General features: G+C 40.7%; 3 protein-coding genes across 4 annotated transcripts; 1 reads left to right on the forward strand and 2 right to left on the reverse strand.

The window, feature by feature from the left end:
* Positions 1-602: 602 nt before the first annotated feature.
* On the reverse strand, positions 603-16,380 carry ttll4 (tubulin tyrosine ligase-like family, member 4). 2 transcript variants are annotated; one of them, XM_029459019.1, is made up of 21 exons: positions 16,217-16,380; positions 13,831-15,177; positions 13,064-13,538; positions 12,168-12,321; positions 11,994-12,070; positions 11,188-11,251; positions 9,237-9,355; positions 8,205-8,315; positions 7,296-7,372; positions 6,899-7,093; positions 6,495-6,577; positions 6,247-6,375; positions 6,038-6,160; positions 5,840-5,938; positions 5,073-5,207; positions 4,851-4,988; positions 4,596-4,692; positions 4,263-4,473; positions 4,053-4,120; positions 3,873-3,940; positions 603-3,492 (listed from the first exon to the last, which is right to left on the reverse strand). In XM_029459019.1, exons 2-21 carry the CDS (start codon positions 14,467-14,469, stop codon positions 3,306-3,308), a joined length of 3,249 nt encoding a protein of 1,082 aa, XP_029314879.1. In that variant the 5' UTR covers positions 14,470-15,177; positions 16,217-16,380; the 3' UTR covers positions 603-3,305. The 2 variants fall into 2 exon arrangements, with proteins under 2 accessions (XP_029314879.1, XP_029314880.1); XM_029459020.1 differs by lacking the exons at positions 11,188-11,251; positions 11,994-12,070; positions 12,168-12,321; ... (1 more) ...; positions 13,831-15,177; positions 16,217-16,380 and adding an exon at positions 10,214-11,138.
* A 1,585-nt stretch (positions 16,381-17,965) lies between these two features.
* On the forward strand, positions 17,966-31,494 carry LOC115026863 (uncharacterized). The gene is made up of 8 exons (XM_029459879.1): positions 17,966-19,430; positions 21,644-21,910; positions 24,701-24,955; positions 26,054-26,224; positions 27,037-27,168; positions 27,647-27,813; positions 28,995-29,261; positions 29,347-31,494. Exons 1-8 carry the CDS (start codon positions 19,178-19,180, stop codon positions 29,521-29,523), a joined length of 1,689 nt encoding a protein of 562 aa, XP_029315739.1. The 5' UTR covers positions 17,966-19,177; the 3' UTR covers positions 29,524-31,494.
* Positions 31,495-33,723: 2,229 nt separating this feature from the next.
* abcb6b (ATP binding cassette subfamily B member 6 (LAN blood group) b) lies at positions 33,724-60,285 on the reverse strand. Its single transcript, XM_029459410.1, has 19 exons — positions 60,229-60,285; positions 59,317-59,506; positions 56,929-57,021; positions 56,733-56,809; positions 55,282-55,397; positions 55,042-55,163; positions 54,624-54,733; positions 54,310-54,375; positions 54,021-54,146; positions 52,930-53,006; positions 52,597-52,660; positions 51,108-51,193; positions 50,456-50,513; positions 49,546-49,650; positions 42,824-42,998; positions 42,552-42,664; positions 42,048-42,142; positions 36,202-36,270; positions 33,724-34,149 (listed from the first exon to the last, which is right to left on the reverse strand). Exons 1-19 carry the CDS (start codon positions 60,283-60,285, stop codon positions 34,035-34,037), a joined length of 1,914 nt encoding a protein of 637 aa, XP_029315270.1. The 3' UTR covers positions 33,724-34,034.
* Positions 60,286-61,131: the final 846 nt, after the last annotated feature.

The following is a 61,131-nucleotide window of genomic DNA, read 5'->3' on the forward strand; positions in this document are numbered from 1 at the left end:
ATTAATAGTTTACAACTGCTTAAAGAGTCCTGACACACATTCAGAATACCACAGCCGGGTTGCTGTGTCTTAACCCTCACAGCGCTTCTAGCTATTCATGTATGCATGTTTGGAAGAATGGGGTTTATGTGTATGTGTGTATGTGTGTGTGTGTGTGTGTGTGTTCGCACACACATTTCAACCAGGCTGTTACAGTTGTAAGCAGGGTCATCGATGGCCACCTGCTTTATAAGGTCAGATATTTTTACTGACATATCACTATATAGCATTATGTAAATAGCTTTGAATGAAACAACACAAATCACCTTAATAAAAAAATAACATTAGTCTCTGATTGTTATGGGCCTTACATGTCTGTATAACAGACAAAGTAGTCTTCAAAGATTTTAATTATATAACAATTACAACATTTTAATTCAATCTAAATTCAAAGCAGAGCAAATGGTATCCTGGCAAAACACCAACAACTTCTGACATGCTGTCAAAGACAAACATAAATATAATAGCTAACAGCTCATAGATAATAAAAAAGCAAGTTTGTCCGGTCTTGTGACAAGAAAATCGTTTATAAAAACTTAAAATATACAGTTCCAAACATAAGATTTGTACCACAAATAACTTTTATTTTGAAATTGTCATCCTGAGCAATTCATACAGCCCTTTAATGTGAGACTTCTACAAATGTCAAGTAAAAAACATGATAATCTCCACTTATGTTATGTTCAACCTCAAATGCAGGGTTATTTGTTGGCAGCCTGGCAGTAGTGTCATGTAATGTTAAGTGGAATCTGGTTGACGTGTGGGAGCAGGTCGTCACTTCTGTCATATGAAAACATTAAAACTCCGGTATGAAACATTTGACTCTTTATAAACTCGAGGGCCCGCAGCAACTTAACACACGAAGGTGTTGAATGAATACACTGGTGGGTTTTGTATGTTTTAACTTATTTAGCCAACATTTTAGATAAATTCAGTCCTGCTTCAAAAACAGGGAATTTTAAAGCATTTCTCCTCCGTGAGGCTTTTCTGTACGTAGGTCCATGAAGAGCATTTAGTAACTGAGCAGACGACGCTCTGTACATTAGGGAAAGTAGAGTCCACTTTGTTCTTCCACTTCACATCCTATTCCCTTTCAGAATTTGCCTTGCAAGTGTTGATAAAAAATTGCATTGAGATACAAATGCTGCTACATATTGACACTGCACAGCAGTTTGGCATCGGTTAGTACATTGCATAATAAAACTCGTCTGTAAACAAGTTGTCTTCTGCACGTTTCATAGTAACGTCAGACAGAATGACTGAATGTTTTCATGTGACAGCTGCACCTACTCATAACAACCACCACTCTGCCGTCAGTTTGTTACAGTAGACGTTGGCTTTAAAGAGAAACTTTACCCAAACATTTGCAACTTCAACTAGTTGTTTTTTTTCTGAAAGTGTCCTCACATTAGAGGTTTACATTTTTTAAATTGAGATACTCATTTTTTTCCTGAGGATGCAATAAGAGCTCTAACCCTAACCCCAACAGCAAACACTCAAACCTAAATCCACTCGTTTAGAAGCGTTTAACTCGTGTTAATGAGTTCAGTTTGTGTAAACTGTCAGATTCTGGCACTTCAGTTGGCACCTTTCAAGAAATATTCTATATAATTCTATATACTATACTTTGTGTACGCGTAATGGTCAAAGCAAATCAAAGCCCTTTTTAAAAGTAATATGAGTAGTTATGAGATGACTTCAATATGACAGTTCCATTCTCAATGGTAATAACTTCCTTTGGTCTACTAACATGCACGTCACCAAGTAATGAAAGTATCATCTTCAAGTCTCTCCGTTAGTAAACACCAGAGATTAAAATGAGGTTTTATAAAAACACACCAGTGAAAATAAAATCAAGTACTGACGAGATGAAATATGCTGCAGAGATCTCAGCACACCAAGCAAGTCTTGTTCTGCAGCGCTCCTCTTCATCTCCCCGTCATCCGTCTACTGAGAGCCCCTTGTCTTCACCTTTCCACACAAACAAGAGTCCATAAGGAATGTGATACGTGTGCGATCAGTTGCTCAACAGTCCCCTCAATACCAACAAGTCTTTAAGACATTAGAGAGATCACAGTATTGTCTCATTGTTACTGTATTCTGTAAGGTAGAGTTGGCTTTGAAGTTGTATTCTTCCTAATGTAAGTGCAAACACACAAACCGGCAGCCGAAGCAAACGTTGCTTTGTGGTGGAGGTTGTGAGGAAGCCCAGCGCGTCTTATTCACAGTTTAAGTTGAGGCCAGTGAGCACAGACGAGTGTCGGCAGAGGGGATCCGAGGGTCTTCTTCTGAGCAGGTATTCATCGCACAGTGGAGCAAGGTTCTGGTGCCGGTGAGAAGACCAAGTACCATCCAGTTTTAGTAATATATCCATGAGTTTTAATACCTATCCAAAGCCAAACACTGCACAGTGGATTATAATCCTTTGAAAGTGATCACATCCAGTCATTTCATGAGTTCAGGACAGCCGCAGGGTAAACAGCAACGTGAAGTCTGTACCAGGCATGTAGATAGCTATGCCTCCATTACCAAAGCATAGCGTTTCCAGGTCAAACCTTTTTGCTGGACAAATGTTTTTTCGCTTCAGTGTAGTGTTCTTGCAGTACTAATATCGGTCGGTACACGGCCTTAATGAGCATGTTCACATGTTAATAATGTTCAAGGTAGATGAGGTAACACTGTCTGATGCCCACTTCTATTGTGGTTAAGCCATGTAACAATGTCAATTTGACAAACTAAGCAGACATGAAGCTCACTGTGAAGGATTATGAATCTCCAGCATGTTTCTGCTGGAAGATTTTCATACAGCAAAGAAATCAACGGCTGCTAATAAGCTCATAATACATCTGAACTAAAGTTGGCATATTACTGATTTGTAGTAAATGGACTAAAACACAACACTGCGATGGTCTTTCAGGTGTTTTATCATTTCTCTGGTGATGGAGGTTTACCTCAAGACTACAAAGGATAAGCCAGTTTCAATTTTAGCACTGAAATAGCAAACACTCAGAAAACTCCATTAGTATACACGTAGCACTCAGTTATACTTCCTTTTGAAGGCAAACTATTCTGTAACAAACTAAATCCACTCACTTCCACAGTGTTAGTTAAGACTGGGCTTCAAGCTTTTAGATCTAAGTAAACATTTTCATCCAGAGGTTCAGAGCTAATAGAGATGACAGATCAATAGAAGGGTGTTTGGGGAGAGCTACGTTAGAGCTGTGTGTCTGTCCTGGGAACAGAACCTCGTGTTAGCAAACCGAGTCTCAGAGTGAAGCGAACTGTTGGGGCAGCAGACTGTGGGCCAGGCTGGGCTGAGGGCTTGCACAGGCACTGCTGGTGACACTGGAGCCAGGACTTTGCGAAACAGGCAGGCTGGAGACGGAAGACGTCTCCCCGTCTGAACAGTCATCGTCGTCGTCATGGGAGCGGTGCTGATGGGTGACCACCACCCTGGAGAACAGGACAGGAGCGGAGCAGGGAGATAATCTAGTTAATGTACGGTGTATGAAATCTAAATAACTGACATATAAGCAGGTATTTCTATCATAAACATTATGAGGAATAATTATATATGCAGGATTCTTTTACTGAAAAACAAAAGTAATTTCTTTATTCATGTTCTTGCTTACTTATTTAAGTAAAACACAGCATTTTTACCTAATTCAGCACATACAAGGATGATCCCAAGAAGAATCCAGATACATAAAGGACCTCCATTATGCATGTAACTAAATATTACATAATAATATAATATTATTTAGTACTAATCAATATTTTTGTTCTCTGCATTTGTTAGAGATACAAGAAAGCAGTGACATCTGTTTTATCACCTCGATCTGGAGATGACGAGGTCTTGTCTGTGGGGTTCAAACCTCGAGATGTAGCTGCACTTGGACCACTAGGAGAGAAGACGCAGAGAGAAACTGAAGAGTTCAATATTTCAAATCACTGATTATAAAAACCTTCATCTTTTATTCAGACAAATGACTTTAATATTTCCAGTTCCTCACCATGTGGGCAGGGTCAGTGGTTCCCAGATGAACTCGTTTCTCACAGAGAGTCGTCAGCAGACTGATACCTGCAGGTAGACAGAGACACACACACACAGTTATTAAAATGACAGATATCTCTCGGTTTGAAAATTGTTGGAAGAAATTTGAGGATAATGTAAGAACACAACTTGTAATGTAAGAAAACATATTAAATAAATCATAATTTACCCTTTGTCCTGTTGTTCCAGTACTTCTGCTCCCACTGGTCCAGCAGGATGTTCAGGTATCTCGAACACTCGAAGAAGCGCAGGTAGCGGGATGACGACGGCGATGGGAAAATCCGCTCAAACTGTCCAAGACGAGTCAGCTCGTCTTCACTTTCTGCTAGCACACAAACGTCTTCTGGAGTCAAGGCACTCAACACTGTAGAGAGGAAGTCCTGACAGAACACAGAAGGAAAGAGACAACGTTGAAATCACTACTAACCTTTTCTTAACTAGAATGAATGCACTAATGTAATTCACTTTCCTTCAAATCTTTAGTGCCTCTGTATTCATTTACCTGGTTGGCGTAGCGCTGGGTGAGGTAAAAGGCCCGTTTGACCCTCTCATCAGCAGACAGATCTGGCTTGGTCCTCTCCCTGTTCCCTCCACATAGACTACACACACACACACATGATTCATGTCTAAGGTCTGTTCTTAGGCTGGAGTTTAAATTGGATTGAAAGTTGTTCCTAAAGTGTGACCAGAATGAACCAGCATCATCTCATCGCAGGACCCCTTGTGTGGCCTGTAAGGTGTAACACCTCCTTCCTACCTGGTGGTGGAGCTGGAGGAGCTACTGCTGGGGGTGACCACATCATCTTTTCGGGGAATACGAAAGCCAGCCAAGTTCAGGAGGTCTCTGATCATCTGACCTTTAACTGAAACATCCAGCGCTGTGTTGGAATGGAGGCTGCAGCAGAAACAAAACAGTTACAAGATATGTGTGTGTGTGTGTGTGTGTGTGTGTGTGTGTCTGTCTGTGTGTGTGTGTTACCTTGGTGATATGTTGACCTCCAGGATCCAGGGTTTGAGCTTCTCGTCCAGCATGATGTCGAAGCCGAACAGCTCGTGGCAGCTGTAAGGTGTCCGAACGTGCATCTTCAGCAGACTGTTAACGTACGGTTCGGACCTGATGACCAACACGCGGGAGATTATTTCATTATTTCCAAATACCTTTCTAATAGAGTGTCCAGTTATTTCACAGACTCTTTACCTCTAGCTTCTCCTCGACACCCAGGATAAAACAAAGATGTGTGAGAGATTTGTTAATGAGGGTAAAAACACAGACTCTGTACGAACGTCTGTGTGCGTGTCACACACACACACACACACACACACAAACTTAACTGAACTTACTTAATTTAAATACTGTACATCTACTATCAAAACAGTGCTTTCATAAATCCAACAAGTTTCTGTGCGTCTGATTTGATTTTCGTCATCGTGTGTTGCTGAGGACCAGAGGAAGTGCATGTCGATGGCGAGCTCTTTAGATCGAGGGGACACATTTCTCTAGTAGTGCGTTATGTCCACACTGTGAGTAATGAGAGGACCTTTATTAACCGATACGCCGGCTAACAGCACGCTGGGGGCAGCTCGCTAAAGAAGCGCAGCATCAAGAGTGAAGTTGTTTGGAACCTGCAAGCAGCACGATTTGAACAGGCACTGCACTCATAATAGCAAATAATTAAATACAGAAAAATATATATTGTGAATAACAACAAATGTCCAGCAATTAAAATATTGAACGGACAAACTTACGCAATGATGGTTTTGATCACGATGTCTTTAATCTTCTCCCAGATCAGAGTGGTGTTGACTCCCTTAGAGCCCAGATACTGCCACAAGGCCTTCAAAGCCCTGAACACACAAGCACGTGATGTTAAAACAAACAAAAAGATCCATCCATCTGTAGTAAATAAAAGATGGGTGACATATTTGAGTTTCCCTTTTACAAACCATTTGTGTCCCTGACAGGCCTTGTCGTCGCTGTTACTCTGGTATTCAGAGTTTTTCTTGTTGACGCTGTAGTTGGTGAGATGCATGAACTTGTTACCCAGAGTCTTCATGGAAGACGAATACCTGAAGAAAAACAAAATGTGGAATCACACATGACCTCTATTATCAGCTGTTCGCAAGCCTCTGGCACCAATGTGAGGAACACTAACTTGCAGCTGGCGAATCGAACCAGTCCATCAGAGAAAATGTAAATTCTGAGCGGGTCGTATGTTGACACATAGACGTAGATCCGCAGGTCAAACTTGTTACCACTGATGAGGTAGGGCTTGTGGAGGTACCTGTGAAACACAACCAGGATACAAATGTTTTAATGCATAATGTAAACGTCAAGTTTTGGAAAATGGTCTCTTGTGCGACCAAGTTTCAAACCATTAGCCGTCTATTCTGAGCTACTTACTTCTGGACCAGTAGTGGTCTCTTGCGGGGCATCTGGCTCCATCTGTGGATGACCTGGATACCGATTCCTCTGGCTGAAGCAGGCTATCAAAGATGAGAGGAGAAAGATAGAATGTCATAAACACGTAACAAAAACAAAAACACACATTATTTCAACTTAAACATATTTCTTCCTGAGCATCATGATCCGGATGCTTCTTTCAGAATCATCATTGGACAGAACTTGAAAGTATCCAGCAACTAAAACCCAAAGAGACTACATTCAATATTAATTAATAAATCTTACTGATGTTTGCTTGCCACAAAATACAAAACAAGGTTCATATTTAGGTTCTATTGCCAGTGTTCGAGACTCATTTGCCTTCACAGCTTTGGTACCGTTACAAGTAAACTAACAGAACTTACAGGTTTGATGATCCATTTCTGCTTGGAGCCACCGTCCTCCCAGGCCTTGCGTAGCATCTTGATGTCCTGGGGAAGGACGAAGGTGCGGGGGAAAAAGCTGAACTCTTGTTTGCCAAAGCGGACCTGCATCTTGGACAGGTTCCTCCACAGCCGGTCCTTTCTGCCAATCTGAAATGTTCCCGGGAAGTGGTTCAACTAGGACAAACAAAAAAACACAAGTACAGCCAAGTTAAGTGTAATTCTGGAAAGAAGAATTTCATCATTTCCCTTTTGTTAAAAGATAAATAACACGATAAGTTAGAGGAAACGTATGTATTTTTGATTTGGGGGTGAACTGTCCCTTTAAGGCTTCCTGGGAGCACAATCTGAAAAGAGCGGTGCATCTACAGTTTCTCACCTTCTGGTGCTCTCCGAGGGCCTTGAAGCCCGGAGACTTCATGTGGTGTCCCCAGCAGCCCAGCCAGTCATAGCTTTCTACATGAACAACAAAGCGACACAGACTTTAATCATCCAGTACAAATGTTACACATGTTTAGGGGCAGTGAACTACTAAACAGTACCTGGACATTTTGCCAAGAAATATGCAAGCATTTCCGTTTTAAAGTGATACCATGCATGACATCCTTCAATATGCGAGACACTGAGTTGTATAGTTGATTAAACATGGATCACAACAACATTTTAAATACACATGGGATGCGTTCGCTCATCCAATGGGAAGCTCTACACTAAAATGAGAACGCTGTTGTTCAAACAAACAGAGCATTCTCTTTCTATATGAATTAACTGTGCTTAGAATGGATGAAAGGAAAACTCCATCAGGTATGTATTGCATAATACAAAATGTAGCACCTCTTGTGCAAGAGCTTGTTGACAGTGAGGAGGACAATGTATGAGATGATTATCATGACACGTGATACGACTGTGACAATACACAGCTTACGTTGGGAGTTAGTGAAAATATAACCTAGTTTGTGGGGCAAGTAAGCGTACGCTCTGCCGCTCTGAGAGTGTGGTGCTCTGAATAACACAACGGTACGTTCCAACAGTGCTCCAGATTTAAGGAAAGGTCCGGTTTGAGCCAGAGGAGCTCCGGCACTCTGACAATTCAGCCGAGGTCAAAGGGGACAGTCTTGAAAACAGTTCAGAATCCGGAATGTTCCAAGATTGACAGCTCCGAACACTGAGCATCGTGTATCTGATGAGCCTTGACGGTTTAATCCACAAAGACCAAGACGTTTAGCAGATATCCTTATTAGATCATGGTGACCAGGAAGTACTCACCCACGCACACGTGATGACTTACTTTTGGTGGCTTTGAAGTGTGACCTGCCGATGGTGTGTTTGACAATATTTGGAGTGACGGTGCTTATCTTCCATTTTAACAGTCGTCTCTGTTCTGCTGGCAGCAGTTCCACTGTAAACAACACAACACAACATTTGTTTGTGTTTTACAACCAGATTTCTCTCCAAGTAATACACATGATGTTCACAGGAGCAAAACAATGTGCTGCTGTGGACAGGGGCAGTCTGTGAAAGCGTACACTACATTTGTCTATGATATTTTCACCACTTTATCTTTCTAACTGAAGTCTCTAAATCTCTCTCAGCTCTGTTCAAAGCCACCAGACTCCTTTGTCAAAAACGGCAATTTAACCGAGAAGAACAGGGAAGTTTCTGATCTACTGCCGCCTCGATCAGTTATCGAATGACAAAACACCAAAGTTACACAACAACACAAATCGAGGAAGCGGTCGACCAGCAACTTCCGTGTTCTGCGAGTCAAAATGACGATTTATGCCAAAAAAGGAGTCCGGTGGCTTTGAAGAGAGCAGAGATAACGGCTTCAGTTCTGTCGGAAAGGGCTGACTGACAGCAAGGTAAAGTGGTGAAAATATTCTTAATATAGCGTACACTGTCCCCCGTCCACAGCAGTACATTGCTTAGCTTCTGTGCCCTAACTCCTGTCTTTCCTCTACAGTAGGTCATACACTCACTGTGGATAAGTACCTCAGACGACCCCACTTCAAACTAACCCTTTAGAAAAAATGTGAAAACTTCCGGTTTTGCCTACAATCTTCTAACAAGCAAGTTAATCACAAATCACTGAAACATCTTTACATTATATTACAACAGGCAAAGATAGCTGTGAGGAGATTTATTTGTGTTAAATATTATCTTTGGTATCAGTCCCATATTCACTCTCTCACGTTACATTAACGTGCCGTTTATGTATTGTTAAACTATTTTATCTCTTGATCAGCTGATATAGGTAAGGTAAAAACTCTCCTGCTGCTAAAGCTACTGTCCGTTTCACACAAAAGACGTGTGTCCTGACCTTTCTCATTGGCGGTGCTGAAGTAGAGTGTTGGGGGGATGTGGGGGAACAAACTGGGAACCAACGCTGGTCTCTCCTCTCGATTGTCTTCCGCCCCCAATGACATTGGCTCCTCAACACTGAGAGACAAAGAGAGGGAGAGAAGTGAATAGTTAATCCAGATATACCGACATCAAAACACAAGTGTTCATAGCAAAAAAGTGAGAACGTTGCATTTAATGGTCGTTTCGAGAAAAGATTATAATATTAATGACAATTTATCACCAAAACACGTGCTTGTGTTCTCACAAGCTCAAAGAGGATCATCCGTTCCAATAAACACATCAACTGAACATTTTAGTTAATGAAGCTCAATAAAAGTCACAAGAACACATTTACTTTCTATATGTTGCCTGTAAACTCCATCTGCAATGATTGTTTCTGTTTCCTGCTGAGGTCTGTCTGGTCTCTGCCCTTTCAGCCCGACAGCTCTGCTTACCTTGTCGCTATTAAAACGAGCAAATTGCTCACAACACAATTAAAAAGTAATGCAGCTCGAGTTACGTTCACTGACAAGACGTTGGCATCCCGTCGCGACTCAAGTCGTGCGTGGACTGGATAAATGGCCGTGTGCACTCTGTGCCGGTAACTTGATGCTCGTGTGAATTTGGGGCTGGAGAAGCCACACGGAGAGTACAAGTTCCTTTTGACACTGGGAGTCGAGAAAGAGACTTTCTGATCCATCTAATATTATTACCATTACTAAACACAGACTAAGACATTTAGCTGCTGGGGAGCCAATGAAGACATAATTAACCTCAACAAAATAACACTGTAGCAAAATGACAGCCAGTTGTATCAGTGACAAGTAACAAAAGGCAGTTGCAAGTCAAACATTAACAGATTCCTGAGCTCTTTTTTTCAACATAACATTGTTCACATCGGATGAACACAAAATAAGGAGAACTTACACATGAAATTATAAAAAACACACTCACATGACAGTCATATAGGAAGGAAGAAAGATGGATAATCAGATGGATGAAGGAACAGGGGATGATGTTATCCTCTTGCAGAGCTCTCCTCTCAGATAAAGTCCTTCCACCACCAATAGGTATACATTGACATTACATCTAGGCTAACTTAACACTATACTAGCCATACAGTAGCTATAGCTTTCAGGAAAGGGTGGGGAGGTGACGGGGTGTATGTAAATGAACACATAAACAAATCAGCTGGTTGGGGGGAAAAGAGGGTGACAATAGCGGTCCCTACCCAGGCTGTTTTAACAGAGAATCAGCTCAGAGTCTTTGGTAGGGAGTTCTATTGTTGAGGCCATCATAGTGGAGAACAATATGACGCACAATGCAACAGAGCTTTCCACCACGCTCTGCTGCTTTCAGCCTCTTTTAACAATTGCAGTGAGAGAGAATGACAGAGAGAGACAGAGTGCACAGGATCTGATGGATATGTGTTTTACTCCATGTTAGGAGACCAATTAGAAACCGGGCTTGGACGTTGGGCAGTCCAAGGAAACGACTTGGACATTTCTGAAGTAGTATACGGAAGGAAAATAAACAATGTTTTTTTTTTTTTGTAATTTATTTATTTTATTTTATCTGCCCACCAGTTATTTATACAAACATAGTGAAACTGCAGGGGGCTTGAGAAACCCTTGTAGATATATAGATTATGCTTCACTTAAGCATATAAGAGAAACAAAAGGGGACTAAGCATATAACAAAAGAGTATGATGGAAGAATTCTCTCAGAGTGAGTGTGGATTTAAAGGAATAGAAGGATATCTGCTCCATGAGAAAGAAAAACTGTCCAAAACCACATCGTCACTGTGAGAGAGAACAGTCCTCTACAGAGGTAGCGTCAGTAAGGGTGTATGTTCTTGTGCTCACCTTAAATGTCAACCTAAATAAAGAATTAAATGTGTGCGTCTGGGGTTATAGAGTGCGTCTTACCCAGAAAGAAGAGCGATCGATGCTGTGGATGAGGTGCCAGTGATGGACGAACAGTCGGAATCATCTGAAGACAACAGAAAACTAAAATCAGCGGTTTACAACATATATAGAGCAAACTGCCCGCTGACTAAAGGCAGCTTAAAAGGTTCAATGTGTAAGATATGCCAGAATTTGAACTTAAAACAAATCAGCAGAACAGAATGTGAAGAGGTAACAGTGTTAAGAGTTTACATTATATCAAAGACATCTATTTATTATATTGCATTGATGTCTACAGAAATTAGCAGTCTGACAGTTCCGGCCGGTAACGTCTAGGATGGACAGTGAGACACTATAGCGCCCTCAGTACAGAGGGAGAAGTACAGCTTCCTGACTGGCAGACTCGGGGCTCGTCAACATTACATCCATGATCCCTGCATGTTTTGATAGTTTGTTTTGAGACAGAAATGTCTGTCAGCATCGCCTCTTCCCCACCGCTGCCAGGAGGCTGCTCTGCCGGGAGTAGAGTGTGCGAGCCAGACGGGAGATGGATGGATCCTCTGTCAGCTGTCAGCAGATAGCAGTCATTAAACTTTCTGTTGCTGCCGTTACACAGGCTAGACCCGGCACTCCATCAGCCGGCTGTTACTCCCGGTGCTGGGATATACGGCGGCCGTATCCAAGCCGGATTTTTTTAGCTTGTCTCTGCTGCCAAGCTAACATACCATAATATCAAAAAGTAACGTTACACGGACCATACAGCCCCCAGTGCCGCAGTAAACACACAGATAAGTCTGTGTGTGTGTGTGCGTATTTGAATATCTTACCGTCATCACTACAGGCATTTTCCAGCTCATCAGGCAGCTCCTCCTCAGCTCCATCCAGCTGCATAACACAATCCTGGCTGGAAACAATTAATACAAGGTGAAACATTCAGAGTGAAAGGAAGAAAAAGAAAAAATACAGTATCTATTGTTGAGAAGCAATCAGCTGATGCTCACCCAGTCTCTCCGACCAGACACTCCTCTGTCGGCGAGGGTGAGGAAGGCGATGGAGATGACAGAGAGACAGGCGGTCCCTGCCTAGTTAGGTGGATGGCAGAGATCTGAGAGGTCACAGAGCCCATCAAGGCTCCTGCAGGACTGGAGGCCACAGCTTAGAGGAAAACAAGTCATACATCCAGAGTTAGTAATGGTCAATTCATGGTTTCATGCTAGCTGCTTAGGAACTGAATATTAAAACTTTCATGTGTATGGTGACTGTGTCCATCCTGTGTCTTTCTGTCTAATTTACTTCATGACTTGTTATGGTATTTCTCGGGAAACCAAATCAACCGCAAACTCCTCCTTGAACTTGTTTTCTTATTTAATTACTTTAAAGCCTTTGAGCTTAATTTTGTTTCTGTCGAGTTAGAATGAAGGGTGTTCTACGATGCTCTTGACATTCTTGAATCTGCAGATTAGGGCTGCAACTGCAGATTATTTTCATCATCGATTATTCGATACTTGTTTAGTCTATGAAACGTCAAAACAATTCTCGAAAAATGGCCATCACAACTTCACAGAGCTGAACGTGACATCTTTAAATGTCTTGTTTTGTTCAACCAAAAGGTCCAAACACCCAAAAGCATTTTAGTTTACAATGATATACGACAAAGAAAAGCAGGAAATCTTCTCATGAGACTGAAATCAGAAAATATTGGTTTCACTATTTCTGCTTGAAAAATTACTGAAACTATTAATACATTATCAAAATAGTTGACAATTATTTTGTCGATTGACTACTTGAATACATTGACAAATCCTTTCAGTTCTACTGCAGATTCAATAACCAGACAGTGTACCATTCTCTTGTCTTGTTACTACAGAACCTTTCACAGTAAAGTAGTTCTGATTACCTGTGATGGCATCCAGCGGTGTGGGCTGCTTCTCCTGAGTGGCACTGACATTGGCACTGAGCACAGTTGGCATGGGGCCGTTTGGAAAAGGACTGGCTGCCGCAGGACTGATTCTTCTGCATGTGGACAAGGTTCTTCCCAGTAGACATTTACTTTCTGGGGGCTGCATGTTTAGGTCTACTGATGCTATCGTTAGGGGCTTGACGTTTGTAGTTGTTGCCACCAACGCTGGAGGACCACCTGTTACTAGCAACTGATTGTTTAAAGCAGTTATTGTGCAATAGTTTTTTGTCTGACTGCATTCTGTCGTTTTAGCTGAATGGCTCCTCCTCGTCGTTGTTGTTTCTCTTGTTGTGCTTCTTATTTCTACTTTTGTGCCGTCAGTGCTGGAGGTATCCTTTCCCAATGCTGCCCCCTGATGTTCACAGAGAGTAAGGCATAGAGGAGGCACTGATGGCAAGTCTGCAGCTTTAGGCTAAGAAGACAAAACGAATGGTCAGACGTGGAGGAGGAGGCAGTAAGTGGACTAATATAGATCTTACCAAATGTAAATCATTCTCAAAGTTCTATATGTATTTGACTTAAAAAAGCCAACATCTCTTATTTCTGGGAAAATGTTCCACTTAAACTTTGCCAATGTCTCCTGAAACATCAATAGCGATGACACTGATAAAAACGCCACAAGCCGAAGCGCTTGGTCTGACAATAAGGTTGTACTTATACTACAGCTGTTGTAGGGTTTTACTTCTCGAGGCATCAATACTCACCATCAACTCGTTAGTTTGCTGCACAGTGGGCTGTCCTTTGATGAACAGGTCTTGATGACAAACTGACAAAAGAGGCTCCAATCCCAAAAGCACATCACTTGTGGCAGCCGGACGTCTGCCCGTTGCTAAACCGTTTCCAGGTTGGGAGGTTTGGAGCGGCATACATTTCTGCATGGTGCCCGTTGGATGTACATTAAACCCAATCTTCTTGGGGACGGAGGAAGGTGCACTGGTTTCTGTGTGGCTACTACCAGCCTGCGTCAGTCCTGTTGCAAGTACCTGGTTTGGGTTTAGAATCCCATTAAATTGTTGTGGTAGGATTAAAGACACATCTGGCACAGCGGTGAATTGGCTCTGGGTGTTGGTTTTATTTGTTTCCCCATTTTCCCCGACAGACACCACAGATGGGGCCACTGTTGTCCGCCTCAAGGGGGAAGCAGGTGAGGCAACATTAGAAGAGAGAGGTTTGGCTTGATTCTTTCTCCTGGATAGCTCTAAGGAAGTCTGACTAAAAGGCACTTTAGTGGCCACACCTGTCTTGGCATGTGTACTGGCAGAGGTTGCAGTGGTGGGACTATCTGCATTGGAACAAGCGCGATGCTTCGCCCTGCCCCAGGGGGAGGACTGGTTTGTGGGCATGGCACTGTTAAATGAAGATGTGGTTATTTCTGAAGTGCTAAATTAATAGGCAAGATAGGATAGGAATAGGAACAGTTGTGACAATACCAAGGCCTAAAGTGGAGGAAGGTTCTCTTCCCTGTTCCTCTTGGTTCGCTTCCCTCAACGAGTGGTTCTTCTGTAGGAATGACTTTTGAGATGTCAGCTCCAGTGGAATGAGTTGTAAATGTCTTGTTGGTCACTGTAGATTGACTACAAGTTCTTGCTAAATTCTGACTAACAGTAAACATAACTGCCGTCACAAATGCAGTGACAGCAGTACAATACTTGGGCCTGGCACCTGTGCTTGAGGTCAGCAGAACACTGTTAGCTCTTGATAGCGATGCAGGGTTATAAGCCTTCACTCGAGGCTCAGACAGGCACGGAAGGTTTTTCTCCTGAAGCAAAGTAGTCCACACACTTATTAAACAGTCACACTCAGAGTTTGATATAAGACTGAGGACATGTCAATGAGTCTTGAGGACATTGCCGATGCAGGCTGAGCCAGAAGCAGTTTCCCCTCCTTCTTCGCAACAACTCTGGGGATGAAACGTGAGCTTTAGGCTGCCTAAGACTGCATACTTGGCTCACACCAAGGTGTCAGGTCTTAGAGGAGACAGTGGTGTTCTTGGAGTTCTCATATATTCCTCTGTTGACTCACAGAAGGCAATAACGCAACACCTTTAACCACTGAAAGTAAACAAGGAGAGAAGCAATGTCAGTCAGAGAATCCATTTGTCTTATAATAACAAATCAGTCTCCATAAAGTAATCTCTTTTGTTTGGAAAGAAAGTCAAAACCTTTTTAGTGCAGAAACCAATGCCAGATCGGCTATGCCTTCAAAAAACTATTTTGTCAAGATGTTATTGTTAGAGAGGTAGAAAGTGGATGGTGATGTATTTAAACAAAGATGAATTCAACCACCACTACTGTATCCAGTAGAGACATTAGCATAAAGAAGAAAGCACAAAACAAATAGATTAAAGATTTCAACAATAGCTACAAAGTTAAACTACACTGAAAAGGTTGGTGTTGTGATGCTTACGTTTAGGACCTTGGCTGCTGCCAATTGTATATTTATTTGTGATACAAACTCATCCTTTGCTGGCACAGCATGTGAGCACAGTGGGCAATATTAAGCAGATTCACTACCATTGAAATCACAGCCATGTCAGCTAGCTAAGTGAGTGAGGTGAAATAGCTAGCATGTATCGCCAAAGCAAGAATTCCTATGTACATTATATCGACATATGCTGCCAGTAGTAGTTTAATTACGTCTTTTGAAGCCTTTACTCGGCAGGCACCGTACTGTGTGCTGAAACCTGCCAACACTGCTGTCATGTCCTGGACAGGAGAGTAGTTTCACGTGTGTGTGGATCCAGGACACGCCGCTTCATGCTTAGCTTAACGTTAGCTAACTCACTAACCAACTAACTAACAAGTCTGCTGTGATTATATTACAATAACAAAGTTAGCTCAGGCCAGACTTACTTTAACACCGAGTTTTCTTGAAAACTGTACATCTTTTCTTACGCTTTAACAGAACGGACTTGTCGGCTAATAACGCTCGTTTATGTCCGTTGGTGTTTAACGTTACTGCGTCCAGACAGCGTTAGCTTAGCAACAACGACCAACTGTCATCGGGTGTTTCAAAGATCTCCAGTCAATAAGCAATACAACAATAAAACACAGCCTCGTTATGAGTTTATGAAAATATATTCATGCCTACCTCGTCCCCTGTAATGTCCCTAGCATGTTGTTCCGTTGGTGTGGCGCGAGGCTACTCGTTAAGAGGCTCTTACATTGCGGTAGCTAGCTGAAAGTGCGAGTGGAACATCATGGCCGAAGATCGTCTATTGAGACAAGAGCGACACTCTCTTAAACGAACCGGTTTCATGTCTCAATGTCATGAAATGAGTGGAGAGGTATCCCGTGGATGCAGTTGTATAGTCCAGACATTTAAATGTTTCTAGTTAAAATGGTTCTTAGAAATATCAAATAAGAAAAATGTAATTCATTCATTAATTTAAGTTTTTTTGCTGGTAAATTGTTGTAAAAATGTGTTTAGTTGTACTAAAAATGTTCCAAGTCGAATACATTTTGCATTGCAATTGCTGTCGAGGCATAACATGTTTGTATAGGCAACTATGTGGAGTTGATTGTACACTAATTTTGCCCAGTCTTCCTATAGGCCTTATTCAATTAAATCCCCAAGCTACTTAATTAACAGTTGCCACACAAAATGAAATCTGTTTTCCCTTCGGTGTAATTGTTTGTTTGCCAGGTTGCATGAGACTGTAGTGTGCTATGACAAGGTTCCCTGGAAGAAAATTAATCTTTACATTTTTTTTTATCAAAAGTAAACTTGGTTCTAGTCAAAAGAAAGAACCCATTTATGTTTTTTTTAATCAGTCAGAGATGAACACATATCAAAGGTAACTGTTAGGAAAACAGAACACTCAAACAATGCTTCGACATATAGCTTCATTTCTAATTTCAACACCGCTGACTATTATTTCAGTCAGTCAGTCTTTGCAAAGCACTTCTCTTAACTCAAACTGAGGAAATATGTTATGGCAACACTTTGTGTTATTGCTTGTGATGGTGGTTTGGGTTTCAGCCTCAGCTGGCTCTTTCATTTCACACATTTCATCACTAGAGGGCTCACTGGAGGGAAGACCTATAAAAACAAACCTCTGTCCTAATCCTGCCTTGGCTCATGTCCTCTCCTCCCTCTTTTGTTCTCTTCTTTCTGTCACATTTTATATCTTCTTCTCTACATATTTGCCCTCTCCTCCCTCCTCCATCTCATCCTTTCCTTTCTAAATTTGTTTCCTTTTTCCTTCCTCTACTCATTTTTCATCCCTTCCCTCTTCTTCTCCCTTCCTTGCTGTTTCCTTCCCTCCTTCCTCAGTTTCATCCTCCCCCTTCCTTTTCCTCTCCTCTTCCCCACTTCCTCCTTCCTCAATCTTCCCTCTTTCATCACATGTTCCTCTCCTTTCCTTCTTTTCTTTCTTTCATCCTTTCCCAACTCCTCACTTTTCATCTCCTCATCTCTTTTCCTCTCTCCACTCCCTCTTCTCACTTCTTCCCTGTTTCTTTTCCACTCTCCTTTCCTCCTTTTCCTCCTTTGCCTTCCCTGTTTGCTCCTTTTTCTATCCTTTTCTTTCTCATTCCATTGTTTCAATTACATTTTCCTCTTCTCCATTCTTCTTTCCTGCCTGTCCATCCCTTCTCCTCTCTACTTCCTCTACAGCCCCCCCCCCCCTCTTCTTTTCAAGTCCTCATAACTTTTTCTACCTACTTCATTTCCTCATACTATTCCTCTCCTGGACTCATCCTTTCCTCCTTTCTGGACTTTTCTCTTCATATCCTTCTTTCTTTCCCTCTGGCATGTCAGAGCTTGTGAAAGTGTGTGTGTGTGTGTTAGAGAGAGAGAGAGAGAGAGAGAGAGAGAGAGAGAGAGAGAGAGAGAGAGAGAGAGAGAGAGAGAGAGAGAGACACACACACACACACACACACACACACAGATAAAGAGACGAGGAGAGAGCGAGCAGACTGAAGCTGAGCAGTGAGCGGGTTGAGCAGCAGGAGTACTTCTGTCCTCGGAGCTGAGGAGGATCCAGTCTCAAGTGTCACTGAGAGTCTGCAGGACAAGCTGGTTGTCCCAAGAGAAAGAAGATTAAGAAACAGGATCTGTCCTCTGAGTGGTTCACCGAGTATCATTTATAAGGACAACATTTTCAGACTCCAGGATGATCTATCACCTCCCAATCCAACACAGAGCTTGAAGCGGCTCGGCTCGGTTGAATAAATCATTCTCCCGAAAGAGGAATAAAGAAGAAGAAGAGGAGGGGGAGGAAAAGTCAGTCTATCAACAAAAGACAACCAAAAAAGTCTAAATTGGCGCCTTTTGGGACTATTGGATATATTGTTCCCTCTGAAATCCAGAAGAGGACTAAAGAAGGAAAAGTGACGCGAGAAAAAGAAGGAAAGTGGTTACATCGTAAGAACAACCAAATGTTGGTGTGTGTTGCTTCCAACATACGCCAAGAAGAGAAGAGCTACAACAAGAAGGTTATATAAAAAGGAAAATATAGAAAGAAGAAAATTAAGATTGCTCTTTTTTTTCAAATCCAGAAAAAAGGAGGAATAAAGCAGAAAAGAGAGAGTTCTTCGATCATCCTATTGCTGATCGAAGATGTTGGAGACCAACATTTGTGTGAACTTCACTCTCTAAAGTCCGGATAAAGACAGAAGAAAGAAAAAGAAGGAATATAATTAATGTTCACTTTTTAGTTAGGGATTTTAATACAATGTTGTGAAAGAGGGGGAAGAAAACAAACGAGTCTGAATTTGAAGTTTGCTGAAAAGTTCAAGGATCAACCAAAACAGTGAGAAGAAGCTACAGAATCTCAGAAGAGAAGAGTCCAAAGTAAAGGAATAAAAAGGAAGCAGAGGAATAAAGGGAAAAGAGAAATATTTCGGAAAAAAGAGGACAAGGAGGTTTCAAGTGGACACAGAGGAGAAAAGGAGTAATCAAGGCAAAACGATGAACCAAGAAGAAAAGGAAGAGTAAATGAATAGGGAGGACTGAAGAACAGAAGCAGAACAATAAGGGAAGAAAGGTTTAAAAGGGGAAAATCAAGAGTTAAAGAACCAGAAGAACCAGAAGAACCCAGGTGTGACAATGAGGCTCCTGGTGCTTCTTGCAGCTTCTCTCTCCATCCTCACCCTCCACATTGCAGCGGTAGCCCCAGCAGAAAGCATGGCCCCGGGCCGGCTGGAGCGCTGGGTCCGCTCAGGCCTCCAGTCGCTGCAGTGGGACCAGCTTGACCGGTGCCTCCGCATGTCCTCCCTTTCTGAGGCCGAGTGCAGGCGGATCGCCCACCTACCGTTGTCCGCGGTGGCAGTTTACGTATCGGAGCCATGCACAGCTGCAGGTAGGGAGGGCGAAGGTCACACATCTCCTGGGTTTTTTTGTTTTTTTAATACTGATCGAGGGTTGATGAGCAAGTACCTGGCAAAATGTGATAACAGAGATAATACAGCGTACAACCTGGCTCAAGAATGTTGGTGTTGGTGATGTTTAAGTAAGGTGCTCTTCACTTACTTTTAGTGGATGTCTTTGGTATTGGTTGGCAGTCTGAAAAGCATCCAAGGCACTCTGATTGTAAGTAACAATCCTTTATTGACACATGGATAACAAAGTCAGTCTTCATCAGGAAATAAAGCGGTCAAATGAGGTCAATGACATTGAAAATAACTGTGTAAAATGACAAAATATGTGCTAACATAAACTGTAATACCCCCAAAAAAGAGAGTAATAAATAACAATTATAAACAATAGTTTGAATAGACAGCAACCTTTGGGCCCTCTCATGTGAAAATACTGCCAAAGGATCAGGACATGTCTAAGACATTACGACACCGATAACAATATTCATGTGAAGGTTTAATGACGGTATACAGAGACAGAGAAAAACTGCACTCGCATAAAATGTGGTTCAAAACTGTTTATTGTTCACAAATTTCAAGATGTGTTTAAATGTGTATGGTGAAGCTGGAATTACAACCCAAACCACTTTCTGATAATAAAGGTTTATTTCCTTTATAATTAATCCTAAGAATCCAATAAAAGAGTCTGGTTTAGTGATCATACTGATTAATGGGTGTATCACTGTGAAAGAACTGAAACGGAAAGCATTCAAATTTGCTGTTTGCAACTTGAATAATACAAATTGTATCAATGATTAGTGGGAAATTCAGAAAGATTTAAATCCATTCATGTTTACATTTAAATGGCCTTTTATAGAATACATTTAACATGTCACAGTAGAAAAAGCACAGAAGTGAATACTGATTTCATCTATTTAGCTGCTTCAGTTTTAGGGTCCTGGTCATATAATATATAATATATAATATATAATATATAATATATAATATATAATATATAATATATAATATATAATATATAATATATAATATATAATATATATAGTATATAGTATATATAATATATAATATATAAAAACATAGAATATATATTATATTATATTACATATTATATATACATATTATTTTATATCTATGGCCCTGGTGTGCATACAGTCTCACTGTCACACACTGTTATGGATAACTGGAATAGTGGAATATAACGGTGCTCTCGCTAATGTTATTACCTACATGTGCTTTTTGAAAAAGTCTAAAAAAGAGTAACATTTTTAAATCTGTACATGTATTAAACTCGTAGATAATGAAAAGTAATTTTAAATATTAAAAAAAGATCACTTACACACCAGATCACCAGATGATGTAAAATCTCCTCAAATGCTTTAACATATTTTACCATGTTGTATTTAAAGGAATTGTTTATCTATTAACTATTATAATATTGTCACTGTGTTATTTGATATAGTTTAAGTCAAAGTGAAGTCAAAATGTAATCGGTATAATATTAATACAATATTTACTGTCGTCTACCTGTCTGTGGTGAGCAGAAATGATTGGGTGACTCTGCTTGTGGACGTTGTAGACACACATTTATATTTATTTTTGGTACTTTTAAAGTGCTCTGGTGTATTTCTATATCATATCACTTTAGAATTACCATTATACATTTAGTAATTTATGCAGAAAGCTACACATGGTTTACTTTAAAGGGGATATATCATGAAAAACTCACTTTTCTTCAGTATTTGTACACATATATTTGAGTATCTAGAGTCCCTACCAACCCACAACATGTGAAATAAGACAACCAAGTTTATTTTAAGGGCTGCCAAGGTCAGAAAACATGCTATTCAACAAACCATTCAGATTTAGCTCCCCTTCCTATACCGCATCTCCTCTCCAACAACGGCTTGAGAACTACCGTTGCAATTCTTCTTGCAAGCTAATCAAAGCAAACCGGGATTTTTCAGGAGGGGGTCTTAAAGAGACAGAGTGAATCAGGTATATTCAGACAGACAGTATGAGATTTTCTTTTTCTTTTCTTATTCTACATAAAAGCATGTAAACAGGTTTTAGTAGAATCCCAAAAAGTATGAACCTGAATATTAGCACAATACATACCTTTAAACATTCCTCTCTTTTAAATGCACCATTAGCCTTGTATTGTTCACTTTCTGAGTAAGAGTATATTCTTACCCTCCAGGTAATTCAAACAAAGTTCTGGCCATCCTGCCCGACTCCTCGGGTGGCTCCATGAGCTCCAAACCACGGGGAGGTTTCAGCCAGGTGCTGAATGGAAGGGACGGTCATCACAGACGCCAGCAGCCTTTCCCTGGTTCAACGGCCCATGATGCCGTGCTGGTGCTGGACCCGAGCCCCGGGGAGAACTTTGGACACCCAGTGGTCCTCTTCTATGTGGATGTGAATGTGACGAAGAAGAGATGCTCCCACCTCGATGGCATTTACCTGGGTGAGTCAGCAGACAGTGAAGGTCTTTGTGTGCACATAATATAATGTTAAGTCATTGTTAACTCATTACCTGCAAGTGTATTTAGCTGTTACATTGAAAATATGTTTTCTTTGGCTGTTTCTTTTGTTAATGTATTAACAAATGTTACAAATGCTTACAAATTGTTTTCTAGTGTTGTAGTAATTTGAGAGTGATTAGCATTAGTAATTGTAGTAGTTATACGCTAGTTGTAGTAATAGTAGTGTCAGCAGTAGTACTGGTATTGTTATAATAATAGTGTTAATAGCAGTAAGAGCAGAGAAGCAGTAGTAGTAGTAATAGTAATCTCTAATGTGGTGCCACATGGATCTATTCTTGGTCCATTACAATTTACATTATTCTAAATAATTATGATATCATATTTTATGCAGATGATACAATGTTATATGTCCCAAGCTCCACAATCCTGGCTCATCTTCAGTCTGGCTTTGAAGCTTTCCAATCATGACTTAATCATAGGCATGTTTTAAAAGCACATGAGACCAAGTACATTGTGTCTTCACAGTCTCTGGCATTAAAACTTTAAATACTACCCATATCTTTCCCATACGGAGACATACAAATATGTGACAGCAGACATCACCAACATCATCAACAACATGCCATTCAAGATGTATATGCAACATTTGACTTTTCATTTTGACAGCAGTGGTTTCATGTACTATATACCTTTTAAATGAAATACATTTGTTCAACCCCCTTCAATATTTTAAGGGGGTTTATATGATATTTGTAACTCTGTGTCTAGGGATTTGTTTGGCTTTATTTGTGTTGAACTTGTTGCCGGCTTTGCAGTTGTCTGAGCAGGTGTCTCTTAAATAAGATACATACATCTCAAAGAGATGCCTAAAATATAAGTAGAAGCAGCAATCATACAAACATCAATTCTAGTAAAATAATAGTAAGCTAGCAAGACTACCAGTAGTAATAGGTCCGATAGTAGCAGAGGTAGTAATATCACCAGTTGTTAGCACAAACATTAGTATTATTACAGCAGGAATAGTGGAAGCCGTGTTGACAGTATTCAAAAGCAGTACATTAATAGTAGCAGTAATATTAGGCTAGGTTTCCGTTCTTTTTTGCGTGACTGTGAATTTCAATTTGAATCTGTGCACCGAATGCGTATGTATCTCTGAGCGTATTTAGTGTGTGTGTGCGTGTAAAGTTCTGCCCTTAACTGAAGCAGAAGAGAAAGTAAAAGTTGGATGTGCGTGGTCTCACTGTCTGAAAGCTCCATTTATAGCTCATTGTGTGATGCAGGACACTTTCCTGCTCAGAGGGGGTCCTACCCAGCTACATCTTCAGCACTCTTTGCCCTCAGCAACACCTCATATATCTGTGTGTGTGTGTGTGTGTGTGTGTGTGTGTGTGTGTGTGTGTGTGTGTGTGCGTGTGCGTGTGTTCTTGAACTTCTATCTTTGTGATAACACAACTTGAGGTTAGAGTGAAGACATTTGCAAGGGGAGGATACTTTGGTTGAGCATCACTTCTTTATAAACTGTTTTAGAAAATGGTAAAAAATAAATGGCCTGAAAATAAGACCCAATTTGTAATAAAACTTTCCTTCAAGTTTAGAGAAATGTTTAAGAAAACCACTTACAGGGTTGAATCCAATAATGTCTTATTTTCCATTTTCTCTCTCTAAATGCAGCCACTGAGGAATGACTGTACACTTTGGTTAGTGGGTAGCATTTTGAACCATAGATTAAATCACAATGTGTTTGCACTTGTAAAGTCATCTGACAGCAGAAACAGAAACATATGTCAATATTTATGGATGTCTTCAGAAATTTCTCATCGTAAACAACAAAATGCGACGAGTGATCGCAAAGAAATTCAGGAGGAAACAGGCAATTGCTCCGTGACACTTAAGACAAAGAGTATTTCGGTCATATTTGTAAAAGGGTTGACAATCAAACATCAACGTTTCTAAAAGAGCTCCACTTTTGGTGGTGGCAAACAACAACTTTAGTGGGATAAAAGGCCAAAAGTGAGAGTGTTTCCAAAGTGCTTTATGTTTGTAGAAATAATCCAAGGGGACAAGGGTCCTCACAAGTCCTGTAAAAGAGGTGTGCTTGAAAGTGCAAGTTGTTGATCTCCCGCTGTGAGAGAGGTTAGGGCCAGATGTTGAGGTGAATTTGGCCCTGTGTTATATGAACACACACCTGTCAATTATTCATACACATTCACACACGCAGCACTGGGCCCCCTGCTGGGCCCTGTAGATGGTTTTGGACCAAAGTCTTTTAAAAGCGAAACTTTCTTTAGACCTCATTTAACCCGGTGAGGACAGGAAAAAAAGGAGGTTTGGTACACACGCGAGGAGGAGGAGAAGATGAGAAGAGAAAATGGAAGAAAAACAACGAGAAGCTGTTGAGCTGCAGTTTGTGCAGTTGCAATAATAAAAAAAAGCTGCCAATCCCCTCTAAAACATTACTCTTACTCATGTTCTCACTCATCATGTTTGGATCCACCTGTTAGGGGGCCCAGGACCACCCTGTAGCAACGACCTAAAGGAAGGAGTTCTAACTCCAATTAATTTTTCTGCTGGTGGGTGCTCAAAACACTTGAAATCCAATCTGTATTTAGGTTTAATTACAACATCACACCTTTACAAATACATTTTACATTTTCCGTTAAGTAGGGGAGGCCAAGCGGATCGTGACAGCCCTTTGATCTTATTTCCCACAGCAGGAAATTGTGCATCTAAACTTGTCTCATCAAGATGTGTTTCACTCTCTGTGTCTTTAGGTGAGGAGTGTTTGACTCTGGCTTTGAAGGGTCGCTGTCAGAACCAGCTGAAGCGTCGGCAAGCCGGGCCAGAGAGGCTTATGGGTAATGGACATGGTCGGCTGGCAGGTGGGGCGCTGCGCGGTAGTACCATTACCACAAGCGGTGGCAGCCGTCTGGTGGAGCGAGCCGTTGGAGGGCTCTGTGAAGTCCACTTCCTTCCACTGGTGGTCGGAGTTGGAGACAGCAACCGAACGCAGAGACTCAGATGTGTTGGTAGGTTTATAATCACTCCTTTTATCAGGGTTCAGCAGGTCTGAACAAAACCCAGCCACCCTGTTCCGAATCCTAATCAAGTCATAATGCATTCTTCACCAATTACCTTTTTGTTGACCTGCGCATATCTTTTGTACGCAACATTAGTTCTTCATGGTTCTCTCCTGCAGCTTCATTGGATTCTGTCAGATTGGTTCAAACAAAGAGGATCTGGGGATTTAAGTGTCGACTTTCTGGGAACTGTAGTAGATTCATGAAACGAAGGGAAATGAATTGAATCGTGGCAAACCTTTTAAATAACATACTTTTGAATCACCGACAGTTATTATCCTGAGTGGGACATACTGTACATGTCTGTACCAAATTGTATTACAATTATATCACAACTACAACCAGAAATGTCAATCTGCTGTTGGCGCTATGGGAAAGTTAGGAGATCACAAAAGTAATTAGTATTCATACTCTGAGGACCTTGGATATCAGTGCCAAGGGTCATGGCAAGCCACCCATTTTTGTTAGATGAGTGACAGAATATCCGTTTCAAGTATGCCTATGTCAATACAACATGAGTTTGTATTAAGTTTTAGATGCAAAGAAAACATACACATATGATGTCAATAGATTTGGTAACATGTAGGTTGTTATATGTATGTTAGACTCCACCAGACTTTAAAGGTTGAATGGCATGCTGCTGCTCTTTTCCTCGTAGGACGCTTTCTGAGTGAAAAGCAGAATAATTCTCATGTTATGCCAAGACCACCCACACCTGCAGCCTCTGCCAGAAACCTGGGCCTCGTGAGAGAAACTACTGGGAAAACGTTATCATGCTGTTATGGCAAGCATAAAGAATCCTCAGGATAAAACCACAAACCCACCTCCGACATGCTACAAATATGTGGAGTGGATTAAGTATTCCTCAATTTGTTGATTGTGCCCAGTTAAAGCCACTGTCAGCTGAGCGTACGTGCATACCAAGTTTGATTGGACCTGATGTCAGGATATGCGCTGAATGTTTTAGCGCGAAGGCTCTGCTTTATTTAGAAGTTGTTTTCAAGACAAGCGCCTGAGCACTTTTTGACATGCCCCCTACTCCAACAGAACATGCAGAGTTTGCAAGGTGCCCTCAGCCACTGCCACTGAGCTCTCCCAGCGTGCCGGTCTCCAGCTGTGAGCTAAATAAAAACACCAGACGCTGCCACCAGCAGCCGTTGGCCACTCACCTCTCCTGCCGACTCTACCAGACCTGTGACCACTCTGTGCTCATCTCAGGTAGGACAGTTTGTGTCTTTTTTCCATATATTTGCATTATTTTCCCCTAATAATAAATAGATAAGAGACTAAGACTGAAGGTTAACACGTCCACAGGCTCTGCGATATCACCTAGAATTTTATCAGGGGATGTATCGATGTCTAGAGTTTGGATTTATTGATGACTGAGGAGGGATGACAAGCAGTTTGACGGCCTTAAACACCTGACCATTTAGGAAAACATGCCCCCCACACATATCTCTGTTTAATGTAAGCCTAAAGGTTCAATGTGTAATTCTGAGCCACCAGCTCCAAAGAAATAGGAGGCAGTATTTCACCTCTAAACTGGGTCCATACCATCTCTAATGTTCATATTTTAGTTGTAGTAGTTTGGCATATTTATTGTATTCTACTTAGTTTTTTATTTTGTGTATTGCATTTACTCCTGTGTTCAAGAATACCAAAATCTGCCCAAACTGCTGAAACTCTGAGAGACCGTTCCAGCCAGTGAATTTAATCCAATAAACAAACTATAAAGAGACACGGAACACGGCTGTAATATTTACAAGCGTGTCAGGCAGCTGTACTTCTTCTCCCTCTGTACTGAGGGCAGACTGGAGCTACAGTGACTCACTAGAGGAACAAGTGGTATTACAAGACAGGACGGAGCGCAGCTAGTCAGTTAGACTGAGAATTTCAGTAGATATCTCTGCAACACAATAATCAAAGTGTCTGCATGTAGGGCGCACAGCAAACCCAGTGCCTCGCCTGGTTCTTTGGTGCCGCTGTGTATCTGTGGTTTATCAAAATCAACCTGTGTGCGTACACTGCAGGTGGCTGGCAGCAGCAGATGACGTTCCAGCGTCATGTCCAGAATCTGCAGAGGTTCTACAGAATGCTGCAGAACAACGGCTTCCACAAAGAACACATCAAGACCTTCTTCGCCAGCAGTGGGCAGCTTCCTGGTAGGACAGTGTTGCTCTATAAACACTCAAAAACATGTGTTTCACTCTTACAATGCAATCAAAACACCTTTTTGCTTTCTCGTTCAAACTTTACAAAACACATTTTGTTAAAGAAATTCTATGAGCCTCAGTAATAACCTACTTTTATTACATGGTTTCGCAGAAAACTCGATTCTGATTGGTCAATAATGGCTTTCACAATAATAATAATTTCAAATGAAACTTTGCAAAATAAAAACTTTCACTGTTGACATGTTGGCTTTTACTTTTGAAAACTGGCCCCTGCATTAAATCTTTTTTTTTTTTTTATCTCCTAAAGTTATTTTCACCTCGTTATAAGTTATAATTGAGATAATTCAAATTAGAAAGGAATACAAGGAAAAGCTAATTGTGAGCAGATTTCTACCCAAGATTAGACCAACTGACCGTCTCTAAAACATATCTCCGCTCCCCTGTCTCCCCCCCCCCCCACACACAGAGGATTTAGAGGGTGTGTACTCAGCAACGGAGAAGGCAGTGATTCGTAACCACGTGTCGTACGTCTGCAGGAAGCATCACTGCGCCGACACGCTGGTTCTCTACCTGAACTCACCAACACGCAATGACGGCACAATGCTGCTGTGGGACGCCAACCTCAACGGCATTGTAAGAGAAACACGCACACACACACACACACACACACACACACAGTGAATATGAAGAACAGAAGAAAATGATTTGATGAAGAAGAATGTGCGAGTGCGAAAACATCAGCATCTCTACTTAAGTTTTATTTTTCTAAAAACAGGTGGAAAGAAACACATGTGCACATTTTCTCAGTACTACACTCCCTAAAATTGTGGCACCATGGTTTACTCCCATTTACTCACAGTCAAAATTGTGTGTGTGTGTCGGTGTGTCTTTGTGTACGTGTGTATGTATAGGGAATATCATGCAGCACTGTCTAGCCCACACTGATACCAACTTGTCTTTAAAGCAGATCACTCCAACACAGAATGGAAAATATTGTATCAGACACACATGGGAGACATTATCAGCTTGATAAGATTATTCCTCTGACCACACACACACACACACACACACACACACACACACACACACACACACACACACACACACACACACACACACACACACACACACACACACACACACACACAAAGAAAGGACCACCCAGAAAACAACATTTCTGTCGTTGTTTCTCAAACTGAGGATATGAGCTCATCGGGTTGAAGGCAGTTATTACAGATAAATGTTTAACAGTCATACTGAGTCCAGCAGGCTACGATTATGGCTGTAAATACTTCCTGGTAAACCAGTTTTGGAATTTTCTTTTTTTTATTCTATTAATTTGTTATATCACATCTGGTGATACTGATGTTAGAGTTAGTTTTTAATGAAACCCAGTGGATGCACAATAAACATCAAACTCATCTACAATTGGTTGTGTGTGTGCGTGTGTGCGTGTGTGTGTGTGTGTGTGTGTGTGTGTGTGTGTGTGTGTGCTACCACTAGCATGTTAGCTAGTTTGCTAAGGATCCTTTATTGTAAATAAATTCTACCAGATCTGACAACCGATTATCAACCATTTTAATAGTTCTCACTATCGACCTACTCGATATCCACTGTACCTAAAATACTTCTTCCTATTTGTCTACTTTATCTTTCACACTGAAAGATAAAGTAAAATATCACAGGAATAAGAGATGACTTGTTGCTTGTGTCCTAATTTCCAATGTTGACTCAACAATAAAGAATCAATTGATCACATTTACCGCCCTGGTTTGCACATCCTCACACGTCTCCTCGTCCCGCTCTGTTCCCAGGCTGACCTGAAGGAGAGGTACTCAGTCAACGAGCTGCTGGCCGACCTGGCCGGCTGCAGGGCGACGCGTGTTTTGCTGTTTGTGGATCAGAGCTACAGTGGCGTTCTGTCCAAGAGGCTGCGGGGGTCCCAGAAACACCTCAATGTAGTTCTGATCCAGAGCCAGACACGGCAGACCCACAACCACCAGAGGTTGAACTCTGGCTGGGAGGACAGCGGCTGGTCCTACATCGGCCCTCAGAGCTGCCTGCTAGACCACCTGGGAAAGGTAATTTATCACATTTAAGGGTTTATTTCATTTTGACTCTTTTTAATAATCTTCTAATCCCCCCTCCCACCGATGATGTTATCAGGGTACCGGGATGTCTCGCCTCCTGGAGCCGTGGGCCGGCCTTTTAAACGTGACGCTGGCCGGAGCCCCCTGCAATGCCACGCCGCCTCTGACGGATGACGAGATGCGACGAGAGTACCAGGGCTGCCAGAACCTGCCGACCGCGCTGTGGCACCGGAAACACAAGAGGACCAACTGAGAGAGAGAGAGAGAGAGAGACACTGAGACTGACTGGGAGAGGGAGAGAGAGAGAGAGAGAAATTAATTATGGACACACAGACAGACCACTCACAAGTGTTTGCTTTACAAACATGCATATTTGCAAGTGTGTGTTAACTTAAGACTTTAGTTTCAGTGTGCTTGGTGGACACTGGTGTGAGTGTGTGTGCTTTCTGTCCTAACTATTCGCCAGTCACCATGGCGATGTCAGCTCATCCCAACGGGAGTGTCCTGAACACCATGTGAACTGTGTGTGTGTGTGTGTGTGTGTGTGTGTGTGTGTGTGTGTGTGTGTGTGTGTGTGTGTGTGAGTTCAGCAAAAGGACAACCACTCTTGTAGACCATTGCTAGCTTACGCTTGCGTCAGTGTGTGTGTGTGTGTGTGTGTGTGTGTGTGTGTGTGTGTGTGTGTGTGTGCGTACATCTCCTGGGCACTTAAAGATTTCAGAGCCAATCATCGTTCTGTATGTTTTCTGTATCTTTATAAGTGTCATTTCTTCTTCCTTCTTCTCTTCGTTGTTTCCCTCTTCTCTTAATTATGTCCTTTGCTTCACCTTTGGTCGGCTACGTTCCTCCCAACCTTTCCTCTCTGGATGTCCTCCTCTAACCTCCTCTTATTTCTTCCCCTTCTCCATGTCTCCTCTTTCTCTCCCTCTCTTCTTTATTAAATTTCCTTCTGTCTTTCTTTTATTGGCAATCACTTCCTTACTCCGTCCATCATTTCTTCCTCTCTTTTCCTTTCCTCTTCCTCGGCCTTTTTGGCTAGAATAATTTAGTCACAAGACATCAGAACTTGCAAAACCCTTAGACATGATGTGAGTTTTGTGCATTTAGAATCCGTGCACATGAAAACTCGAATGAAAACACTACAATCCTTTAAAAGAAAGCCTCTCAGTTAAAAGGTCCTGAGGTTAAGATTGACTGACACTACTCTTGGAGAATGGGGAAACGTCCAAGCAGAACTCTTCTAAAAGAAATCCCCGAAATGAACAATCGGTCATCCAAACTTGTGTCTCATTGTGGTTTACACCTCTCTTGAAAACCCAATCAGCCTGTTTAATGATATTTCATATACTCTCACAACTTCAGTTGTCCTTTTTATAAAGCATCCAAAAGGAGAAAGGACATACACCCTTCTATTCTGCTGTCACTGTCTCAGTGAGGACGGTTACTACTCAACAAGATTTCATTTTGCTTGAGGCCGAACAACAGCAGCAGTTTAATTATTGTCAAGTCAAATTATATTGGCCAACAGAAAACCTACAAAACAAACCTACTAGACTAAAATCACATTCAAGCAAAGTAATGTCTGAGATCAGGAAATTAATTTAGAAGATTTAGAGACTTTTAGAGGTTTTTTGTATTCGTCTTGACCTGAGGAAGCGAGAAAGAGAGAGACACGGACACAGCGAGGAAACAAGAGACAGAAACTGGTTGGCAGTGATCATGATTAAGATATGAAGCACTGAGACTGCCCTCACTGCTACACAGACTGGCTATGGCATTTTAATAAGGGCACAACTTAAGTGTGTGTGTGTGTGTGATGCATGTGTGTGTGCTCACATGCACACGTTCTAATATTAACCCATCTCTACACTAACAACGTACATGTTCTCTGTGATATTGTCTGTACATTACCTCCTGTCCTTTCTCCATCTGAGTAGTAACCATGTATACCACGGCCCCAATGTACATGTCGTTCCCTTCCTGCTGTGTTTTGTACTGATTTCTGTCCCGTTGTACTGATGTGTCTTACATTAAAGATGTGTTTATTCAAGAGATGGACGTTGATTGGGAGAGCAACTTTCCAAATGCATGGGACATTGTGGACAAGAACTATGTCCAACAAGTTGACATGTGCATATTCACAGTTTGTGTAATAATCTGTACAGAGTATATCTAGTTGCATGCAGCAAATCACAAAATCTAGTCAATAAAGTACTTTTAGAAACCAGCGAAGAACGTGAGATTTATTTGTCTGGCTTGATGACCACAGGTGCCAATAATGGAGACTTCATACAGAGAGATGACATATTGGGAAAATAGGGAAAAGCAGACTTGTAACTGTAAGCTAAACGCGTGTACTTATTACTTATTACATATTACATATTACTTATTACTTATTACATTATACTTATTACATATGTTTTTGACAATCTGGTTTAGTTACGTCCACAATCTTTTCCTCAACCTAACCAAGTAGTTTCCTGTAAACACATAAGATCGTTTTTGAACAAAAACTGACTTGGGATGTCATGATGACGTTAAAAATCTACAATACCAGTTTCACCAATTACAGCTGCCATTTTATAAGAAATTAGGAATTATTATTCAAGATGGGTGAAATCTGACTTCAGCTACTGTTTAATATATATATATATATACAGTACATATATTTATATATATATATATATATATATACAGTGCATATTTATATATATATATATATATATATATATATATATACAGTGCATATTTATATATATATATACAGTACATATATTTATATATATATACAGTGCATATTTATATATATATATATATACAGTACATATATTTATATATATATAGATATATATACAGTACATATATTCATATATATGGATATCCATATATATATATATAAATATATATATATATATTTATATATATATATATATATATAAATATATATATATATATATAGATATATATATATATATATAAATATATATAGATATATATACAGTACATATATTCATATATATGGATATATATATATACAGTGCATATTTATATATATATGGATATATATATATATATTTATATATATGGATATATATATATATGGATATATATATATATTTATATATATGGATATATATATTTGTATATATGGATATATATATATATTTGTATATATGGATATATATATATATATGGATAAATATATATATATATGGATATATATATATAAATATGGATATATATGGATATATATATAATAATGCTAATAATACTACAATTCCCAAGGAGCATTGCCGTAACAAGCATTCGTAAAAATATTTATAGCAAGTAGCCATAACAAACTGATGTGATTCAAGAGAAACAAAGTTGACATATTTATAATAACTTTCGTTGTTTTTAACAGTTTTCATATTTTTATGAGTTCCCACTAAAAAAGATTTGAAGGCCGTCTCCTCTCTTCAACCTTTATTGTAAGTTTCATTAGCTACAGTATACGTACCTACAAGAACAGTGACAGTAAAGTTAAAACCCACATAACATAGCTCGGTGTGTGTCTGAAAGGGGCTTCTGATGCATGTAGGTCCTGATGCTCTTTAAAGTGAAATATCATCTTACAGAGAAGCGTTGTGACACAGTTGTTGTTTCAGAGGCTTTTATTGCTAACTAAACCCACTTCTAGCTACAACACACTCTCCATCTGTCTTCCTCCTTCCGGCCCTCGGGCTGCACTGGCACTTTCAGCCCATCCAGGATGTTTTCACCAAAACAATCTCAGTAACATAATCGCTTCTGCTTTTAATAACTCAGGTGGAATCTTCACCAGCAGAACACCTGAGCACTGCCGGGTCCTTCTGTTGCCGGGAAGCTTTCACCTCGACATGCAGTCAATTCTTCAGCCTTGGCGTTACCCTTTACTGCCGCTTTAGTTGTTTCTTACCACTGTAACAACAGGGTGACATCAGTATGCTTAAATGAGGACAAATGTAATGTTAAATGAAACTGCTTGTATCTCACTCACTCATGTATTACAGGCTCGAGATTCAACACACGTTCACGTTTTCTGGTGTCACACCAGTTCTACACGTGACAAGCTGCAGCAGCAACAGGAAAGGAAAGTAATAGTAGCAGTAGTTTAAACTCCCAGATGCTCCCGACTAGAGTCAATGAGAGTAACAGCGACTGCAACTGTATGGTGTGAATTATGCAACCCTGTCTCCTACAAAATGTCGATCCCATATAACCAAATTGCATTCTGAAATTATGTTTAGAGGGAAACTTAACCACAGTTTTACACAACAAAAGTACTTGGTTGTGTTCAGGCAACAAATCTACAGGTTAGGTTTAGTAAAAGATCATAGTTTGGCCTGAAGTAAGTATGTTTGTGTTGTTATTTAAGTTACGGACGTAAATTTAAAAAAGGGAAAATGTTGGTGTCACATGAATAGCTGCTTCCTGTGTGTGTGTGTGTGTGTGTGTGTGTGTGTGTGTGTGTGTGCGTGGATTTTCGCAGACTTTGATTCCACGTGTGTTTGTGATACGTGATACAATTACGGTTCTCACTAAGGAAATATGTTTTCCTTGGAACGTAATTGTTTCGGTGACCAGGCTGGAAAGATGACAACAGCTCACAGTGACAATTTTAATTTTGCATGGTTTCTTCTTCTCCAGATTTACTTTGAGCCGCAGGTGCAGATACACGAGATGACGATACATCGGAATGTGACAAAAAAAGTATATGCTTAAAACATTTCTTTCAGTTCAATGTCAAGTGTCTGGAGTCTGATTGTTCATCTGTGTTTCTGTTTGAGTGTCGTGACTTTTCTGCTGTTTCGTCCACATGGCTGCGTACAGACCGCCCTGGATCAGCAGCTCCTCGTGTCTAAACAAACGGAGAGGATGGGACAAGAAAGAAAGAAAGATTACCCAAACTACATCGTCAAAAATCATTCAGAAACTCTTCTCTGCCTGTATAACAATTGCAATGTTTAAGATTTGTTTAAAAACCCTTTAAAGGAGAATCAGAGGAGTCACTCAGGAGAGCTTGAATCCAGTTTTTATTGTACGTGCCTGCTCAACGTTCATTGCACAAAATGTTTATTCATATTGAATGAATCTGTAACAACAAAAGGGGGGTAATATTGTTTTAAAAACAAAAGGAATGGAAATGAAAGGGAAAGCAGAGCAGGCAGAGGAGAATGTGGGTCACTCATAACGTCTTGTGACACCAGAGCTGCTTTTAAAACAAAGTTGAGCTATAAAAAAACCTCCTGCAGACTTTTACCAACTTTACTATGAATTAGTAAAAACCACAAGTGTGTAACTGTCTGGAATGCCAGACAGAAAGAGAGAGAGAGAGAGAGAGAGAGAGAGAGAGAGAGAGAGAGAGAGAGAGAGAGAGAGAGAGAGAGAGAGAGAGAGAGAGAAACACATGAGGGTCAGAAATAGAGAAGTAGGAACAGGTTAACATACCAATAAGGAGAAATGCAAAGAGACAATAGGAGAAAAGTAAAGGAAGTAATGTGATGAGAGAGAGAGAGAAAAGGTCAAGAGGTCAATCTGAGGACATAAACATGAAGGAAAGGAGACGAGAAGGACAATGCTAAGGCTTGTCTTATCCAACGTTCTGATTATATAGCCGCCACACGGCTCTCAATTTGGAGTTTGCAGAGGCGGCGGCGGTGGCGGCTAGCAGCTAACGGTGCTAACAGAGAAAACAATGGCAACAGAGCCGACAGAGTTAACAGTGTTGACCTGAGGGGAACTTACTCTGCCACAACAAGGCCTTGGGTTGGAAGGACATAGACAAGAAAAGCTTGGATTACAACACACACACACACACACACACACACACACACACACACACACACACACACACACACACACACACACACACACACACACACACACACACACACACACACACACACAAACACACACACACACACACACACACACACACAGATTGTCTTTACACAGCTAATAGTTGTTTGCTGCTAAATTATTGCTGTGAATGTCAACAAGAGAACTCCAACAGCGGAGCAGTGAACTTCTATAACTCAAAACTGATGGAGATTGAACCAAAGAGTGACTGGGCTGTCTCTGAAGAGATTATTAGTGTGGATGAAGACCTTTACAAAAAATACCTACAAATGTTGGATCCATGATCTAGTCATTTTCAGAATTAGCCGTCTTTGCGCGGACGTGTTCCTCGTAAAAGATGTTAAGCACAGGGACAGCCTGAGGACGGGATGAGGCCTCTTCCTGTCACTGTTTCATGATACACTCCCACACTTTGTGGCAGAAATGGTGTGTATTCTGACACCGGAGGTTAAATGAGCCTTTCGTGTGTTTACATCACAGTGGTGATCAAAAGATGAATGCTTTTCTGTTGGTGTTCCCCACACATGCCTGCAGCTGCAAACAAAGTCCCTGCATGTGTTTACCTTCGACCAACTCATCTCTCAGGTGTACTCTTATAAATACCTTACTGTCATTATGGACAATATATGATCCATGTTTATCAGAATTTAAACTATAGAAAGTGACATATATCACTTCTGCCTGTGTGTGAGCGAGTGACTTCAGTGCGTGAGAAAGGAAGTCTTTATTACCAGCTCCTATATCAAAGGACTGTATGCATTGGCTGTGTGTGTGTGTGTGTGTGTGTGTGTGTGTGTGTGTGTGTGTGTGTGTGTGTGTGTGTGTGTGGGGTAGTCCATCAGCCTCTGGGGCTGAGAAAGACACCAGAAGGGTTCAAGGGTCACGCACAAAAACACACTCTGAGGTTTTTGATCTACAGATAACAAATTTGCAAAGCACTTAGGACACACACAATCATTCAGGTGTGTCACATCAGCACACACACACACACACACAACGCATCAGTAGCTGTTAAAAATGTCCTGATAACATCCCCAGAAGACGAGTTTACCTTCCTCTCTCTGCTATCTGTCCGTTGTGAACCACCAGGATCTGGTTTGCTCCGACGATGGTGGACAACCTGCAACATCACACAAACATTACTCCTTTTTTAATTTCCTCATATCATTGCGTGCTGTTTTGTTTTGATATCTATCAGGCATGGAATAAAAGCCGCTGTCCAAGAGTTCGCTTTTTAGGTTGTCTAGTTCTAAAGGAAATTCAACAGAGAAGATATAATCTGCCTCCATCTTTATAAACCAGTGTGGATAACTCTGGCTGGTGCTACAATGTGGCATCAAGGGGTCTTATAATGAGCAACAGGATGAAACTGTGTGATTGATTGGGGTTCTGCTTGGTCCTGCACAACCACCAGCCCCCACAAAGCCAGCCCCCTCCATGTGCACTTTAGTCAAAGTGCACATCAAATACATTTTTCCCAAAGATGGTTTCTGTCATTTCAGTTGGTTCTTATCTTGATGAATGTTCAAGTGTTATGGTTAAAGTTATTGATGCACAAAAAGGGGGTGAAATCTCATGGTTTACAGCTTTGATTGACAGCTGCTGTGAGTGAAGTAGTCACAGTCTATGTAATAGAAAATATGTCAATTTGATCATAAATGTATTCATAGAGGTGGCTCGGACGAACAAGCTGTGGCCCTTCCTGGCTTGTGATTGGCTCGGTTGGGTGTGTTGGCGGAACCTCGGTGCAGCGTCTCCAGCCCCACGATCACTACTGCGCAAACTATGAAGGATCACATACTTTTTCCTTTTACTTGTACGTGTGTACTGCAGATGCCATTACAAAGTATGCACTGTTGCATGCAGTATGCATACTATTGGGACCACGATACTTCGTCCTAATATATCCCATATATATATATATATATATAGCCAGAAAAGCATGCTGACCTGCATACTGCAAAATGTAACCGGAGGCAGTAGCACATCCTGGTATTTTTGACAAACTGCATTTGACATTCTATGTACTGGGACATAGGCTACTGATCTTTTTCTGGCATACTTAACAGTTTGGTATGGGTATTGGAACGCACATCTGGTTCCAAATGAAGTCAAAATCTCAAGATGGCAGCTCCCTTATCTGGGATGTTTTAGTTTTGTGCAGTGGAAGGGAGTGGAGACACGTCGTCCATCCATATACCACCTCAAAGTGTACAGCAGGTAGCAAATCAAATATGTTTAACCAAACAAGAACACCAGGAGAGTAATGGTGATAATCATTCCAGAGGTGCCAGAGGTCGGGAAGAGAGGGATGAGATGAGGAAATGAATGTGAAGAGTGGGACACGAGTGGAGCAGTAATGTGCAGTTACATATCAAATATGTTCAGCTGTCTTATAAAAGTAAAATACACAGTGATCACTTGCAGAAACACAGAAGCACAATCTGTCTTCACCTCTGTCACAAAACACACACAGCTGAGTTGCTCTGGGTTGGAGAACTCTACATGAACTTGTCTGTAAATTATTAAAGTTAATGTTTATGACCAGTCTCTGATGAGTCTGATTAAAGACACAATGATCTAACTGTCTCTCAGCTCCGGACTCAACGGGAATCAAAGGGGAGTCAGATAATTATGTCTGAGGTGTTGTAAGATATCCACGACTTTGTAATTGTACCATTTTCAGTGTTTTTTCCGTATGAGATAAATGTTCGACTCTGAAAATATATTTTCTTGACAGGGGCATGTGGCCCTCCTTATACCCCCTTTGCACACAACACAAAAAAATTGTTCTGCAAACCATCGAGTTCATGCCTCTCCAAACTGCTGAATGTCACTTTAAGCTTCAGCAGAGCCACCACTCTGCTTTAATGTCACCAAGGCTATCTTTGGATGTCCACCTTCAATATTTGATAGAAAACCTCGGTCAAAGGTAGAAATATCTCTCCCCAGAGACTGCAGACGTCAAAGGTTTTTTATCCACTCGTTCAGGCTTTACAGGAAGAAGAACACAGCCATGTGTTTACATGCAGGAGGTATACTCCGGGTATATGGTCCATGTCCTGTTTTAAAGGACCGGTTCAGAATAAACTTTATACGACACATTAACTCATGTTAACCACATTTCTAGGCAGACATAAATGTTTATGACACAAATGCATAATATCATAATACCAGGGAAGTAAACAAGAGAAAGTAAACACCTCTTGGTCCCATTATAGAATTATCTTTTTCTTCATTATCACAAATATAATTTGTACGTTTTCTTCCCCCAAATTAAACAAATAAATACTTTTTTTTATAGCAGGGAAAGCAGTTACTAATAACATTAATGATGGCTGATTTTCATTTCGATGCTCCAGCTCCAGGCTCTAGGTATTATGCATGCTGCCTCACTGACGTGGCTCACTGGGACACTCAAATTAAACGCAGCCATTGTTGATTATTATTAGTTGCGTTTGTGTTTTTCCTGCCAAAACAGGTCTGCTGTGAAAAAGGCCCGTTAACCCCAGTGACTGCACAGCTGAGATTAAACTTCCATTTACACTTCAGTATCTAATGTCTAAATACCTCTACAATCATTTGCTTTAACTCTATACTATACAAAAGTAATAACTATTTTAAAACAATAATTCCCACACTACACCTTCACTGGTACCAGTGGCTGCCTGAATCTGCTTCAAGACATTGGTACTGGTCTACCGTGCACTTATTGTAAGTCGCTTTGGACAAAAGCGTCAGCTAAATGTGATGTAATAAGAAACTACAGCCCTTTGTCATGATGTATGAGGCCTTGATGTAACAACTTAAGGTTGGTCACTTAGTGTCAAGTAGAATCACAAGTGTAAAATATATGATGGCTGACATGTCGCTGCTTCAGCTTCAGGGTCCTGGATTTGTTCTGGCTGGATCACAGAACAGAGCCCTCGTTAATGTAATTACTAACACCTGTGCTTTTCCTGCTATGACAAGTGAAACTTTCTTTCTTTCTTTTCTTTCTTCTTTTTCAATAATATTGTAACTTTTGTACTTCCTGTGTTCAACTTTGAATAATAATAACTTTATTTATACAGCACAAATCAATGACACGGGGAGCAGAATGGTAAGTATTACATTGTCAGTTACAAATATACTTATTTGCATTTATGTTTTTTCATTATGTCTGGATTTCTTGTGTGTCTTGCCCTGTGTTGTTGTTGTTGTTGTTGTTGTTTTTGTTGTTGTGTTTGCTACTGTGGCATTTTTAAGACACCAAAGAGAGCATGCAAGAATCCGTCTAAGTTAAATAAGGTGTAGAATATGAGGTAAATAAATAAATATGACAGTTAAATTATACAACATACTTAGGTTTATCCAGTGAGTCACATCACTACCACCTGTATCTCCGTATACCTTCTGTTAATGACACGTTGAGGAGTTCACGGCTCGGTGTTATCAGTAGATTACTATCATGTTCAGAGGAAGGGAAACATTCCCTCCATCCAATAACTGAAGTTGATTAAAGAGAGATTTCTATCTCACCCTTCAAAGTTAAATCATGACCCGCCTGTTTTGATTGTTCATAGGATCAGGACTGTCTATTATCAACTGGGCCTTAAGTAAAATGAAAACACACACACACACACACACACACACACACACACACACACACACACACACACACACACACACACACACACACACACACACACACCATCTGTTGCAGCTATTGAAAGATTAAGAAGCTGGTGGATCAACTTATTCAAAGACTGCAGGTCAATAAGATCTAAGAGAAAGACTTACACTGCAAATTGAGCGCCGTACAATTAATTAAAAAGGACGATAACAAATAATAAAAAAAGAGCTCAGAGCTCAGCTGGTGTCAGTACTAGTCACAGAGGATTAGTCACAGTCAACATCTGCAAACACTGCTCGTATGCACGGGTCAGTTTCCATACAGGTGCACACATCCTCATGTGAGTGCAATGGGAATGAATGCATCCACAACATTATAACAACACAAACAGTCCACAGCCATGCTAGCAGCTCTGTGAACCTGCATTTAGACAATGACAATGCTAACATGTTCACCATCTTAGCATGCTAACATTAGCTGATTAGCACTCAGCTGAGGTTGATGGGAATGTTAGTTGTGCAGGTATTTGGACATAAACCAAAGTATTAGACACAAGTTAGTTCAACATCTCGAACCAGAAGCCATGTTTGCTTGGAAACAAGGGTCAACGTGGACATTAGCTGCAGTGTGGGACACTTAAATAAAAGAATGACTCCTTGTGCTTTAATAGTATAGTTCTTATAAGTAAAGGTCTTTCTTCGGCTACAGTAATATTTCCTAGTCTACAAGGAAGCTTCAAACTGTATTATCAGATGATTAACCAAACTGTCAATGTGTTGGGTTGGAGATAATATGTTAAATACAGATTGTTGTTTTATTGTTTGTTGACTGTTTCCAGAGGTCTAACATTATATATAACAATATGAAGCACACTACAGCTCACTGTAGAAGAAGATTGACTTTGTTGGTCATTTGGAAAGAGAACCTAATAATGTCTCCAGTGGAATTTGTAAATCTGTCAAACTAAATATTAGTTTTTAGATTTTTCTCATTTGTAATGGAAAATACAAATAAACACTTTTGACCAAATTGAGTCAATCTTCTTCTTTAGGCCTACAATAAAAAACATTTAGTCTGGAGCAAGAGAAAAAAGAATCCATTGTACTCGTGATGTAGAACACAGGAAATGATGAAACCCGTAGCAGGAACCATCTCCACAGGCTACTTCACTCCTGATGTGTTTTAATGAGTGTCAGAGCCTTTCAAGTCTTTTTCAATATCACTCCGACTGATGAATAACCAGACATCTGTTTCTTACTTTTGTTTACCTGTCATCACACGTCATCTCATATCCTCCGATCAGCTTTTTATTTAATCTCTCCATCCCTCTCTTTGTGTCCGCTCTAATCCTGTTTTCATGTCACCACATCCATCACCTCATCCTTTTATTCTCTATGGCAGCACTTGTGTTTGTACACTCAGGCCTAGTCCACATACACAGGTGTTGTTGTAAACGTAACGTTTTAGGTAACTGAGCTTTAGTAAAACTCCAGACAGGGTGATGATTTTCAGAAACTCTGTCTTCAGTTTTGACTTGTGGAAAGGGAAAGCAGACTTTTTTGGCTCGTAATGTCGTAGAGTCTGCGCCGTTATGTAATTTGTGAGGCGTGACAAATGGAGAGATATTTTGTGCCACGGCGGCAAAACATCAATGCATGGCGGACGTGACCAAATAACCTTTGCTTATTTATTGAATGGATTTCTATGACATTCATGGTCCCCAGAGGACGTATCCCACTGACTCTGCTGATCATCTCACTCTCTCCTAGTGCCACCATAAGTGTGTGTGTTTTAGTGATATGTCTCAAAAACTATTGGATGGATTGCCATAAACTTTGGTACACACATTCATGTCCCCAGCATGATGCATTGTAATGACTTTGGTGATACTTTAACTTTTCTTCTAGCGCCATCATCAGCTGTAAATGTTTGCGTGGTGACTGGCTAAACTAATGGTTTCCTCAAACTGCTGGGGAACAAAAAACCTGCTAAACATAATCATGTTAGCATGTTCGTCTGCAAAGCTGCGTCTAAATACGGCCTTTTTGGACTGTGTACTGTCTTTGTATCTGAGTTTAATACTGCATTTCATTGTGTCAGTATCTTTACTCAATGACAATGAAGTTGAATACAATCTAATCCAATAATCCAATAACAAATAGCATCCAGTGGCTATGAGTTGGTGTCTTGACATTCAGAAATGTGTCTACTGCTCGAGTAAAAACAAAAACTTATTAGGAAGCTTCCCAGTTATGCGACATACAGCTTGGTAGTAATGTCACCTGTGTGCGACCACTATAGTCGTCCTGTTGGTGCAGACCTTGGCCAGTGAAGCCTGGATGTTCCTCTCAGTCTGGGTGTCCAGTGAAGACGTGGCCTGGTGGAACAAACACCACATTTAGTATGTTAATGTGTATATAATGTAAGCAATAAGTAGTATAATCAGATTAAATAAAATGTACACCACTATGTAGATACAGTTTAGGTATTAACTAATAAAACTGAAGTGAATAAGTGTGTTTGTGTTAGTGATGACTGAGTTGTGTGTCCTGCCCAAAGACACTTCGATGAGTGGACAGGAGAAGCTCAAACTACCAACATTGGGATCAGTTGAAGTCTTTTTTCTCTGCAAAAATGAAAATCCTCAAGATATTTCTATACTGGCCTGAAGCGATACTACCTCGACCTGACCTGTAGTGAATATTTTAACCATTCCTGTTTCTACAAACAAAGTGAGAAAGTGTTTGAGCAGTGCAACAGGTGTGTGAGCCTCCCTGTACCCTCACCTCGTCCAGCAGAATGATCCGAGGTTCTTTCAGGATGGTTCGAGCGATCGCCACTCTCTGCTTCTCCCCCCCGCTGAGCTTCAGACCTCGCTCCCCCACCTCCGTGTCATATCCTGAATTGAACACAAGGCCATCATCTTCATTATTGTCATCAATGCTCACTTTCTGCATCCACATTTTCCAACATTGGGATTCAAATTGGCAAACGTCCTGTTACAACAAAAGCATTTCTATCATTATCATCAACACACACTCACACACCCCAGCCTGACCCTGAGGTAGCTCCAGTATCCTGGTGTGTATGTCAGCAGCCATGGCCGCTCTCTCCACCTCCTGGTCGCTAGCTGTAACTCGGCTGTAGCGGATGTTGTTGCCGATGGTGTTGTTGAAGAGAACAGTGTCCTGGGGAACCACGCCGATGTACGACCTCAGAGAAGACTGACGCACCTTGGACACAGAAAGGGAAACAACGGTTAGCTTTGTAACACAGTTAATATAGAAATTGTTCTAACCTGGATTAAAATTGGAGACTATTATAGGCATAACGTCTTTATTTATTCCATTTACAGATGATGTTGTACATAAGGAATGGACCTCTCAGGTGTTTTCAGTGTAAGGGATCTTCAAATCTGTGGGTCATGATACAAACATATATGTTTGTGTTGAACTAGGTCTTTCTCTCCCACACACACACACAGAATACATATGTATAAATGTTGCATGGCTTAATTCATCCTATACTATATAATGCATGCTGCCCCAGGTCACAGACAGCACATGTCCTGAACCAATTTTTGTCCTCGTCTCTCCGTCTCTCAGCCAGGATCTGATTTTACCTTCTTCTACATCTGATTTAATTGGCACTGTCAAATCTTTAGCAAGAATCTCGAGTAAAACTAGAACATTTGACCATAATACACCAGTTTCCGCTGTCTTTCACTCACTCCTGATCTATGTCGATGCCTCTGATGACCTACAGAATTCTAAATGGGCACGCCTCTTCCTATCTGCCTTGTACCTTTAAACCTTATACTCCAATCAGGACTCTCTGCTCGCAGAGTACAGCGCTCCTGTCTGTCCCCTGAGGTAAAAAGAAGTGAGCAGGCTGAAGGGCCTTTTCCCCATCTTACTCCCCTGCTCTGGAATAACTTCCCTATGGACATCAGACTGTTTCTGTTGAGGCCTTTAAATCCAAATTCAAGACTCTTTTTGTCTTAATGTTCAATAGTTACCTATTCTTTCCTTATCCAACTGGCGAGTCAGTGTCAATGTAAAATATAAAGCCACTGTTTCAGCTGTGCGCCTCTCCCTCTCCCTCCCTCCCTCGCTCGCTCTGGCTCTTGACCATCGTCCGTCCTGGGACCTTCTTTCTCTTTGGATATTTATACGTCCACCAGGAAATTCAGCCTCTCCTCTTGACTCTCTCTCTCTCCCTCTGTGTGTTTGTTTTATTCTCCTATCTGTGTGAACGATGTGCTTCAGTTTCGCTTCTTGTGTGTTTGCGTAGACTGTGTGGCTGAGGTTTCTTCCGTGCACAGAAAAAGGGAAGCAGAGACAGTTAACACTGCAGAGAGAGCTGAAAGGTTAGTGAAGCTGGCGTAAACTAGTGCAACCTGGAGCAACTAAATGAAAAATTGTGCAACGAACAACCCTGTTTTCCGTTTGCTTGCTTTTTCAGCCAGTTTTTAAAAAGATCATCCAGGCTAGAAGGGTCGGATCAGTTCAGTTCCTAAACATATTGGTATCAACAAAAAAGTCGTAATGTTTTTCCCCCATTTTAAGAAGAAGCATCTTAGGTTTTCATGAATCTGGCTCTTGATCTCTCCAGAAATAATTTCCGGTTTTGAATGTCTATCTGGTCAGTGTGCAGTACTTTGAGTATTTCCTGTGGAAAGCTTTTCTCTGCAGCCACAACAATACAAATTCCATTTCCTGCAACATCTCGGTTTGGCTGGTAATCACTCACTTTCCCTTAATTTCATTTTTTGCTGCTTACTTTTGTTTTTTATTCCATTGAAGAACAGCACAGCATCTGTTTCTGATAGAAGCGGGTTGACAGAGCTCTAACACCAAATGTCAGAACAAGATAAATCGACAGATGAAGAAAAAAATATGCTTTTAATGTTTTTCATTGAGACATCAACGGCGAAAGAAAAGATAAAATATTAGCGTAACACAGCTGTCCTCACACACAAGACATAACTTCACAGTAAATCTGTAAAATGATGAATTATTACTTACAAAATATGTTGTAGACTAACTAAGGCCACATCTTTCCACAACCTTAACCATGGTCTTGAAGTTGTTTCCAAGATCAAACACTTGATTTAGGCCTTTTTTTATGTAGCTTATTCTATGTGCTTTGGCCTTTCGTCTCCACGCAAACGGTATTTTAGTTCTCTGAAAACGTAGTGGACCCTTTGACGTTTGAGTACCGCATTCATATTTAGAGAAGTGATGAATGACAGAAACACATCAGGGTTTTAATTTTCGTAGTAAAACATTAGAGCAGGTCAAGCATGAGAGGAATGCAGGACATCCCTGCACCTGGCCAAGAAATAGTTCAGCACATAACCCCCCCGCAAGACGACCACCTGACATTTTATACTTTGGTTTTTAGAACGGATTATACAAACGAGATATAACTTGTTTATTAGCTAGCTTTAAGGTGCCAGTATACTCCAACACAAGTGCTTCACAGATGCTTAAACAGAGTCTGAAACTGTATGTCCTCACAAGTTTTGGCAGTCAGGATTGGGGGCTATAAACAATTCTGTCCAATTGTTAGACAACACGTTATACAAGATGCTAGTGGGCAGCTTGCGTTACCTTTAGACAGCCAGGCTAACTGTTTCCCCTTGTTTACTTTGTGCTAAGCTAAGATGAAGCTTAGTGATCCTCTCATTGAACTCTCATATTTGATAATAATTTCACATAATTCATTTAAGTATTTGGCTCTTACATAACTCTCTGTCCTGCTCTAACCCTGCAATGATCCGCTTTGAGTTATCGAATAAAGTTTTCTTTAATAAATGATTGTTGTCTGGCTGGTCTTTACTGACAAACAGGATGCTGTGTCATAGAATAATAAAAATAAACTGTGTAGTTATGAGCAGTGATTGCCAACATGGCTGAACGGGAACTAAACTAAATAGAAACGGCTGTTTATATCCTTTAAAAAATATATATTGAAAAAGGAAACCTGACGGACACCACATATGACTCACACCAGCACCAGCCATCAGCCTGTAGTGTTTGGGCCGGCAAAGTCATATTCACCAGAGATTCACCACATGTGGCTGCCATATGCAGGGACCAACAGAGTGGCAGAGGACAAACACAAATCCAAAGAGGACAAAGAGACTGAATGTGTCTGCAGCGTCTGCTGATTAAGCAAAGCGTTGAAAAGTAAAGAACTGGACACATTTTCAGAACTCCTGCATTTACATTTTACAGTCAGAAACAATTAATGGCCAAAATGGAGAAGAGGAATGATAAAAGTGATCAATTACTCAACATATGGCCATGTGATTAATGTATTAAGACAAATCTGGAAAGAATCTGAACCTTTCTTTTCAACTGCTGGAAAGAACAGATCCTACAATCTACAAGCAGCTGCGTCCAACAAGCAGAATATCTTACAAAGTCCCAGATTCAGCTGGAACATGTGGACAACATCATTTATAAAAAAATTATATTAAACTAAGCCATCCCTGAGACTCCTGTCGTCGCATTAAAAATATTTCGGTGAACAAATATTCCGATTGTAGTTAAGTGGCCCTTAAGTGCTGAAAGCATTTGTGATTTTCTTTTATGTGCAGGTAAGGGTTAGCCGGGAAAATAAAAGTGCGAAAAGCAGACTTGAAAGGCTAATTGATAAATGATGAAATAGCCTGTTAGTATGTTTAATAACTTTCTTGCCAAGAGTTAGACAAGAAGATGCTAAATATGAAACACATGCAAGCAAGCAAGTGATTAGCTTAGCTTAGAAAAAAAGACTGGAGATAGGAGGAAACAGCTAGCCTGGTTCTGTCCACTTGGTTTTAATAATGTCAATTCTTTGTATCTGTTTTTGTTTTATCACAAACAGAAATGTAAAACCAACACGTTGAGGTTTTACGGGAAGTTACTGTAGCCTACGTGTTGTTTCCACCTGCTTGCAGTCTTTATGCTAGGTGTTAGCAAAGCTAACGCTAGAGCCAGCAGGTGATTAGCTTATCCTAGCAGCTAGGATAAGCTAATCACCTGCTGGCTGTAGTGTTAGCTTTGTAGTAGCGTATAGAGATGAGAGTGATATCGATGTTCTCATCCTGAAATGTCAAACCTTTCCTTTAAAGACTTTTGAATCCATTGAAATGGCTTTGGATTCAGCTCATCTACTTCTTTGAATGATAAGATGGACATTGTTTTACTGGATAAAACAGGTAAATGAGTCCTCTGATCGTGACACATTAAAAAGGTATTTATAGAGTATAACATGAAAAGAATTAGTGGAGTTTAATAAGTGACAAGAGGAAACATGTGAAACAGATGTTGTGTAAAAGCAGCTGGCATCAAACCCAAAGCACAACACTCCTCGTCCTTCTCGCTCTCGTTTCGCAGCAAAGGTGAAACTTTATGACCGCCTTTGATCCAAATTCTTTTTTATTGATTCATTATAAACACCTTGCGCAACTTTTCAACTGTGATTTAACAGTTTGAGGGCCCACCTAATTCATTAATTGATTTCATTATGTCAGTTCCTCCTTTCCACCTGCATTGTGACTAACAAATAACTCAAAGCTCATGTGGCCATTAAAAGTTATTGCCATACATTTAAGGATTTATTTGTGATTAGCACGAAGAGGCTTACAAGTAATGTGAGCAGTTTTTTCCCTTTGTCATCAGGTGCACCGCCCTTTTTATACGCACCAACTTTTTTCAACCAGATCAGTCATTTTTCACAAGTTTTGTAAATTAACATTATACTCTTCATACCAACAATCCTATTACACACCTTGCATAGTACACATTTAGAGTTCTTACTGGCATAAAAACTACAACAATGAGAGACAGAAGTGCCGATGCTGCCGAACACCACAACAGAATGAAGCCTTCAGTGGAGGACGCTGTGGCGTTTTACCACTTCCTGCTTCTCCTCCTCCTGGAGAGCTTCAAAAAACCCAGGTCTGAATCTGATTAGAGAGACGACCACATGTGTGCGAGTTTATTAAAACGTCCCTCTTGCTGTGTAATTACAGGGCTGCCAACTCGCATGCATTGGCCGTGAGACTCATAGAATCTCAAGCAGAGAAAAACTAAAGTTATAACTTTTAACATAATGTATATCTATAACTGCATGCAGCGTACGTGCACGTGCATAATAATGACATAGGTGTTACTTATAATATGACCCATATGATCGACAAGTTTAGTTGCTGCAGAAAACATTAAAGAGAACTAAATCTACAGACAAGTAGTGCTACGGGCTGATTACCACTAACTTCAGAGCCAGGTTATTTACAATTTTGCGTGGAGCTGTGTTGACTGTTTTCGAACATGTCAGTCTCCAACACGACTCGTTTCATGTACAACAACTCTCTGATGCTGGTTGCACACAATGAAGCAGCGGGTCTGCAAATACGTATTTGCGGCTTGACAGGTGGAACAGACACCTGCTGCCTTCCGATGGCTGTAAAGAGTCACCAGTGTAAAGGAACTGCCTTCAGTATAGTACTACTAACCGTCAGGACAGACGGAGCATGTACTCATAAAATGACCCGACTTCACCGATACCGAATCTCACTCCAAACTTAATTGAAAAGTTTGCAGCCATGATTTAATTATAAATGAGCGTCCTCACAATCATCCCCAGTCTGTTCATCTGAACAAGCATGTCCATCGTAACAAAACAGGTGTGCATGTGTGCTTGAGCTGTTTGAGACTTGAGACTTTAGGCAAATCATAAACACAGTTAGTGCAGCTACATCTGCATTAAATGGGCTGTTTTTTTAAACACACACATACGCACACACACACACACACACACACACACACACACACACACACACACACACATCTGGCGTCTGGACTCGTTGCTGCATTATTCAGGAACCTTTTACTATGATTTATTCACAGTGTGACTGGAGTTCACACACTCAGCCCAGCTGTGTGTGTGTGTGTGTGTGTGTGTGTGTGTGTGTGTGTGTGTGTGTGTGTGTGTGTGTGTGTGAAGACAGAGAGGGAAAGTGGAAGTCAAGGTGCATGAGGCAAAGGCAAGAAACAGAAATAAAAAGTGAGAGACAGAAGAAAAAAGAATAAAGAACGGTGTAAGAGGAACAACCACATGAATCAGAGAGAACACATCACAACTGATGGTTCAAAGAATTGGCTGCAGGTTAAAGGAATACTTGACAAAGTGGAACATAGAACCTTTCCCACTGGGAGAAAAAACCCAACAACACCCACAAACACCTGGCTCTTGTCTTAAGTGGGAAAGGTTACGCTAATTTTCGCCCCTTTTCCAATACAATGCTATGACGTGTGTTGAGATAATAAATAAAATCAACAAGGGTTAAGACAATTATTATAAAATGTTAACGTAAAAAACATACAATTAATATTAATGTTCAAATTCAACAGAAACAAACAGTCTTTCCACAGTTCCAACAATCACCAACTCGTTTGAGAGTTTAGAAGAAAGACTGAATAAGTATCCGACATAAAATAGAAGTATCCACTGTTGTTTACTAAACCTGCTAGTTTGTGACGTCGAACGTGCCACAACAAAAACAGTAAGACATGCTCGTCTACTGGCGACGTTACTGTGTTTAAATAACCTGCATACTGTTTACGCGCTAATTTGGTGGATGAAGGGTAAATGTGTATTCCAGAGAGTTAAGGTCAATACCACTTTCATGTCTGTGCACTAAATATGAAGCTACTGCCAGTAGACAATTAGCTTAGCTTAGCTTAGCTTAGCTTAGATGCGTTTCATTTGTATATGTTTGTTCACCTTGGATATGTCCTGCCCGTCGATGCGGATGCTGCCACTCTGAGGGTCATAAAATCTGAACAACAGACGCAGGATGGAGCTTTTCCCTGATCCAGACGGACCAACCTGCACACACACACACACATAAACACACACACACACACACACACACACACACACACACACACACACACACACACACACACACATTTATTTTATTTTAAAGGGTTGGTTCAAACAAATCACGAAAAAACGTAGAGGTATCTAACCCTGCAGATAGTTTCAGTTTGATGTCTGCTGAGGTTCTAAGACATTAAAAAATATTTATTTTTTTTGTTTAGTATATTAGTTTGACAAAATAATCTTGATTTACGTACTCGTACTCGTTCAGTAAATGGTTCATTAAGTAAAACACTAATAAGTGAGTTCTCTTTCTGGTGCTCACAGCAACAACAAATCCAACAGCAAATATTTTACTTTTCGTATTAATTTAGTACCTTTCGCTTCTAGTTACTCGCAGATTCAGATAAATGAAACAATATATAATCAACTAAGAAATCATTTCTTATATTTATGTGTTATTATAAGACTTTATTGATCCTTCGGGGAAAGCCACAAACTACCCAGCAGTAGGTCGATATAAAGTAAATGATCTCCACCTGACCTGCTGCGAAATTAAAGGGATGCTTACACATAAATGCATCAATATTTATAATCTAAAATATACATTATTATATATATATAACATTGTGAATGAAGGGCTTTAACTTGTAACAGACTTCTTTTACTTTTAATATCTAAGTATACTACTTCCCCCGCTGCTAACATCACTAGAGGTACTGTAGGAGAGAGAAGGTGTTGTTTGAAATGTGTTTATAGTGACCGGTTAAATAAGACGTGACAGACAATAGATAAAAAGAGGACAACGTACCAAAGCAACCGTCTGTCCCGCCTCCACCGTAAAGGACACATGCCTGAGAATCTCAGTGCTGCACAAACACACACAAACACAAATAAAAGCAACAGTCAGGATTGAATTTCACTTAATCCCTTTTCATCTCAGGGCTTCTTTAATTCCTGAAAGTGGATCTAAGGAAAATCCAGCAGGACCATGAACGTCTGGAAAATTAATGTTACAGAAGATCAATTCATTGAGATTCAATGTACCACTGTACATTGAATCTCAATGTGTAAATTTGTTCTCTGGCTCTTCTTTGTCATGTTTCCTCACATAATGCTGTAAATACACTGTCACATAAACACCAGTGCATGCACGAGACAGCTCCAGACAGCAGTGACACGTCTGAATACAGATGAAGCTTTTCTTTCAAAATAAAAGCCCCAGAATTCAAATGTCAAACGACATAACATTGACTTTTTGTAGGACACAGGATTTAAACAGCGTTTGATGCTTTTTGTAGGGCTGCAGCCTCCACACTGCCCTCCTCCCTCTAAGTGTTTGACTAAATAACCGATGTTGTCGTTTCTCTGATGATCTCCGTTTGTATGTTCTTGAATAAAATTAGATCAAATGATAGAAAAGTGGATTTAAAGTGTAAACAGATGTGTCGACGGCTACACACCCAGGTACGTAGCTGAAACAGACTCTGTCAAACTCCACCTGACCTGCTGTTAGCTGCAAGTCCTGAGCATCCTCAACATCCTGAACCTGTGAGGAAGAGGAGGAGGAGGAGGAGGAGGAGGAGGAGGAGGAGGAGGAAGGGGAGGAAACAGGGTAAAAGAGACAAAGAAACACAGGAGGAACGATGAGATTCGGTTTTTCGATTTGTTTATCAAATCAGTCTAAACTCAAGATCCAACTTTACGCCTGTTCTGGAGCTTTCAACCGTATCACATGGTCTTCATGAGCAGAGTTTTGCTGTTTCCAAGGTCGAGATAAACTCAACATTTACGTCAACATGGATGAAAGGTTCAAAATGTGATTCCATGACAACTGATGAACTCCACGTGACGATAAAGACCATGTGAGACGGTCAAAAGCTCTGGTTGCCAGAGTCATGCATACAGTATATAGTAAGACTATTTATTTATTTTCTCAAGAAGAAGGAAAGGTGTCAAGTGAAGAAAGGGAGGAGCGAGAGAAAAGAGGAAGAGGAGGAGAAAAAAGGAGACGAAAACTATGGATGAGAAATAAGAGAGGAGGAGGAGGAAGTGAGACTGTGTTTTGCACAATAAAAGTCATTCTTATAATTCTCTCTTTCTTTATTTCCCCTCTTCCTCCTCCCATCATATTCGACTTTCCTTTCTCACTTGCTCCCTCCTCTCCTACCCTCCACCGGTCCTTAAATCTTCATCCCTTCATACGTGCACTAACTGATCTTAAATATTACCAGCAACGCTTGATTGCAAATTATCAGCATCAGCTCTTTGCGATCCCTCTCTCCCTTCTGACCTCCTCCTCACCCTCCTCCTCCTCCTCCTCCTCCTCCTCCTCCTCCTCCTCCTCCTTCTCCCTGACTCCCCTCGTCTGCAGCTTCCCAAGCCAAAGAAAAGGGTCGCTGTGTTTTTAAGGTGCTCTAATGCTTTTGTCTACATTCATGTGGCTGTTTAACATATCAAGGGCCTGTGAATGTAGGAGCCTTTAGTGAGGCAGCCGGAGGACGCCTTTTCCCACCGAACACACACACACACACAAAAACAGACGTACACACACACAGACGTACACGCAGACTCTGCGTTTCAGTATGTGTATGCGCACAAACACACACAAAGTCACATACAAACACTTGTTGATCTCATAATCCGCTGACCTCTGACTGTGTGAGCTTCTCTGTTTCCAAGCAGAGCGATTAGAACACTTAATAAGATTTTAGTTTGTACATTTATTTTACATGCTTATTATAAACACACACCTCTCTGTATATTTCATTTCGGATTAAACAATTGTTTTATAAATTTGCCTGGGATTAAATTAGCAACCTCCCCACCTAATAAACTTCACATATTGATACTTTCATATAAGTTAAAGACTCATTGCCACACATAATGGGGTTGTGTTTGAACTACAACATATAATACATTAAACATACATTATTCCTTTTGGTGACTCACCTCTTTCTGCTCCGTCAACAGAGCCAGCATGTTCTCCATGTCAACAAACGCACTCTGAATCAGCCTGCGGACGCAGACGATGCACAGGCGGTATGATTAGAAGCAGTAAAAGTATTAATAGAAGGAGAAGGAAGTGGTATTAGGCTGTTAGTAGTATAATAGTAGTATTAACAGAAAACAGAATTTTAATTTTAAAAGCACCCCTTTACCCCAGCCTCCCGTCACAGTTTGGGAAATGATGGAGTTTCTTCAAATATTTGGCAAGATTGACAAACCGACAGACATTTATGAATCATCTTCAGGGGTCAGAGGTCTCCTGTACGTTCATCTCACCTGTAGTAGGTACCAAACCAGTTCAGAGGCGTGTACAGCTGGATGATGTAGGTGCCAAACAGAACATAGTCTCCAACCTGAGGGGGAAGTGAACACACACAGCTGCTGTGATCCTCGAACAATCCAAGGTTACAGTCAGCTGTAGCACTATAGCCTCCGACGAGCATTTCTGAGACTTGGAACACTGAGTTAGTCTCACACGTCGGACTGATAAACGTCTGAGTCCCTGAGGTCTTTGCCAACATCATTTACAAAGATGTTCAAGTTGCAGATCCAAATCACTTTCAAGTCCAAGTCATTGTGGTCAAGCGTATGATTTAAGAGTCACAAAGCGCAGCGGTTGAAGTGACCAAAGGTTGTGCGTAAGACATTTAGGTTTTATGTCAAAGTTATTACAGTAAAGTGAGAGTCACAGTCTAAGTCATTGTGGTCACAGTATGTCTGAATCACTGAGGTCATATGTGACATCTTCGTCTGTTATTTCATTGATCTGTCATCTGATAAACCTTTATTTAGTTAGTAATCTCATGAAGATCAACATATCAATGCTCTCTTTTAACCAACACAATGTGGTGAACATTTAAAGAAACGAAAAAAAAAAAGATAAACGACAACATCTGAGTTCAAATCTGCAGTTTGCACATCGAAGTCTTTGGCAGCCGGTCATAGAAGAAGTACTCATATCACTTAAAACAATCTCCTAAATATCATATATGAGCCACTGGAAGTGTGGTGGTGTCTGTATCTGCAGAGCCCTCTGCCTCTCTTTTCTTGTTTTGCTGTATTCGAAAGGTTTCTGGGCGTCAACCTCTATAAAAGTGGTGGTGATAGCCTGGTGGTCTGCTAAATGACCTGTAATGTAATGTAAAGACGTAGCGAGGAAGCTACGCTGAATGGTGGACACAGTGACGACAAAATGCAAATATAACGAGAGGACCGTTTGGTGATCTTCTGACTAAGTGTTGCAAAAGTCAAAGTTGTACGTTCAAAATGTCACAGCAGAAAAGCTCTTTTCACCACTGGAGGCGGCGAGCGACGGTAACTTGTATGTAGACTTGTGATTTTTGAATTCATTTTTTCTTCACTGATACCTGGAATTGTCCCTCGGAGACGAGGTACGCGCAGAGCAGAGATCCAACCAGCAGTCCTGATCCTATGATGATGTTCTGGGTTTGATTCAGCAGAGCCAGGGAGGCTGAGCTCTTCCACTCACAGTGCTGCACAACACACAACACACAACACACAACACACAACACACAACACACAACACACAACACACAACACACATAAGAAATACAGCCAAAGGACTACAGATTAATATAATGCAAGATTTACATCTACTTCTAACCAGCAGGTACTTTGTGGGCAACACAAGCTTACTTGATATTTCAGAATGGCTTCCTCAAAGCAGCGGACTTCGTAATCCTCAGCGCAGTAATATTTGACCTATGAAAATTAATAAAACCCAAAGAGAGGACGACCTGTAACTGAAACATCTCCCAACATTTGAAACACTCTTAGAAACATCGAGGAGACACTAACACATCGTGGACGGCCCAGACGGGCCAAATGTACAACATAACAACTGAATGCGTTTTCAACACCTGGACACACCTGGATGTGACGTCAGACGCTCACCAGACTTATACCTTTAACGAATGGAGCAAATGAACACAGTGTGCGGTGGTGCGTACCGTCTCAAAGTTGAGCAGTGAGTCCACGGCTCTGGACTTGGAATGGTTGTCTTGATCGTTCATCTCTCTCCTGTATTTGGTCCTCCACTCTGTGATCAGGATGGTGCAGGCTGCAGACACAGGAGTGCAGGTAATTGGATTTACTTATCGTACATTACTTACACACGTTTCTTATGTTACATAACAAACATATTTAATTTAACTCAAATCTTCTACTAAACTAGTTTTGTTGCCTAAACCTTAACGTCCTGCAACAGAGCTGATAACTGCTGTGTAATAACTTCCTGTTGCTTGCAGAGCAGCACCTGGCTCTCACACACACACACACACACACACACACACACACACACACACACACACACACACACACACACACACACACACACACACACACACACACACACACACGTTGACTCACTGAGGTAGAGCACCATGCAGGTGAACACGATGAGTCCAAACCAGACGCTGAAGTAGGAGCCGAAGTAGATGATGGCAATGATGATGTCACAGATGGTGGGAAGGATACTGAACAGGATGTAGCTGAAGACAGAAAACAACCAAAAGTGTATTACTCCGCCCACATGTGTGTGTGTGTGTGTTGGGGTACCGTGGTTCCATGGCCTAAATGTCTCCACCCATCTGCCTCCACCTGTCGTACCTCAGCAGGTTGTTGATGGAGGAAGTGCCTCTGTCGACGCTCCTCAGCACGTCTCCGGTGCGTCTCTCCAGGTGCCAGCGCAGGGACAGGCCGTGCAGGTGGGAAAACAGATACACCTGAAGCGTGGAGGGAGGGGGCCACAGAGAGGGTCTTCCAGTTACGGGATGTTTACATGGTGCCTTTACAGCGGTGGACAGTAACTAAGTACTAAAGTACTTTACTTACGTAATTCCATTGTATGTAAATGTAAACTTCTACTGCACAATTCAGAGGCTAATATTGGAGCTACATTTACTTGATATATTTAGTTACTTCTTATATGATATGTTATTCGAGGTTAAGCTACACAGCTGTATATAAAGTAATCACAACTACCAGCTGCAACAGGATGTGACGTGATGAACACATTGATGCATCAATAATAATAATAATAATATGACATTATTCTTTAACCTTTGGTCCTTTAATTATATTTTGATGCTGGAAATCTTTTCTTTTACCCCAACAGAGAATGTCTGCACTCTCCTTTTACTTAAGTGGATGCTCTGAGTGCTTCCTTCAGTGCAAACCAAGCAAATCATGGAGTCATGGGAAGCAGGAGCGGACAAAATATCTGGTTACAGAGATTTATCTCTCCGGCTCTTTGGCCGCTCAAAGCCGCAGGGCACGGCAGGGCAGCGTGTCTTTAAGAGGAAAAGACAAAGGAACTTTAACCTGTCGAGACTCAGCAGAGCAGCCAAAGTGTGTCCATTCAATTCAACATGACAGCTGTAATGCATATTTTTGTTTAAGGAGGAATAAGAACCGATTTCCCAAATCTTTTTCACGTGTAAAAAGTGCTTTGAGATTTACTTTACAATCTTATCACCAAACGTGCACGTGTGGCAGATGTGGCTTCAAAACAAATATTACAGTTACTTCAAGAGTCAGCTTGGACTGTTTTCCTGATTCACCCGCTTCACATGTGGGATGAAAGGGAGACATTTTGTCATATGATGCATTCATATCACGTTGGACATTTCAGAGTTAAAAGTTGATTCTGGTTTACTCCCACATGGATCTTATTTCTGCAGTTTGCTTGTGGATTATAATGATATCGCTTTGATCTCAGAACATTTCCTTTGCTAAAAAAGAAAAGGAAAAGAAAGTCCAGCGATGACACGATGAGATGATTATACAGGTTTTAGGTCAAATAATGTCACAAACCTTCTGATGTAAATTGAGCTCACTTTTGATTTTAATCTCCAGATACACTCGTTTAGATAATCTGGGTAAAATATTGGTTATATATACTGTTTACAATCTTTCTGATCATCCTTCTCATGTTGTCGCAAAGTTTCCATCTCACTTTGGTAAGTACAACTTTATTATTTCAGATACAAGAGCCACGTTGTGATGAACCAGAGCTAATCATACGATAGAGTGAAGAACAAAAGAAGTCTGAGTGGTACCTGAACGCCTCTGCTGGTAAACTGCTGAACTTTGATCCACATGAACTGACGAAGGTTGCTGATGAAACCAGAGGTACCTTCATGGAACAGAGAGGGAAAGACAGGAGAGGAAATAACTTCATGCTCACATTCACTGTAAGTGGTTTATATCTTGTATTTTGCACACACACACACATTGTTCTGTATGAACACACACCTGCCCCTCCTCCCTGTAGGAACTTGAGCAGTGTGTAGATGCAGACGGTGACGACCAGCGAAGTCCATCCGCCTTCTGCAGAGAGCTCGTTCACTGTAAACACACACACACACACACACACACACACACACACACGCACGAACACACACACACACAGTCTAAATGTGAAGATAGGATACAACACTACAAGCACGTTTTCTTCAAGAAGTCAAGGTCACACAAGGTGAGCAATTGATGTTTTAGGTGATCATTTTGGGGATGACGTGTTCCTTTAAAGGTTAAATCCAACACAACTTCTTATAATTGAGGCCTCTGATCTTGTTAACTAAACACACACACACACACACACACACACACACACACACACACACACACACACCAGTGATGGAAAGTAACTAAGTACATTGCCTCAAGTACTGTAGTAATGTACTTTTTACTCGATTACATTTATGAGATTACTTTAGTTACTTTAAAGATTCAGATTAATAATACAAAACATAATCAACAAATAATAATTTCATTATTTTTATAATATACGTTTTTATTTTTATCTAAGTGAAATTTAGATAAAGTTTTACTTGTAACAGAGTATTTCTTCACTCTTTCTACTTTTACTTAAGTGAAATGCATTTCCCACCACTGACACACACAATCACCAACACATTCACACACACTCCCCGTTCTGCCACACAGACACATTCTCATTCAAATTCATTACCATTTTGTACAAGTGCTGGGAATCAGGATGAAATGAAGGAGATGAGGGTAGGAAGGGAAGAATAAGAAGAACAACTGACTTTCCAGACAGAGAGATGGACATGGTGAGAAAAGAAGTGAGAAAATAACATTTAAAAAAAAAAAGATGGAGAGAAATGAATAAATAAATGTGTGTATTCTACATTCTTTAACCTTCTAGTGTATGTTTTCAGTGGGGGGTATTTTCAACTCTTTGGCATTGGGTCCTGGAGTCGGAGGGTGGGAGGCAGGGTCGGACCCAGAGACAAAACGTCCGTTGTACCGGTGTGTTAACTCCACGAAAAAGGCCGCTAATGCCGGCTAAGCATGACTGGCAGGAGGGGTGACCTCCGAGAAAACCCTCCGCACACACACACCAACAACAACCCTCCCTCTCCGAAACCTCCTCCACGCCTTCCTCGTCACACAAAGCAACGCTCTGCTTCATTCTCTTAGCGCTGGCTTATACTTTCATGTTGCTCCAAAAGCCAAATGGCCAGTTTTCTAAAGGGGAAAGTGGCTGAAAACAAACTGAATGCTGACTTCCTCTGAAGTGGAGACTTCTGGGTTGTTGCCTTGTGGTGGATGCAGTCCTGTGTACAAAATAGGGTACAAAAGACTTTGGCAAATGATGACACCCTCTAAAAAGTGAAGTCTGCTTCCTTATTCCACAGCAGCTGAACTGTTTTATAACAAACGGCTGCACCAGCTTTATGGTGACGGAGGCTACATTACCGGATCCATTCACTGTTGGTATGAAGTGATCGATATCTTTAAACCCTTGTTACTGTGTTTTGAATGTTTAATGAGTATTAAAGCTGCAGTTAGTAACTTTAATAAAAAATAACATTTAGTTATATTTGCTGAAACTGTTCCTCCATCTTTTTTTTCTCCATTTTTAACATGCTTATATATAACTAATTTATGTATTTAAATATCTATTATACTTTATAAATATTTTATTTATTTATTTTATTTTGTTTACACATTTAATTTTATTACAAGCCTTATTTATAACTCTCTTACTTCACCTCTGATACACTCCTGTTATTATTATGTTTTAACACAATCACTGGACAGGTTGCTACTAGCTTTTTTTTTTATATATATATTATTATCATTGTAATTTATTTGTATTTTTTTATGGTATTTTCTATATCAATATAATATAAATGTTCAAGTTCCTTGTCTTTTTATATTTATATATTACTATGTATTGTCGCGTAAAGGAAGAGTGGGTGTGTTGGGGGTTGTAAAGGACACGGTTATTTTTACACTGCTCAAAATAATAAAAAATGATTATGTAAAGAAATACAACTCTGTATAACTGTTCAAGTAATTCTCATTAAAACCATTTTTTTAAATCAAAAACACAACCAACTCTGGCGGTACAATACAAACATTTCTTAAAGCTCTGGTCCAAAGTAGGCCGCGCCTCAAAAACGTGAGCACACTGCCATCTACAGTTTATATAGTCAAATGCAGCAAATGGGTCTGACACCCGTTTCAGTTACACCTGTTGCTGGAAGAGGTTTGTATTAAAGTGTATCACTTTGTTTGTACCACATGTTATAATCTACACATGGACTGAAACAAGAAAAGATTTTGATCTCTTGTTCCTTTAAAGCAGCTTCTCTGTGTTTAGGTGCTCACCAATGTTCTTGGAGTAAACGGGCACGAGCACATTAACCAGCCGCTCTGCCACCAGCAGGCACACACACAGCAGCACGAGTCCCTGCAGCGCCGCGGTGCCTTTGGGCCACACGTACGGCAGCAACAGTCTCACCTTCCTCCCAAAGCCTTGCCAGACCGACGAGGAGGAGGGAGAGGAGGAGTGTTGAATCTGGACGGAGAGAGAACAAAGTCAGTATACGGGGTTTTATTATATATAATATCATTTATATTGTTTAACGAAAGCAGGGTTTGGAGTCAGACCATGGCCACGATGATATTGACTACTCATGAATTAAATATTTATTATCTTTCATTTATATCTATATATATATTTAATATACACGACTTAGCTGTAGTGCGGTTTGTTCTAGCTATAGCAATACATTAGTCTTCATCCGTACAAGCTGCAACAGGCTCAATACCGTCCACTCTGCTATAAAGGTTGGACACAATGTTGAATCCACTGATCTATAACATTATCGGACTCACAATAAACTTCTTCCTTGTCAAAATCCGCTACATTACCCACAATTCAACGCCACCACCGACGGAGAGTTGGGTGCTTTATGCTAGTAGCGGCTAATGTAGCATCAACCTGCTAACCTCAAGCAGATGTGAGGACTGAGCTACAGAGGTCCGGTAAACTCACATCTTATTAACTCCACACACACAGATTTCTAGTCACTAACGTGTTGTACTCCCCGAGAACCGTTAACAGACTTCCCCGTTAACACTTACAAACCGTAGCCAATCAAAAACATGTGTAAAACTAATTTCAGATGATACTCTTAGTGGATTTCTTTTCTTCTGTCATCTCACAAACAGGATTTAGTGTCACACAGAAGCTCTATTTTTTATGTTCAAACTTACAAAGTCAATGAATTAACTCACCTCAACATTTACGACTCCTCTTGTTCCTCCTCTTCCAGTCTTCATACCGTCTGCCATCTGATTCACCTCCAGTTTACTGTGATGGTGTAAAAGTAATTCCTTCAGCAGCGGAACAACTACAAGTCACACACACACATACCAGTTACAGGATTACCGGCAAATATTTAATTAAAAGGAGCAGTATTAGTGCCTCGGAGTTTAACCTGCTGCGATGGTTTTTAAAAGCAGACAGAGTGACTATTGTGTATTGAGCTTTTAGTTATGCTGTGTTCAGCATTTTGTTTTGAGCTGTGAGCAGGGCAGTGTGTGTGTGTGTGTGTGTGTGTGTGTGTGTGTGTATGTGTGTGAGAGAGAGAGAGCGAGAGAGAGAGAGAAAACAGAGAGAGAGAGAGAGAGAGAGAGAGAGAGAGAGAGAGACAGAGAGAGAGAGCAGAGAGACAGGGAGAAAACATAGAGAGAGAGAATAGAGAGAGAGGGAGAAAAAAGAGAGAGAGAGAAAGAGAGAGATAAAAAAACAGAGAGGGGGAGAAAACAGAGAGAGAGAGAGAGACAACAGAGAGAGAAAACAGAGAGAGAGAGAGAGAGAGAGAGAGAGACAGAGAGAGAGAGAGAGAAAACAGAGAGAGAGAATAGAGAGAGAGGGAGAAAAAAGAGAGAGAGAGAGAAAGAGAGAGATAAAAAACAGAGAGGGGGAGAAAACAGAGACAGAGAGACAGAGAGACAGAGAGAGAGAACAGAGAGACAGGGAGAAAACATAGAGAGAGAGAATAGAGAGAGAGAGGGAGAAAAAAGAGAGAGAGAGAAAGAGAGAGATAAAAAAACAGAGAGGGGGAGAAAACAGAGAGAGAGAGAGAGAGACAACAGAGAGAGAAAACAGAGAGAGAGAGAGAGACAGAGAGAGAG

This window comes from Cottoperca gobio, chromosome 21 (genome assembly GCF_900634415.1).
Source record: "Cottoperca gobio chromosome 21, fCotGob3.1, whole genome shotgun sequence".
Taxonomy (NCBI): Eukaryota; Metazoa; Chordata; class Actinopteri; order Perciformes; family Bovichtidae; genus Cottoperca; species Cottoperca gobio.

What these genes read in the sequence shown, in the direction of transcription:
- abcb6b (XM_029459410.1), bottom strand. Translation starts at nt 60,285, where the DNA reads ATGGCAGACGGTATGAAGACTGGAAGAGGAGGAACAAGAGGAGTCGTA. An exon ending in GAGGAGTCGTAAATGTTGAG is followed by an intron (nt 59,507 to 60,228) that starts GTGAGTTAATTC and finishes CTCTCCGTCCAG; the next exon opens with ATTCAACACTCCTCCTCTCC. An exon ending in CTGCATGGTGCTCTACCTCA is followed by an intron (nt 54,734 to 55,041) that starts GTGAGTCAACGT and finishes CTGTGTCTGCAG; the next exon opens with CCTGCACCATCCTGATCACA.
- ttll4 (XM_029459019.1), bottom strand. Translation starts at nt 14,469, where the DNA reads ATGCCCACAAACCAGTCCTCCCCCTGGGGCAGGGCGAAGCATCGCGCT. An exon ending in CTGGAACAACAGGACAAAGG is followed by an intron (nt 4,121 to 4,262) that starts GTAAATTATGAT and finishes GTCTACCTGCAG; the next exon opens with GTATCAGTCTGCTGACGACT. An exon ending in CCACTGACCCTGCCCACATG is followed by an intron (nt 3,941 to 4,052) that starts GTGAGGAACTGG and finishes CTTCTCTCCTAG; the next exon opens with TGGTCCAAGTGCAGCTACAT.
- LOC115026863 (XM_029459879.1), top strand. Translation starts at nt 19,178, where the DNA reads ATGAGGCTCCTGGTGCTTCTTGCAGCTTCTCTCTCCATCCTCACCCTC. An exon ending in GGAGCCATGCACAGCTGCAG is followed by an intron (nt 19,431 to 21,643) that starts GTAGGGAGGGCG and finishes CTTACCCTCCAG; the next exon opens with GTAATTCAAACAAAGTTCTG. An exon ending in CCTCGATGGCATTTACCTGG is followed by an intron (nt 21,911 to 24,700) that starts GTGAGTCAGCAG and finishes CTGTGTCTTTAG; the next exon opens with GTGAGGAGTGTTTGACTCTG.